Raw genomic sequence first — 64,810 nt, forward strand, 5'->3', positions numbered from 1 at the left:
TGGCCTCAGACACTTCCTAGTTATGTGACCTTGGGCAAGTCATTTAACCCCCATTACCACTCTTCTGCCTTGGAGCCAATATAAAGTATTAACTCCAAGATGGAAAATAATTTAAAAATAAAATCTATATAAATTTGTACCCTTTTTTGGCCCTCAAAATAGGCATTTGAATTTTATTTTTTAATCCTTACCTTCCGTCTTGGAGTCAATACTGTGTATTGGCTCCAAGGCAGAAGAGTGGTAAGGGTAGGCAATGGGGGGGGGGGGTCAAGTGAGTTGCCCAGGGTCACACAGGAAATTTGAATTTAAAACTCAAACATGTTGATTTTGAGGTTGAAGCTCAGTCTGTTCCTTCCCTGAAGTCTTGGGTAGGGACCTCTGTCCTTTTGTCTACATCTTTTATCTCTGGTAAAGACCTACAGGGTGGAAACCAGCTCCTTGTTTAATCTGTAAATAAGTCTTTGGATGGTGAAATAAGTAAATGAGCTAGGCAGACTCATGTGAGGAAGAGTGCACATGCCTGTGTATGTATAATTAGAATTTGAACCCCAGGACTTTCTCTCCCAGCATCCCACTTTCATTCTCACATTATATCCTTACCTTTTGGAGATAAAGTTTTTGTGTGACTCCACCTTGTGCTCTCTTCTCCCAGAAACACAGTTGTGAAGGTGGGGTGAGGTGAGAGGCAGGAGAATTTTACTCAGGTATTTTTTACTCAGGTTTTACTTTTGTTCTTTTTATTTCTTCTACTTCAAGTGATTATTAATAAACTTTATAAAATATAATACTTGGAGTTATTGGATATTAATTTAAATTTGACAATATTGGCAACCAGAAGTCTGGAGTTATAGGACCCTAGCTCTGCTTTAAGTTGTAGAGCAGTTTTTAAGGACAGATAAGCTATCATTTTCTGCTGTCTGCAAGGTATACCACTCCTCTTGCTCCAGCTGCAGCCTCCCAACTGCTGCTACTTGACCAAAGATCTGAAATTGGTTTAGAAGCACCTTCTTTTTTCTGTGAGGAGGGTGAGGTATAAATCACTTCTCCTCCCCTCTCCTCCCCTCCCCCCACAAGGTCTCAAGCCTGCAATAGCTGCTTTTCGGCAGGGGAACACAACATGGAGCATCCTTACACACTATCTACCCCAACCTCAGCCTAGCTAACTGGGGGGTTGGGGGAGAAGTTCCATGCTCCTGGCTGTGGGGGGAGGAACTGAGGTATCATGTGGCCACTGGTTTTGCACCTAGGGGTTAGGGGAAGGAAGAATACCCCTCCAAACCTCTAAACTCCTAACCAGTACATACAAGGCTAGCTCCACCTACAGACAGGAAGTAGAATTGCAAGCATGGCCTACTCTATGAAAGAGCAGTGCATTACTGCTTTAGGATGTCTTTTCTTGCTGCCGTTCCTGGGTGTACTAATTGGATACCTTGCAGTCAATAGCTTGAGTAATCTTGAGATTCAGAGGGGAGATTCATCTCCCCACACCCCTTTGCCATTTTGGCCTTCCCAGTCTCTGCAACAAATCCAATATGGGGTTCATCCACACAATGTTTGCTGTGGAATTCTTCCTCACTATGGGTGATCCCAGAGATGTGACCAAAGGAATCTAAATGGATGATGATACTTGGGAGGGGAAGGAACCTTAAAGAGAATGGAGGTGAATTTTTAGCCTTTTCAGATTCCATTGCTTTATTGATATTAACTGTTTCAGTTTGTTCCCCTCCATATAGTGAAGAAGTCTCTGTAACGCAGCTATCAGAATTAAAGAAAAGGACTCTTGAAATCATTGCTCACATCCTGTGACATATATTGTATTTGCTGATTGCTTTAAAATTTGATTTTGTTTTTAAGTTCACATATTGATCTAATGTTCTGTTACACTATATCACTTTCTGTTACTGTGCTTTAGCTATTAGCTATATATTCTGTTGCACTGTCTTTATTTGTACCGTCCTAATCCTGGACTGGAGAAAATACCATTAAAACTCCACAAAAAACTTGGATAGCCTTTTTCCATGGTAAAACCACAGGTCCTTATTTGCTGGATTTGTCACTGGTCCATCAAGGTCACATGCTGCCTAAATAGCCTTTTGTTCCTTTTTGCCTTTGTTAATTGTCACATAGATGATGATGGATGGACTCCATCAAACTGTTTACAACCTGTATACCTCCTTTGGAAAATTTAATGAGCTAAAAATCTCAATTGATTTTAAGGGGTCTTCAGAAGTGATTTTCACATATCTAGTAGCACCACTACCTTTTACTGATCATTTGCCTACCTTTCATTTGTGTGTAACAAGAAGTAAAGGGTCCATTTAGTAGTTGAAGTGAAGTGTAATAGCACTATTGTATTCCCCTTCTCTGCATTTATAAAAATGTAATCAGGGGGCAGCTGGGTAGCTCAGTGGAGTGAGAGTCAGGCCTAGAGACAGGAGGTCCTAGGTTCAAACCCGGCCTCAGCCACTTCCCAGCTGTGTGACCCTGGGCAAGTCACTTGACCCCCATTGCCCACCCTTACCACTCTTCCACCTATGAGACAATACACCAAAGTACACGGGTTTAAAAAAAAAACAAAAAAAAATGTAATCAATGAGACATCTGAAGTGATTTTCACTATTGTAGTCCTTGCCTCCACATTGCAATGGATGGGACATATAAATACATGCCTTTTTTGAATGTTACAGTCTCACACCAGAGGAGGGAGTTTTCCCAAGGGGCTTGGTTACCCCATGATGGATTATAATTTCATCTGGGAGGTGGGAAGGTTTTCCCAAGGGGCTTTGTAATCCCTAGATGGGTTTTTATATTTGTAAGTCTTCATCTTACTCTACCCTTCCACCAAAATGATCTAGATACTTGGTGACATTTTGGACCTGAAAGGTTTTCATCAGTAGTACAGAGGTTTGTTTTTTTTCCCTGGTTTCTCCTGCCACATCTTGGAATGATGACAGTAATAGACTTTGTTAAAAATATGTTTGCCAAGGTTGAAAGATTGGCTAGAGCTAGAGAACTTGTGACAAGTGTCCATGAACTTCAAAGGTTTTTTAAAATGACACACAGCAACTCATGTGAATCCTAATGATAGAAGGTTTTTTTTGCTATTGTCATTAAATGGGCTATTATGATTTGGGGGATTTTGGTACTTCTTTGAATGTGCATTGGCTACTGTATTACTGTTTTAAAAAGCTGTTAATTTGTGAAAATTATGTGCACTCGCATTGTGGATCATGGCCAAGTTAAAAAGGAAATGGATCTCATTTTGGGGTGAGAAATCTTTGTATTGTGCCTTTTCTTGGCAATCACAGTGTGTCACTAGTGGATTGTGAACTATATATTTTTGATTTTTAAAAAATTTTATTATTGTTTTTCCTTGTATGTGCAATAGAGTATTTGAGTTCTTTTTTCTCTCATTTTTTGTACTTCAAGCACGTGTTACCAGTATTAATGGTTTTTGTTTTATTTTGCACTAGGGTAAGTTTAAAATGTCCATTAACCCTACTGTCAGTGCATACCCAAAAGTTTTAGACTATTGATTGTTAAATATTATGCCATTGATTGTTAAATACTATGGGACTTTGATTAATGGTTGTGTTTGATTCCAGGAGAAGGGATCACAAAAGAGCCACTGCACAGTGCCAAGGAGTACAAAGTTAACCTGCACAGTGTCTAGGAGTACAAGGTTGAGGAGACCAACCAATTCCGGTGGTATTGATGAGATTCTGCATCGACAGGGGACTAGAACTGATTTTGGGGTTTAAGGAAGTGGCTGTTTGCAAAGTTAGATGCAGGATTCCCTCATGCCAGATCCAGACCTCTAACAAGTACCTCAGTTTGGCTGCCATTTTGGCTTTCTTATCCCTGAGAGCAAAGGTAAAATCAGACCATGAAATGACATTTCCCTTTCTGCTTCAAAAATCTAGTCCCTTTTCTCTCTCTTTCATAGTGTGGCAATTTTCTGTAGTCCTGGATGCTGATTGGGTAAGTACATAATTGCTACTATAGGCTTGTAGGACATAAATCACTGATTCAAGGACCTGTTATGGGCTTATTTTTCCTTACTTAGAATTTTTTACACATGTGACTTTGATATTTTATATTTCTTCCAGAAGTTACTTTTTCCTCTTTTATTTTATTTTTTTGACTTTTTTTTATTTTCTTTTGACAATTGATTCATATACCTCATAACTTAGCCATGTATCCCTAGGTGATCCATGTGTTAGTCAACATCCTCCTCAGCGGGGATTGTATTGTCATAAAATTCTAGATTTATAAAACATTTTTCTTGTTTGAGAGTAATTTTAGGATAAGAAACTGGCTACCTCCATGAATCAAGAAAGTCTGATTTGTTTGGAGAATTGTTTGGAGAAGGCATGATGGAGATGCCTGCAGAAACCACACACTGTACCAAAAGATGCAGAATGAACTTTGGGATGTAGTGAAATTAAACTGCGGGGGGTTGAATGCATTTATTTTGAAGGTAAACTTATGCCAAAGGGAATTGCTCCCAATTGGGTTTTTGTTAATGAGCCTAGCAAACATTGGTTTTGTTCTCTTTCTCTTTTTATTTCCCTCTTATCCCCAAATTATTGTAATTTCCCCTTATCTAGTGCAATATTGTATGTACTTCTAGTCGAAGATTTTAGAGATATAAGTTGATTATGTGTACTGATTCATTGGGGAAACTAGGCATATAAATTTGGGAGATTTCTACATACTCATTTCCCAATGGAATCACAGGAGAGATTGTATAATTAGAATTTGAACCCCAGGCTTCTCTCTCCCAGCATCCCACTTTTATTCTCACACTATATCCTTATCTTTTGGAGATAAAAGTTTTTGTGTGACCCCGCCTCATGCTCTCTTCTCCTGGAAACACAGCTGTGAAGGTGGGGTGAGGTGAGAGGCAGGAGAATTTTACTCAGGTGTTTTTTATTCAGGTTTTACTTTTGTTCTTTTTATTCCTTCTACTTCAAGTGATTATTAATAAACTTTACAAAATATAATACTTGGAGTTATTGGATATTAATTTAAATTTTACACCTGGACAGCCATTGCAAATACCCCATGGTTACTCCTGGTGCCCTGAATACCTGCCTTTTGTCCTGATTGAGTTCTGAATCCTCCAAACAGAGAAGTTCTGAAAAAGGACATCAGGAAGAGCATAAATTGATGGAAGGAACAGGAAGTCTCTTTTTTTTTCTTGGAGTCTTGGATTAAGGAAAGCTGAAGAACTAATTCAGCCTATTCTTAGAGCAAGTAGTTGGAACATCTAGCTAGTCAAGCAGCTTGAGTTTCTCTCTATGTTTCTGTCTCTGTTTCTGTCTCTCCCTCCTTTTTACTATTTAATAAATAATAATTATAAAAGTATGACAGGCTCCAGAGAATTTTAATCATTCACTTGTATTTATAATTTCTTTTTCTTGAGATGGACATTCACAGTTATTCTTCAAACAATATTGCTATTTCTATACACAATGTTCTCTTGTTTCTGTTTGTTTTTCTTCTCATTATATCATGCAATCATCCTTTGTTTTTGAAGAGGACAATGTCATCACAGGGTGGTGTCTTTTGACTGGTGCATAAATTGGATTTAAATGAGGCAGCATTGCATAAAATCATAGGCTTCATTCACTCTTCCAAAGTCCAGTGGCAAGACAAAAGTCATAATGACTGGTGATGGCTTGGGATGCAGTGGATGACCATGATGTCTTCCATGTCTGACCAAGCTCTGAGCACTCCATCTCACTTGCCTCAGCTACTTTCATGGCCTTTAGGAACAAGCCGTTCTTTTTAAACATTTTTTAAAATTTTTAAAATTTTATTTTTTAGAAAAAATTTTTCCCGTGGTTCCATGATTCATGTTCTTGCTCTCTCTCTCCCCACCTCCCAAACCCCCCATAGGCAAACACACATTTCCACTGGTTTCTTCATGTGTCATTGATCAAGACCTATTTCCATATTATTGATAATTGTTCTAGGGTGGTCATTAAGAGTCTACATCCCAAATCGTGTCCACATCAACCCATGTATTCAAGCAGTTGTTTTTCTTCTGTGTTTCCATTCCTGTAGTTCTTCATCTGAATGTGGATAGTGTTCTTTTCTTTTCTTTTCTTTTCTTTTCTTTTCTTTTCTTTTCTTTTCTTTTTAACCCTTACCTTCTGTCTTGGATTGGCTCCAAGGCAGAAGAGTGGTAAGGGTGGGCAATGGGGGGTCAAGTGACTTGCCCAGGGTCACACAGCTGGGAAGTGTCTGAGGTCAGATTTGAACCCAGGACTTCCTGTCTCTAGGCCTGGTTCTCAATCCACTGAGCTACGGTAGTGTTCTTTTCAATAAATCGATTTTACCCCAGTGTATCAGTCTCTGTGTACAATGTTCTTCTGGCTCTGCTCCTTTCACTTTGCATCAATTCCTGGAGGTCATTCCAGTTCACATAGAATTCCTCCAATTTATTATTCCTTTTAGCACAATAGTATTACATCACCAACAGATACCATAATTAGTTCAGCCATTCCCCAATTGAAAGGGATACCCTTGTTTTCCAGTTTTTTGCCACCACAAAGAGTGTAGCTATCAATATTTTTTTTCATGTCTTTTTCCCTATGATCTCTTTGGGGTACAAACCCAGCAATGATATGGCTGGATCAAAGGGCAAGCAATCTTTTAGCACTCCAATTTATTCTCATCTACCCATTCCTTTGGGTGAAGTTTTTATGTTTGGGTTAGATACCCCCTTAACTCACCAAAGGAATTGAGGCTTGACAGTTACCCTCATCCTGGTTTAGTCAACTTGTTGAAATGGTTTTGCCAGGGTATGGCTGCTGACATGCTATAGCTTATTAGAGCCGTAGGTGAGAGCTGGGTGAAAGGTGGATATGAAAGGAGGTAAACAGCCTTAAAAAAGGGATTGGCAAACCCTCACAGATCACCCCATACACCCCAGGGGTAATAAAAGATAACAAAGTCATAAAAACTAGAGAGGAGAGACTATCCCAAGGAAAAGGTGATCAACAATGTCATGTGTTGCAGGAAGTCAAATAAGTTAGAACTGTAAAAAAAAAAAGTCATTAAGTCATTAAAAAGATAGCACAAGAGATAGAGCACAAGTCCTGGAGTCAGAAAGACCTGGGTTCAAATTTGACCCTAGCCCCTAGCTGTGTGCCCCTGGGCAAGTTATTTATTAACCCCAGGTGCTTAGCCCTTGTCACTTGTCTCAGAATTGATACTAAGAAAGAAGTATGGGATTTAAAAAAAGAGGAAAGAAAAGAGGCCATTAAAATTAAATATTGTTAGTCTAATACAATTATAGAATGCTATGTCAGCTGAAATTTTTTTTTTTTTTTGGTGAGGTTTCTTCCAGGTTTAATCAACACTGATGTGTATAGCCATTTATGAGTTACAAATGTTATCATCTATTAAGATGTTCATTGATACTTCCTATGAATCTTAAACATTTCATGCAATTGAAAAAAAAAACTTCTTTCAGCCCAATAGTATTCCATCACCAACAGATACCACAGTTTATTCAGCCATTCCCCAATCGAAGGACATTCTCTCATTTTCCAATTTTTGGCCACCACAAAGAGCACGGCTATAAATATTTTTGTACAAGTCTTTTTCCTTATTATCTCTTTGGGGTATAAACCCAGCAGTGGAATGGCTGGATCAAAAGGCAGAGACAGTCTTTTAAAGCCCTTTGGGCATAGTTCAAATTGCCATCCAGAATGGTTGAATCAATTCACAACTCTACCAGCAATGCATTAATGTCCCAATTTTGCCACATCTCCTCCAACATTTATGACTTTCTTTTGCTGTCATTTTAGCCAATCTGCTAGGTGTAAGATGGTATCTCAGCATTGTTTGATTTGCATTTCTCTAACCAGGAGGGATTTAGAACACTTTTTCATGTGATTATTGATAGTTTTGATTTCCTCATCTGAAAACTGCCTATTCATATCCTTTGACCATTTGTCAACTGGGGAATGGCTTACATTTGACTTAGTTCTTTATATATTTGAGAAATTAGACACTTATCAGAGGTTTTTGTTATCTTTTTTCCCATTTTGTTGCTTCCCTTCTAATTTTGGTTGTGTTAGTTTTGTTTATACAGAACCTTTTTAACTTAATGTAATCAAAATCATTCATTTTATATTTTATAATGTTCTCTATCTATTACTTAATCTTAAATTCTTTCCTTTCCCATAGATCTGACAGGCATACTAGTCTATGTTTCCCCAATTTACTTATAAAATTTCCCTCTTTATGTTTAAGTTATTTACTCATTCTAGAATTTATCATGGCATAGGGTATGAGATGTTGATCTAAACCTAATTTCTCCCATACTGTTTTCCACTTTTCCCAGAAGTTTCTGTCAAATACTGGTTTGTCCTGTTGACTTTCAGCTTTCTTTCTTCTAAATCCTTTTCTAGACATTGATGCATTAAGAAACTTTTTGTGAGCCCCCAGATTACCCAATACTAAGAGAGATTCTCAGACTTTTACAATGGCAGAAGATTGTGGTAGGTCTGACGATTGATTAGTATATTTCATGAACTCTTCTGTTGTTTAACCTTCTATAGAATATTTATTGAGTTCAGTTCAAACTAAGTCACTATATTTGCCTTCTTTTGCAAAGAGGAAGCTATCTGGTTAAATGCATATTCGGTTTTGAATACTTCATTAAAAATAGTTGTGTATTTCTTAATACATTTAACTTTGACCATTATCTCATTATGTTTTCAATTTCTTATAGGACTTCTGGTTCTCAGTTATTTTCTGCTGATATATTAGTTTGTATGACTGATGAGAAGTCCCCAGGACTTCAGTTTTCATTTTTAGAGTCCAGGAAGCATTGTTCATGGAAAAATGTTCAAGAATCCATTTCCTAGGAAATTATATGGCTGGGTATAGAGAATGTGCATCAGAGAACAAAGACTTTAATGGGGAATCAGAAGTACAGCTACTGTAGAAAGGGGCTCTCAATATAGAGAGGACAAACTGGGTGGTTGTACCAGTGAAGAGAAGGAATCAGCCTTAATTATAATTAATAAATTAAACATCTATTAAGTGTCTACTATGTGTCCAGGCCCTGTGCTAAGCTCTGGAGAAACAAACAAAAAAAAAAGCAAAAGACAGTCCAGGTCCTCAAGAAGCTTGCAATCTAATGGGGAAGACATTAAACAAATATTAGCAAACAAGCCATATATATGATAAATAAAAAGTAATTTAAAAAGGGTAGGCACTAGAATTTAGAGAGGTTGGGATAGGTTGTAGAAGATGAGACTTTACTTGAGACTTAAAGGAAACCAAGGAACACAGTAGGCAGAGATGGGAAGGGAGAGCATTCCAGACATGGGGGACAGTCAGAGAAAAAACTTGGAACAAAGGGGGATGGATTCTCCTGTTCATGGACCAGCAAGAAGACCAATGTCACTAGATCAAATAGATATTGGTGGGGAGTAAGCGGTAAGATAACTGGAAAGGGAGGAGGGAGTTAGGTTTTGAAGGACTTTGAATGTCAAACAGAGCATTTTGTATTTGATCCTAGAGGTGATATGAGCCACAGGAATTTATTGAGTTGAATAGGGGTGACATGATTAGACTTACACTTTAGGAAGATCATTTTAGTGGTAGAAAAGAGGATGGTTTGGAGTTGGGCCAATCTACCAGCAAGTTATTGCAATAGTTCAAGTTGAGGTGATCTGGCCCCAAACAAGAATGGTGGCAGTGTCAGGGAAGATAAAGGAGCATATTTAAGAGATATTGCAAAGATGAAATTAGAAGGCCTTGGCAACAGATTGGATATTGGGGATGAGAGGTGGTGAGGAATCAATGATAATGGGTTATAAGCCTAAGGGACTGGAAGGATGCCCTTGACAGTACTGGGGGGTGGGGATGGCATGGGGAGAAAAATAAAAGTTTTGTTTTGGTCATATTAAGTTTAAGATGTCTGTTGGACATTCAGTTCAAGATATTTGAAAAACAGTTGGAAATGTGAAATTGGAGGTAATTAGCGGTTAGGTCAGGATAGATAATTTTGAGAATCATCAACATGGAGATGACAATTAAATCCATGGGTGTTGATGAGATCACTAAGTGAAGGGGGAAAAAAGAAGAGAGCTCAGGACAAAACCCTGTGGGGCACCTATAGTTAGGCATGATCTGGATGAGGATTCACCAAAGGAGACAGAGAAGGAAGGAGCAGTCGAATAAGCAGGAGTAGGACAAGGAGAGAATAGAATCCTGAAATTTAGGGAAGAGAATATCAAGGAGAAGAGAATGATCAATAGTGTTAAAGTCTACAGAGAAGAATGATGGTAAGAAAAGGCCATTGGGACACATATAAAACCCAGTGGAATTGCTTGTTGGCTACAGAAAGGGGGTGGGAGGAGGGGAGGGAAAGAACATGAATCATAATCATGGAAAAATATTCTAAATTTAAAAATTTTTTTCAAATAAAAAAAGAAAAGACCATCAGAGTTGGCAATTAAGAAAGCATTATTAACTTTGGGGAGAGCAGATTTGGTGGAATGATGAGGTTGGAAACTGGATAGTGAAGGGTTTAGAAGAGAGAGAAGAGAAAGAGGAGGCATCCATTATAGATGTCTTTTCAAAGGGGATGGAAGATAATAAATAAGATGATAGTTATCTAGGATGGAAGGAAAGGGCCAAATGAGGGGGTTTTGTGGTTGAGGGCCAGGAAAGAATCCATCAGTGGTCACAACTACAATAGCCTCAGGAATCTAATTATACCCTGATATATTTGAGCCCAGAAATTTCTTTTAAAAACCCCCATAAAATCCTTGCCTCCCATCTTAGTATCAATGTTGTATATTGGTTCCAAGGCAGAAGAGTGGTAAGAGCTAGGCAATGGGGATTAAGTGACTTGCTCAGGATCATACAGCTGGGAGTATCTAAGGTCATATTTGAACCCAGGACCTCCCCTCTCTGAACCTGGCTGTCAATCCACTGAGCCATATAGTTGTTCCCAACTCGAAATTTTCAATAGAATCCTGATAACCCTGAAATTAGAAAACTGAATGCTTTGCTGGGAAGTTTCAACAAATCCCTTGCTGCAGGTGGCAGAAAGTGAGAATGAAGGGAGACCAAGGCAGCACTCGAACCAAAGTTTTTTCCTCACCATCCATATTTCAGAGGTCATTGTGCCCCTTCCCCATATACTGGTGATTAAGTGAAATTAAAGGACTATATAGGAGCCTGGGATATGTAGGAAATGTGAGGGAATATGTAAGTTTGCTATTGAAAATATTCCCTTATAAAAGCTAATGTTAAATGGCTAAATGGAATTGGAGTGCTTGGACTCCTAAAACTGGGGAAACACAATTAATGGGGGCTTTAGGGTTTTAGAAAACCCTGAAGAGAGGGCCTGGCCTTCAGGAGATGAGGGCCAAAGCAACCACGTTACAAAGGAAAAAGACTACTGTAGCTAAGCAATGAGAGATAACCAGGCCAATGGATAATGGCGCAGCTGCTTCTATTTGTTGAGAGTTACAATGGTGAAATGTCCACTTCCCTGTGTCTTCAATTTAGCACTCTTACTGAGGTTAAATTCCATTTCTTTTCTCTCAAAACAAAAAAAGTCAGAAGTGACCTTGTGTTCTCAAAAAGAAACCAGTTTCTTTAATACAACAATTATGCTCTGTGTGTGTGTGTCCATGAGAGCAGGGTAGGAACTAAATAATAACAAAACAGTGGAGCTGGAGGTTATCATAACCCTGCAGCAAAGAGAGAGAAAGAGATTTTTTCCCCCCAATTGCTGATCTTACCAACTGACCTAAGAGATTTTTATTGGTAAAATGGAATTATAACTCACCCAAAGAAAAGGAAAAATTCAAATAATCTGGATTGAAAAGTAACCCAGGTACAAAATTGGGCCAATTGTAATCTGGTTGGATAGAGGTTTACTAAAGTAAAGAATTGGCATCCATTCCTTAGAGATATATAGATAGTAGGCATTAGTTTTCTTTGGACTGTGAACTAGGGCAACTCCCTTCTTTTTGTGGTTGTCAAACAGGTTCAAGGAAAGAGTCCCATCCCCTCTCCAGGGACAGAGTGGAGGTGCTAACGAAGGGAAAGCCACATTTGGTTATCTGGAAGGGAGAAGCTGGGAAATTGCTGTCCTGTCCAATGCAGGGTGAAGGTGAAGTTCAGAGAGTGAGAGTTGTTAGTTTTCCTTCTTCAGTTAAATAACCCCAGAATACTAGTTAGAGGCTAGAGGTGCATTTATAATTCAGTAGTTACTGATTAGACATTTTTTACCAGAATACTAGTTAGAGGTTATATAATTCAATAGTTACTGATTAGACAGTTTTCTGTGCATTTCTTATAAAATTGATTTAGGTTTTTATTTTTTTAATTTTAGTTCTTTAGTTAGTCTAGCTTTTGTTTTTTGCTTTTTGTTTTTTAGGTTGCCTCAGTCAAAGCTAGTGAGTATTTTGAATTCTTTAGCCATTCTTGCAATACAATTAGCCTTTGGATTCAATTTAATTGTCAGAACCAAAATATTGGAAGATAGAGAGTTCTAAATCTGATCTGTAGGTAACTAGTGTTACAGTTGTTTGTGTACATATTACCCAGGAGTAAATCCATACTCTTGGATGGAACTATGTGATATCATTTGAGAATAAAGGATCCCAAAGCATGTGATGAAATCTGAGTGCAAAGTTGAAGCAAACTGAAATGAATTACAGAGTGCAGCCAAGCTCAAGGTAATTCACAAGTTATTTAATTTTTAAAATGCTTAACTGGATATAAAACTAGGAAATGAAATGCATAATTAATGATGCTACAATACAGAAATTAAAGCATTGCAAGACATTTTTCAGGGGGGAAAACTGTACATATATTAAAAAATGATTGTTTTAGAAATGTAGGTAAATAAAGCTATTTAACATCTTACCCTTGACCCCAATTTACAATTAAAATGATGCTTCAGTGGGCAGCTGGGTAGCTTAATGGATTGAGAGCCAGGTCTAGAGATGGAAGGTCCTAGATTCAAATGTGGTCTCAGACACTTCCTAGCTGTGTGACGCTGGGCAAGTCATTTAACTCCCATTGCCTAGCCTTTACTACTTTTCTGTCTTAGAAACAAGAGAGGTAAGGGTTTAAAAAAATAAAATAAAATGATCCTTCAGCAAATTTGGGAACCAGTTTAGGAAGACTTTAAAAGGAAGTAAAGAAAATATTGCACTTTATTAAAGTTTGCTTGACTGCAATTTACTTATAGGGTAAAGAATAAAATTTCCTCCTAAACTCAAAACTAGTTTTGAAAACCTGGATTATTTTTGTCATCTTTTTAGGAGCCTTGTTTGTTTATTAATTCTCCCAGCACTGCACATAATATGTAGATATCTACATATATATGTATATATATATAATAATTTAATAGATTTTAAGAGAGTGTGGCATACATAGAAAGAACAAAGTACTTGAAGACTAGAGTACAAATGGATTTGAATCCTGGCTCTGACAATTTCTGGCTAAATGATTGAGGTAAGTTGATTCACTTTTCCGAGACTTAACTGCCTCATCTGAAATATAGAAATAATAATGCAAACTTTGAAACATAATAATACAACTTTGAAAACCCTACCTACTTTAGATAGTTGTTGCAAGGAATATTCTTTGTAAATCTTAAAATACAAAGTAAGATGTTGATCATGAACTAGACCAGAGATGTCAAGCACATAACCACTGACTTGAATAATTAAGCTGTATTTGGAAATATTTAACAATACATATTTTTTAAATACAATAAAACATAGATAACATTACATTTTAAAACTAAGTCATACATAGCCCCCAGGGATCCTTATGTGTGGGCAAGTGGCCCTGTTTCTATTTGACACCTCTCAATTATACTATGAGCCTCTAGTCTGTTATTGACTCAATCCCAGGCTTCCTCACAGAATTTAATTCTGGGTAAGTTTATAAAATGGACATTTTTCAAGTATTCCTACCATTTGACATGCCAGCTTGTAGATCAAAAGCTCCTGACAGTCTGTCATAAAGGAAACCCAGGTTTTGAAGAAATTTTTATTTCTTTTCTGTGCTAAATAGGTAAATACCAACAAACATAAAGACATAATAGATATATGTGAGTATATATATGCCTACACATATAAATATAAACAAGCATATACAGGGATAACAAAATATATGTATACATTATATAGGATTTTCCAAAAATCTTAGTGCCTTTTTTTAAAAGATACTAAAAGCCATTAAAGTTTAAAATGACACTAAAACTTGCATATGTGTGTGTGTGTGTGTGTGTGTGTGTATGCTTTTCAATTTGTTGCCACCACAAAAAGAACTGCTATAAATATTTCTGTATATAAAAGACCTGTTTCTTGGATCCCTTTTGGATGTAGACCTAGCAGTGGTATAACAACAGCAGGACAAAGGGCATCCACTATTTAGTTACTTTTTATATATTAGTCTAAATTGCTTTCCAGAATGATTTTACCCATTCACAGTTCTACCAATAGAGTATCAACTGTTTGCTCATGACCTTTTACTTTCATTTTTGGTCATCTTTGCTACTTTGATGAATGTGAAGTAGAATCTCAGGATTGTTTTAATTTGCATTTTTCTAATTAGTAGCTGTTTGAAGCATTTAAAAAATATGCTGAATAAGTCTTGATCACTATCTGAATATGAGGGAGTACTATTGTATTGAAAGAAATGAGAAAACTGATGCTCTCAAGAAACAGAATGAAGTGTTACAGAGCAAAGAATAACAAGAACAATTTATACCATATTATATTATAAAATATATTATAAAAATGAATTATTATGAAGACTTTTATGAGTTAATGAAGAATTAAATGAATAGAACTAGAATAATATATACAACAACACTATAAATACAATTTTGAAAACTGTAAGAACTAAATCAATAAAATGATAATTTATGTTTCCATAGGACAATTGAGCTATCCATTACAGAGAAGTGAATATTTTTTATAAAGCTATTGAGGGAATTCGTTTTGCTTGACTATGCATACTTGTTATAAGAAATTTCTTTTTCTTTTCAATTGGTGAGGAGTAGGAGAGAAAGAAATTATGTTGCTGGTTTGTGGTTTGTTTGTTTTTTAAATGGGACAGGGCAGTGCTACAGACATAAAATGTTACCTGGACATTTAGATGGATCACCATATTATAAGTTTTATGTAACCATTTTTATTACAAGAGAGTAATGTTTACAATGTAAAATAAAGACAAAGCATCAATAAAACTAAAAAAATAAAAAAACATTAATTTTGATACATGGAATAGAAATCATTATACTAGTAGTATATAACTTATTTATTTCTTTAAAAAATTTTTAAAATATCTTACTATTTCCCTGGACCTGTAATCTCATGAATATAATGCTCCTTTAAATGAAACAGATCACAATCCATCCTTATTATTCTTTAGTTCAGTCTCCCATAAATCTTCCACAGGCCTGTTCAGTGTGCTGGGGATTCACGAAGAGATCTTAACGATCTGTGAACTTGGATGAGAAAAATCACATAATTATTTCCACATAACTGATTTCCCTTTTAAACCTATGTGTTTTGTTTTATTTTATTCTTTCAAAAACATTATACTGAGATGGTATCCATATATTTCTTCAGGCTGCCAAGGGTCTACTCCTCCCACCCCCAAAAAATTTAAGAACTTTTCCTTTAGATCATATATTTAGAGTCAGAAGGGACTTTTGAAATAACCTAATTCAGTCTTTCATTTTTACAGATGTGGAATCTGAGACCTAAAGACTGATTCTTTATAGCTAGTATCTAGTTCTTATAGGTAGTAAATAACAGAGGCCTTTCACTGCACTAACCTCTCTTGATATTTCATATATAAAAGTTTGGGGCACTCCTCAACTAGCACATTGGCTTTCCCAAAGAAGGTAACTTGAATTTCAAAATACTCTGGGTATATACTTAAATATCCTTAGTAGACAAGCTCCCACCAACATGTTCTTATGATGAAATAACATCATAAAGAAAATAGCATTAAATCACCTGTTTCCCCAAACTTGGGGCATACTCTCTTAAAAATAAATCATTTCTAGTTTTACTGATTTCTGAAGTCTGATTGTTCACATCAAATATTTAATAATTCCAACAAAACTGTTGGAACTGACTACAGCATATCCCTGAAAATAAGCCTTTTCAAAAAAAAAAAAAAAAGAGGAAGAAAATAGGTCTAACAGTACCAGATTTCTAAACTACAGTACAAAGCATATAATTACCAAAACCATTTGGTCATTAAAAAGTTGATCAGGATAGATTAAGTATAAGATCTAGAAACAAATAAATATAACCAGTATTTTTTAATGTGAAATTTCCATTTAATAAAAAAAATTTCTCTCCCTCCCAATTCCAACAAAACCCTACTAACAACCCAACCTTTTAATATAAAGGCAGTTATGCTATAACATGACAAAGGTGTTCTCAAAAAGCACATTAATATGCAAAATCAGGCAAAAAAAATAGGTTATGAGGAAAATGGCATTGGGACAATATGATCAAAACTTCATCAGTAGGGGGCAGCTGGGTAGCTCAGTGGATTGAGAGCCAGGCCTAGAGATGAGAGGTCCTAGGTTCAAATCCGACCTCAGACACTTCCCAGCTGTGTGATCCTGGGCAAGTCACTTGACCCCCATTGCCTACCCTTACCACTCTTCCACCTATAAGTCAATACACAGAAGTTAAGGGTTTAAAATAAAAAAATAAAGAAAAATTAAAAAAAAACTTCATCAGTAAAACACACAAAAAAGATAGGAACCTAATATAAATGGTAGCACAGTTTTATATACATTAAATGGTTAAGAAATATATAAATACCATAATAAAAAGTGACAGCATCCATACCTTGAGCTTCTGGTTTCCTGGTTGGCAAAATCTATAGAAAGTTGGCCAAGTCTCAACACCAGGCCTCAGAGGTGGAGGCCATTGAAGTGGGGTGGGGCTGAGGTGGACTAGTCCAAAGCTATTCTTGAACCAGAAAATGTGCAATAAATATGGCATTTTACTTTGACAGGGAACTGAAGTTTGCTTGTAGAAGTAGATATTGGAAGAACTGTAGCTATTGTTTTCCTGATTCTATTCACTTTACTCTGTAGCAGTTCATTTAAGTTTTCCTGAAAAATGATCTCCTTTAATATTTTTAGAGCATAATAGTATTTCATTACATCTACATATCATTATTTGTTTAGCTGTTCCCCAACTGGTGAAACTTCCTTAGTTTCCAGTTTTTACCACTACAAAAAGAGTTATAGCAACAGGGTTCAAAAACTGTCCAAGGACCTAAAATACAGGGATAAGGGATCATTATTTTAAAAAATGCTGGGAAAATTGGAAAGCAACCTGGTAGAAATTAAGTTTATAACAACATTGAAACATCATTTATCTCAATAATTTTCCAATGGACACAACATCAAGATAGAAATAAAGAGTCATGTAAAAAATTAGAGGAGCAGAGTAGGAAATATTATTCACTACTCTGAATTGGAGAAGAGTAAAGAATAGAGAGGATCACAGGAAATAAAGTGGACAATTTTGAATAGGCACATAAATTGGAAAGTTTATGGATAAATCAAATTAATTCAGGCGAAATTAGAAGTGGACACCTTTGAAACAAGTTTCTCTGCTAAAGCATTATACTCTCTGATATGGATACAGAAATTGATTCAAATATACAAGAACAAGAGCAACACCTCCCCCAATAGATAAATGTTCAAGGGCTAGGAACAGACAATTTTCAAAAGGGGAAACTAAACCATCAACAACCACATGAAAAAATTATCCAAATGGAGAATTTGTAGTTTCATAATCCTATTCCAATTCTTTGCATATTGAAATGCTCCTGTCAAGTGATCTTTGCAAGCATAGAATAAAAAAAATAAGAAAAATAACCAATATAGAATAACAAAAAGAAAATAAAAGAACACTGATTTTGTAATCAGAAGACCCGGGTGACCTAGGAGAAATCCCTCAATCTCCTTGGACCTACGTTTCTTGATCTGTAAAATATGTGTGTGGAAGTGTAGGTTGGAATACATCGCTTCCGAGGAAGCTTTTGATTCTAGCTCCATAAACCTATGCTGCTAAAAAAAAAAAAGCACTAATAAAAATAAAATAGTAAAATAAAATAACGAGGGACTAGCGTCTCCTCTGGGCGGGGCGCCGGAGTGGGCGCGGACACGGGCTGTGGCACCGCCTCTTAAAGCGCTAGCGGAGCCGCGCGGGGAGGGGCAGAGCCTTCCCGGCTAGAGGGCCCATCGCACCGGGCAGAGCGTGCTGGGGTTTCTCGGCCGCAGTCCACTCGGAGGAGCCGGACAGTGGCCATGACCTCGAGAGCGCTGCTGCTCTTGTGGAGCGCGGCCAGGTTTGACCTAGGCTCCAGGGTTCGGGGAGCCTCTGCTAGCTGTTCTCTGGGGCCGTCGGCTGCCTTGATGGGTGAGTACCCGCTTCCCGCGCCCCTCCGGGTAGTGAAGGCTAGCGGTCGGAAGGACGAACCCACAACCTCGGGACCCGGGGGACAGGATGGGGTTGGTGGCTTCGAAGGCAGGAAGGGGCCCAGAGCTAGCTAGCTTCGTGTCTTCGCCAGCGAGGGCAGCGGCCACAGGGTCGGCCTCACCTGCATCTGGCGGCTGCTCCAGGGAAGCGTTTTGGAGGGTGGAAAAAGATAAACAAAATGCAGAGGCCTCGACCTGTAGGTCGAGCCTAGAGGGTAAAGCCTGGACACCGAAGAAACTACCTTTGTCCGGGTCTCTGCTGCTGGCTTCAGTCCTAGGGCCGTCCGACCCCCTCTTTTCACTGACTGACATTTGAGCATGTCTGCTCAGTCTTAGGCCTTGATGTTTCCCGGGTTCAGGGTAAGCAGCTCCAAGCCTATCTTTCCTTTTGCCACTCTTGACTTGGACCACCCGATGCAAATACAGCCAGACGTGAGGAGCTTTTTACCTTTACATCCTTACCTTCTGCTTTAGTAGCAATTCCTAGACCGAAGCCCGGGAAGGTCTAGGCGATTGTGGTGAAGTGATGTGCATATTTGAACCCAGAACCTCCCCAGCCCTGGCCTTACTCTACCCACCTTTTTTCCAATTTTGCCAGCAGCTCTGCTAGGCCAATCTCCTATCTTAGGAGTCTATTGTTGTTGGTTATTGTATTATAAATTTAGAGCTAGAAAGACCTGCCAGGCTACTCTCTCATTTTACAGATGAGGAAATGGAGGCCCACAGAGATTAATACGACTCAGCTCAGTTCATGTAAGTAGGAAGCAGCAGGGCTGGGATGGGAACCCAGATTCCAGACTTTCTCTAAGCCAGTGTGAGCTGGTTGGTTGTCGACAGAGGCTGCCCTGCAAGAATCTTTAAAAATTTACCAACTCGTCAGAATTTTTTAGGAGTGTGCTTTAGGAAAGTCATTTGTAATGTTTCCCCTGGCTGCATAGCCATGTTTAAGGGAGAGAAGAGTTTATTTGGAGAGAAAGAAGAAGGACAATTTTTGTGGTTTTTACAAAGGCTTTGGGGAATAAATCAAACTATGCTTTAAAGAGTGAACAAGTTCAAATTCATTTTCACCAAAATTATTAATCCCTCTTTCAGGCCTAGAATTTGGAGCTTTAACTCTGCCTTTTCAGAATTCTTCATTTCCTCCAAAACTCAGCCAGAGGCCAACTTTCTGAAATTAAAACCTTTTCTTATTGCCCACTTCCTCACCTACTACTTCTTCCCACAAATTACCTGGTATTTATTTTACATATACTTTTATATACACTTATCTTCCTCATGGAAAATAAGCTTCAGGAGGGCAGGGACCATTTCATTTTGTCTTGAATTACCAGCACTTAGGAAGAAAAGAACACAAACATTTATTAAATATCTACTGTGTGCCAGACACTGTGCAATATCTCATTTGAACCTCAAATGACTGTCTCAGGAAGTAGGTGCTATTATTATCCCCATTTTACAGTTGATACACCTGAGGCAAACATGTTAAGTAGTTTGTCCAGGCTCACACAGCCAGCAAGTGTATGGGGCTATAGTTGAACTCTGGTCTTTCTGATTCTAGGTAAAAGTGCTTGGCACATAAATAGGTGATTAATATAATTATTTTCCCCCTATCTTTTCCTTTTTTTTTTCTTTAATAATTTTTTCCCTATGGTTGCACGATCCTTGTCTCCCTCCCCCCCCCCCCCCAGTTGACAAGCGATTTCACTGGGTTATACAGATATTATCATTTACAACTCTTAATAGATATTTGTTGATGAATTAATTATTGCTTATATATTCTCTTCTGGAGGCAACACAGCATAGTGAGTGCATCAAGAACTGAGCTGGGAATCAGGAAGACCTAGGTTTGGGGTTCACCTCTGATTAACCCTGGTTCTGTGACTCTTAAGTTATAGAGCACATGCTGGTTTGCACAGACAGGAGCATTCTTTATCATTTCTTCATACCCATAAAATACTATATCTGTTCTAAAAAAGAAAATACTATTATTTTAATTGTTCTAATAGCTTTTTAGATATACAAGTAAGTGCTATATAAATATTAGCAGGTTTTTGGAAGGACCAAATGAGACAAAGATATACATTCTAGTATTAAGTTATTGCCACTGACAGTGGTTAACCAGTAAACTTTTTTGTGGTGGTTGTTTTGGGCTTGCATAAGTAGTTTTGTTGGTAGACTGGAGAGATGGAAGATGACTAAATTTAGCTGCTTTGTCAGATGGTGGACTTAATTCTAAATAATAAAACAGTCCTCAGCTTGTCATCCAGTTTGAAGCTTAGAGGGTATGTACCAATTATCTGATAGCATTTGCCAGTTATATTTCAATGTAAGTTATAAGGAAGGGAGCACAGCCTTATTTTATAATATTTGAAATGAAAGCTTTTTTTCTGTCAAAAGAACATTGCCACAGGCTGATTCTCACATGAGTGTTAATGATGTAGTCTTTGAAAGGGTAGTCCCCAGCCTGGGATTGGTCACTAGGTTTACCGATAAGGGCAAAGACAGTTCCTATCTGGATTCAAAGTCTAATGAGAGCTTAATGGAGGCTTCAGAGTTTGATTTTTTCCCTCAGAATCTCTTCATGAGTTAATGATAGCTGTTGATGTTTTTGTAGCATTTTTGAGGTTTGCAACATTACACATTTATCTCCCCAGATCTGCCCATCATATATTTTTTAGTTTGAACCTCACAACTCTTTGAGATTGTCTATGTGTAAACATCACACATATGTATATTCATTTTAAGACTTAGTCCTGTAGTTTGTTTAGAGGAAAACTGGATTCAGTGTTTGAAGCTCTGTCCTGTGGACTTATGGGTCTATAATTTTGATGAGATAGATAATTTCCTATTTAAAACTAGTGATTTCATTATGAGAGAATTATACTGAGAGAATGAATTAAGGTAAAACTTGACAAGAAAGAGGGTCTGGCATGAACTGAATCTAAACATTTCTGGCAGGTGAAAGCTTTTAGCACCTCTTTAAATTATGGGGAGTTACTTAGATTTTAAAAAGTATTTGCAAATGAGGAAACAAGCACTCTAAATTTTCACTAAGTAAATTGTGGAATTATCCATAGAGAGCTGTGAATATTATCATATCCATGAGGTCATACAAGCACAGATATTTATGTATTATTGGTACTTAAGACTTATCCCAAAGCCTCACATTTGGGATCTATTATAGCCTAATTTTTAAAAGGGTAAAGTTTATTAATAGATTTTAACTTAAATTCATCTATTCATCTCTTATTTAATAACTCCTCTAAGCAAGAGACTATTCTCAATATGATCTTCTTGTCTCTGTGAGACTTTATCTCAATTCTGTTTGAAATGTTATCCTAATATGTTGGTTAGATTTGTTTTCCCCAATAGCCTTTGTCAAACCAAAGAATAAGATCCTGATCCTCATGATCTCTCATGCACAGGGCAGTTAAAGTTGGTTTTCAGCCTGTCTGTAATCTCTTAGTACTTAGAGGCAAAGCCTCTCCTAAAATTCTTTAGACTTCAGAAATTGAAGGTACATTCACCATTTCAATACTCATTTTCTCATATTCTCAACATTCTACTAGTAATATTAAGAGCCAGAGTTAAGTTCAAGGGGAAAATGGACCCACTCTGGATGGGACTTATATCAATGGCCAATTCAATCTGTATTGCCATTTTTGCTATAGAGGCAGTGTGGTATAATGGATAGAAGGTTGGCCTTAGAATTAGGAAAAATTCTGTATAAATCCTTTCTCTCATATTCATTGGTTTTGAGACCTTGGATAAATTATCCTTGGGTAACTTTATAAGGTTGTACATTAAAGACAACTTACTGATCTGCCTCAATGGAAAGAATTTCCACCATGGGAGTGGATTACCTTATATCTAAAAAATTACTGATCTGAGCCATCCCAACTTTAGACATCTTATTTATAAATATTTCACTTTACAATATATATCACAAGGAATTCATTTCCCTTTAGTTAACTGAAAAGACATCGATTCTTTTCTCATAGTCAGATTCTCCATTTAATGATATCATTAATACAATGTCTAAAATTCTGGAATAACTTATATTTTGGGGATTTTTTTAGAGCTGAGGTCTTCAAAGGGAGGCCACCATCATTTCTGTACTACTGCTTCTCAGAGCCTCACCTATGAAGAACTGAAAAATTTGCTGCATTCCAAATCCATTTTGCTGATTGATGTAAGGGACGCATGGGAAATTCTAGAACATGGGAAAATTCCAGGGTCTCTCAATATACCACGTAAGCATTGCTTCTTTTCTTAAAATGAATTATAATGTACGTAATACCAGAGTGTCCCAAAAGTCTAAGTCCAATGTTTAACCTTTAACCTATATTAAGATTTTGCAAATGTCCTGTATTATATTTTCACAGTAAATTATCCATAAAATTCATTTTGAATTTTTAAATGTTTCCTTTTAGTAAATGAAATAGGTCAAGCTCTTCAAATGGACTCAGAGGACTTCAAAGAGAAGTACCAACAAGAAATGCCTTCTAAGTCTGACAACTTGGTGTTTTCTTGTCTAAAGGGTGTGAGAAGCAAGACAGCACTAGATACTGCCTTGTCACTGGGTTACAAAAGGTAAGCATATAATGGAGCAGAACTGCCTCAGAAATGGATAATTCAAAATTTCTGATGAAGTAATTTTCTTTGTTTTTCTTTAAAAAACAAATTCTTACCTTCTGTCTTAGAATTGATCAACATATTGTTCCAAGGCAGAAGAGTGGTAAAGGGCTAGGCATTTGGAGCTGGGTGACTTTTCCAAGATAATATAGCTAGGAAGTGTCTGGGGTCAAATCTGAACCCAGGACTTCCAGGCTCTAGGATTGGCTCTCAATCTACTGAGCCACTGAGCTATTCCATAGTTTGTTTGTTTGTTTTTTAATAACAATGTTGATAATACTAACTCTTTCATACCTATTTTCAGTGTTCTATACTATCCTGGAGGCTGGAAAGAATGGGAAAGCTACGAATATCCAGAGAAGAAACAATGATATCACAATGAATTTTGAAATCCCAATGAACTGTTTTGAAAACTTTTTAAAGTAAATTACATTATTAAGAGGTGGCAGAGTAGAGTTGAAAAAAAAGGATGAGTCAAAAGATTTGAGTCTTCTAGTTCTAGTTGTGTGACCTGGGAGAACTCCCTTTCCTCTTTCTGATCCAGCGTCTTGGTATGTAAAATGACTATAATAATATCTATTCTGTCTGATTTCTTAGGGTTGTTGTGAAGATCAGCTGACATAATGTATGAGAGACCTAATGGATTAAAGATGTGTAACAGTAAATTTGTAAATTTTAAGGACTTAAGGAAAATACTGTCCTTTTCAAAACTGAACATGTTTTGAAGAGGAAAAGGGAGAGTTAAAAAGGTAAATTTTCTACTTCAATTTTAAGGTCATTTGTAAAGATCAGCCTGCAAAGAAAGAGTTAGTATAATTAACCAGCTATTCTGAAATGGAATTTTAAAACAACTATACCATATCCATGAAATTTTGCACTGAATTTTGTGAGTAATTATTAAAAGTAATAAAGTTCTATATTAATTATGTGTGGTAAAGAGACCTAATTTGGAACATGTCCCATTCATTTCAGCCATTTGGAGACTTAATGGATCTCCCTTCCCACACACACCCCAATCAAATAGACTAGTAAATTATTAAAGCAGTAAGCCTTTATTTCCACATATTTTTTATCTCATGCAAAGGAAAGTTTAAAACAACTAGGTGGTACAGTGGATAGTCTTGGAAGTGATGTCAAGAAACCCTAAGTAAAAATCCAGCCTAAGATACCTTGTAGCTATGTGCCCTTGGGCAATTCATTTGACCAGTTTTCTCATCTATAGAATAGGGATAATAATAACACTTACCTCCCAGGGTTGTCATGAGGATAAATTTAGATGATATTTGCAAGGTGTTTTGCAAAACTTTAAAGTGCTATGTAACTGCTAACCAATATTATTATTACAGTGGGCTAGGAACATGGGGGTTGGGGCATCAAAGGAAGGACACATGGGGGTAATATGCTAATACTTGCCAACTGGGACAGCCTCCTGTACTTCCACATCAGGACCATAACCATAGCACTTGGTGATGCAGCTTGGGCCATGGTTTTTATAGGAAAGGGGTGGATTCTTGCTCAGTACTGCTTGCTTGACATCACAGGTTGGGAGATACTGGGGATTGACTACTAAGGTCCCTGCTGTCCAGGAATGAAAGTCATCAGGTTTAGGGGTAGCAGCTAAGTGGCTTGGTGGATAGAGAGCCAGGTCTAGAGATGAAAGGTGCAGTGTTTGAATCTGACCTCAGACATTCCGTAGCTATATGACCCTGGGCAAGTCACTTAACCTCAATTGCCTCATCCTTAATGTAGTGACTCTAATTACCAATTCTAAGACAGAAGGTAGGTTTTTTTTTTTTAAAGAAAAAAGAATAGAAAGTTTTCAAATATTAAAGATTACAGAAAAGGCTGAGAGGTTTTATCTAGAGTAGAAACAACCTTTACTTCCAGAATCTCACTCAGCAATGTCTTCTTTGAGATTTATTCCAAATTTATCATTCTATCCTTGGTGTTTCCTCTTCCCTAACTTCCCAGTTCCTGAGTCTACTCAACTTCCAAGACCTACTTCTTCATTCCACATCAGCTACAAACCAGGATGATTGTATCCTTTGTCTTTCCATCATTCAGGAGTATTCTACTTCTGTATTCAAGAACTTTGAATTTCTTTTATTTGAAGATAATCTTTTACTTTCTATCTCTGTGCCTCACTCCTCCGAAACTTATTTTCTGTCTTTACTGGGTCTTTGTCTTCCCATTCCTCAGCACTAACACATGCATTCATCCTCATCTGGCTATACTCTCCATCCTTCCAAATCTTGTTCTGTTGGTGAATCAATTCAACTCTGTACTATCCTTTATTCTTGAATCCTGTGCTCTCTGGTCCTATCACCAATCATCCTTTGCCAAACCTCAACCCTGGATTATTTTCCAAGTCTACTTCCTACCATTCTACTTATGTACTGTTAAGTGGAACTGAAGGAATTCTGAAGCTTTATTGATTAAATCTATTATAAAGATAGGTTAGCTAGTCTTGACTGGGTGCTTACGACAGCAAGGTAACCTTACTACGCCTCTCCAATTTATTTCCTGTCTCATCAAAACAGCTGTTCCAGACCTGTTCTTTTCTCCTCAAACCTCCTATGTCATTTCCTTCTTTAAGCCTCTGCTGAGGATCTTCACCACGAAAAAAAATTTGAGGTCACTCTATCACTATCTCCTCCTGTACTCCAGTCTCAGAATCATGTGGCTCTTCTGCTTTCCAAGGCTAACCCCTCTACAAGTACTCTTGAACATATCTCCTTCTGTCCTCTCCAGCATATTGCCCCCAACATCATCCCTTTCAATCCTTCCCTGTCTATTTTATTTTTTACTGCCTAAAACATACACCCAAATCTCCATCCTTAAAAAAAACTTTTCCTAGATCTAACTTTGTCCACAGTGATTGTTCTATATCTGTCTTCCTCTTCTTACCTAAATTGCATGAAAAATATATTGAGATGATTCAGAACCAAGATGGCAGAGTAATAACAAGGACTACAGTAAGCATTCCTTTCAAAATTTCTCCAAACAGACCTAAAAAATGTACCAGACTAAATCCTGTTTGGGAAATCAAAGAATAAGCCACAATGAATTAATCCAGCCCAGGTTGACATTGGGAGATAGGCATAGAGATCTGTGGACTCTGGGGAAGGAGTCTGTCCAGAAATATGCCTTCTGGAGCATTCTAGCACCCAGAGACTAAAAAAGATGAATCTGTGCCCTGGGCAAGATAAAGCTCCAAATCTATGCCATTGGGCAAGGTGTGGGAGCAGATGCTAACTGTCCTCTTTGTAAATCAATCAAGTTGGCAGAGTAAGAGCAGTTCTGCCTTAAGTTTCTTCACATCTTCCCCTTTAACATCCAACAAAGAGCACCAGATTGAATTCTAATTGGGAAAGCCAAAAAAAAGGTCATATAGTTATTTTTACAGCTCAAGACATCCAAGGAAGGCAGAGAGGTCTGCAAACATTGGGATTGAGGCTGGCCAAGATCAAAGCCCAACTGTAGCAGTTGTGCCACAAAAGCAAAAGTGGTGGTGGGTTATGTTAGCAGTAGCAACAGGGGCAAAGAGTAGCCCAGCACCCAACGCTGGTAACGTGACTGAAAGCCTAGGCTAAAAGAGATACCAGGGTATTCCTGTACTAGCACTGGGAGTAGGACTGGGTGTCATCTGGCAGCTCTATTGCCCATTACCCAGTTCTTGGTCAGAGTTCCAAGGTGGAGAGGAGGAGTAGTGGTAAGGAGGGAATAGGATCATTACCTATGTAAGAAGCAAGTTCTAGAACTATAGCCAGTTATAGCTCAACTCAATTCTAAGCCTTGCACATAAGCCTGCAGTAGAAAATCAAAGCAGAAAACCAAAACCAAAGGGGAGCCAGAAGTTCAGCTCCTTTGAACCTGCAGAAACTACCAGTGGGCTAATTGTGACTGTGTCCAATAGAAGTCTACAAAAACTTAACCATACATATACACAAACCAACAGATCTAAACTGGATCAGGAGTTTTCAGACCAAGAAGGTCTGAATGGATGAACCCCTCTCCAGTTCACACCACTTTGGAAGTACCAAAAATTTACTGGTCCTCAGAATGAGCTGTGAAAACAGCAGAAGGATGTGGAAGACAGAAATTCAAGTCAGACATCCCCCTCAATCCCCAGAGGTGAGCAGAGCCCAACACTGATATCAAGTCTAAAGTCGAAATAGTCTGGAAACATGAGAAAACAAGAAAAGAATTTATTATGGGGTCCTGGAAGTTCAAGATGCTAACAGAAAAAGATTGACTTGAAAATGTTTAAAAGTAAAACTTCAAAGAAAAAAAAATTTAGATTGGATAGAAGACCATCAAGAATTCCAAGAAGAGCTAAAGAGATTTATTCAAAAAAAACCCAAAAAACAAAAGGTCAAATGATAAGTGGTATGCAAGAATATTATGAAAAGGGGGCAGCTGGGTAGCTCAGTGGATTGAGAGCCAGGCCTAGAGATGGGAGGTCTTAGGTTCAAATCTGGCCTCAGGCACTTCCCAGCTGTGTGACCCTGGGCAAGTCACTTAACCCCCATTGCCTAGCCCTTACCACTCTTCTGCCTTGGAGCCAATACACAGTATTGACTACAAGATGGAAGGTAAGGGTATAAAAAAAAAGAATATTATGAAAAGAACAGTTTGATAAAAGAAATACAAAACAATACTGAAGAAGATAACTTATTAAAATTAGAATTAGTATAACTGGTAAAAGAGGTACAAAAAGCAGAATTGGCTAAGTGGAAGCTAATTACTACACAAGACCATTAAGAAACAAAGAAACAAAGTAAAAAAACTAAAAGAAGAAGTTGTGAAATATATAATAGGGAAAACAACTGACAAGAATAGCTTGAGCAAGGAAACTTTAAGCATCATTGGACTACCTGAAAGTAGTGAATGAAAAAGAGCCTAGACATCATATTTCAAGAAATCCCAAAGGAAAACTTTGACCAGATATGTTAGAACCAAAGGACAAAGTAGAAATTGAAAGAATGCACCAGTCACATTCTGAAAGAAATTACAAAACGAAAACCACCAGGAATATTATAGCCAAAATCAAGAATTACCAGGCCAAGGAGAAAATATTGCAAAGAGAAATAATTCAAATACTGTGGAGCCTCCAGTCAGGATCACACAAGGTTTAGTAGCTACTACTCTAAAGGAGAAGAGGGTTTGAAATATGATATTCCAAAAAGCAAATAAGCTAGGATTACAACCAAGAATAACTTACCCAGCAAAACTAAATATAATCCTATGGGGGTGAGGTGGGATGGTTATTTAATGAAATAAAGAACTTTTAAGTATTCCTAATGAAAATACCACAGCTGAATAAAATTTGGTGTTCAAGCATAAGCCTCAAGAGAAAATATGAGTGAGAAACCAAAAGGGACTGAACAAAGTTAAGCTATCTATATTCCCTTTATGGGAAGATGATAAATGTAACACCTCAAAATTTTATCTTGACTAGGGTTGTTAGAGGTCAAGTGTGAGTTTTTTATATTGGGATGATATTTAAATGAAAGGGAGGGAGAGAAAAAGTGTGGAAAATGATCTCATGAATTTGGCACATGAGGGGTCCTGTCTTCACTACCCACATTGGAGGGGAGGATAAGGATGGGAGTGGGCAACAATTGACCCTCTCATCTCAACTATTTCAAGGAGGAAATTCACATATAATTGAAATTCATCTTACCAAACAGGGAGATGGAAGGGAGGTGAAATTAAGAGAAAGGATAAGAGGGATGAAAAAAAGAACAGATTAGAGAAGGCAGTGGTCAAAATCAAAAACTTGGAGAGACAGGGTAAAAAAAGAGAAGGAAAACTATAAGAGAAGTGGACGGAGAGAAATACCTATTTAGCAGTCTTAACTGTGAATGGGATAAACATCCATAAAACAGAAGAAGATACAGAAGGGATTAGAAATCAGAATCCAACAATATGTTGATACACACTTGAAACAGAAAGATACACTAAAATAAGGGGTTGGAGCAGAACTATTAAGCTTCAGTAAAAAAGAGGAGGTAATAACATAATCTCAGACAAAGCAAAAGCAAAAATAGACCTAGTCAAAAGAAATAATCAGAAAAACCACATTTTGCCTAAAGATACCATAGTGGGCAGCTGGTTGGCTCAGTGGATTGAGAGCCAGACCTAGAGATGGGAGGTCCTAGGTTCAAATCTGGCCTCAGACAATTCCCAGCTGTGTGACCCTTGGCAAGTCACTTAACCCCCATTGCCTAGCCCTTATTGCTCTTCTGCCTTGGAACCAATACACAGTATTGATTCTAAGACAGAAGGTTAAGGTTTTAAAAATAAACAAATGAATAAATGAGTAAATAAATGAATAAAAGGTACCATAGATAATGAAGTAATATCGATATGCACCAAATGGCATTGCATCTAAATTCTTAAAGGAAAAGCCCGGTGAATTACAGGAGGAAATAGTAAAATTATGCTTGGGGGAACCACAATTTACTCCTCTATGACCTGAATAAATCTAATCATAGGATAAGCAAGAAGTTGAAGAGATGAATATAATTTCAGAAAAGTTAAGATAGGCTCCTGGAAAATATTGAATGGGAATAGAAAGAAGTATACCTATTTCTCAGTTGTGCATGCATGGAATCTACCTTTCTTCCTTCCTCACTTCCTTTAAAACCCTTACCTTGTCTTAGAATCAGTATTAGGTATTGAAGAGCATGAAGGGCTAGGCAAATGGGGTTAAGTAACTTTCCCAGGGTCACACAATTAGGAAGTATCTGAGGACAGATTTGAACTTGGGTCCTCTCAACTCCAGGTCTGGAGCTCTATCCATTATGCTTAGTTGTTCCCCTTACACAATATTTTTGACAAGTATTGATTTAGCTTTTGTTTATAAATCTCCAGTGAAGGAACTCATGAGCTCCCCAGGCTGGTTAATTCATCTATGGATGGCTTCACCTTTTAGGATAATATTCTTCATACTCAAGATATGCTTCCTTTATCCTCCCCTAACCCCACTTCTCAGACTGGTCCAGGTTTTGCTGTATGGAATTAGAATAAGTCCAGTCCTTTTGCCATACATATGACAAGCCTTCAAATATATGTGGCCAACAGTACTGTCATTTACCTCCCCCAGGGATTAATATACCCATTTCCTTCATTTAAGGCTTTTTCTAATACTACCTTGTCTGAAAGTTCTCTTCATGAAGAAGTGAAGATTATAATTTTTGAAAGCTTGTGTAAACAACTATCTGAAATAGCTATCACCTTGGTAGATTAAGTCCATAATTTGTGTGTATATATACACACACATATATATATATAATTCAGTTTTGTATATGTTTATAAATGTATTTGTTTGTATATTTGTATATATATGTATGTATACATACATATTTATAAAATTGAATTTTGTTTTCAAGTCCAAATTCTCTCCCTCCCACTATGCCCTCCTGTCTGCCTCCCTTCCCCAATCCCCTCCCCAAAGCCTCAATTTGTACTCAGAATCCAACATCTCTCTCTGGAGATGGTAGCATACCTTATCATGAGTTGTCTGGAGTTGTGGTTGGTCATTGTCTTGATCATTTTCCAAATCTTTCAGTCGTTTGCTCTTATAATATTGTAGTTGCTGCAGAAATTGTCTCAATTCTGTTCACTTCACTTTGCATCAGTTCATATACATTTCCCCAGATTTCTCTAAAACTATCTCCTTCTTCATTTCTTACAGCACAGCAGAATTATATCATTTTCATATGCAATATTTGTTCAGCCATTCCTCAGTTGATGGGCATTCCTTCGGTCTCCACCACAAAAATATTACTATTATAAAAATTTAGCTGTTGTTTTTTTTAAAAATCAATTCTCTTATTTGATTTTTAACTTATTTTCAAGTTCCTTCCAGGAGATGTTTTGGGGGCCTGACATCCTTTCACACTTTCCTTTGGGGATTCATATTTTTGGCATTGATGTCCTCTTCTGAGTTTGTATTTTGAACTTCCCTTCTAAGATCAGTATTTTTCTGTTTTTTGCTCTTTTTTTTTAAGATTTAAATATTTTATTTTTTGGGAAAATTTTCCATGGTTACATGACTCATGTTTTTACTTTCCCCTTCCTTTCACGTCCCCCCCCCCCCATCCAACGCACATTTCCACTGGTTTTAACATGTGTCATCAATCAAGACATATACATATTATTGATAGTTGCATTGGTGTGGTCTTTTCGGGTCTACATCCCCAATCATGTCCGCATCAACCCGTGTTCAAGCAGTTGTTTTTCTTCTGTTTCCACTTCTGTAGTTTTTCCTCTGAATGTGGATAGCGTTCTTTTCCATAAATCCCTCAGAATTGTCCTGGATCATTGCATTGCTGCTAGTACAGAAGTCCATTACATTCGATTTTACCACAGTGTATCAGTCTCTGTGTACAATGTTCTCCTGGTTTTGCTCCTTTTGCTCTGCATCAATTCCTGGAGGTCATTCCAGTTCACATGGAATTCCTCCAGTTTATTATTCCTTTGAGCACAATAGTATTCTATCACCAGCATATACCACAATTTGTTCAGCCATTCCCCAATTGAAGGGCATACCCTTGTTTTCCAGTTTTTTGCCACCACAAAAAGCACGGATATAAATATTTTTGTACAAGTCTTTTTTATCTGTGATCTCTTTGGGGTATAAACCTAGCAATGGTATGGCTGGATCAAAGGGCAGGCAGTCTTTTAGAGCTCTTTAGGCATTGTTCCAAATTGCCATCCAGAACGGTTGGATCAGTTCACAACTCCACCAGCTTTTTGCTCATTTTTCTAATCCTACTCCTTCCCCTTCCCATGGAACCCCCAGTTACCTTATCTGTTGAGGTCTTCTCCATTTCTGGAGTAGAGGGAACACTATTTCAAGATTGCAGAGTACTTTTCTCTGGTACTTGGGGTAGATCTGTCTTGCCTTTGTTTCCCCATGGTGTGTTTGTCAAGAGGTGGTCCTGCTTCCTTGCACTGGGAGCTTGTAGCTATTTTGTCCAGCTAGATTCAACTCCCTGTTACCAAAGCCCCTGCTGTTTTGTGGGCTGGTCTGGTCTTCATTTTGCTGCTTCCTTGCCCTTTGCCAAGGGCTTGGGCTGGGCAGTTCCCCTGCTCTGGGTTCTGTAGACTGGGGCACTCTGCTGCTTCACTGCCTCAGGCCATGTAGAAGTATTTTGGACTCCTGTCCTGTCTTCACTACCCATGCTGAGCAACTTAGGCTAGACTGGTTCACTGCTCTGCTGCAGCATGGAATTGTGTAGTTTCCTCTCCTCCTTAGTATCAATTTTAAGACAGAGGAACAGCAAGGGATAGGCAATTAGAGCTAAGTACCTTGCTCAGGGTCACAAAACTAGAACGTGGCTGGGGCTGGATTTCAACCCAGGTGTTCCCAACTTGAGATCTGGTACTATCCACTGTTGCTACCTAGCTGCCCAACTTGTGCACATTTAAATTTTATGTAATCAAAATTGTCCTTTTTACATATCAACCTCTTTTGCTTAGTCATAAACTCATCCCCTATCCATAGACCTGAGGGTTAATTTTTTCCATGTTCTTCTAATTAGTTTATGATGTCATTGTTTATTTGAAAACAAATTTCCACTTGAAGTTTGCTTATGTGAGATATTGGTTTATATTAAGTTTCTGCTGGATAGCTTTCCAATGTTCCCAAGGTTTTGATGAATTAGTGAATTCTTACCCCAATAGCTTGGATCTTTATTAATCTCTAGGCTACTGTGCTTGTTTGCTTTTGTATATTGTATAAGTAATCTCTTCTAAAGACAAATTTCAGAGTTTCTTACACAGTACCAAATGTTTTGGTGATTACGGCTTTGTATTATACTGCTAGATCTCCCTACCATCCTTCCTTTTTCATTGATATTGGCATTTTATTCCTACTTAATAATTATCCTAGTTCTATAAACTCTGGTAGTTTGATTGGCATAGCATTGAATAAATTTGGCTCTGCCTATCCATGAGCAATTAACCTCCCCAATTATTTCAATATATTTTCATAACGCTTTGTAATTGTTTATATAGTTACTGCATCTGTCTCAGCAGTTAGCTAGATTTCTTACTTACAGATATTCATTTGTGTGGGCTTATTTTATATCCTGTAATTTTACTTTAGTTTTTTAGTTGACTAAGTAAACCATATCATCTGCAAAAAGTTATTTCCTGTTTATATTTATTCCCTCTGTTTTTCTTGTCTTATTACTATAGCTGACATTTCTATCATCATATTGAATAGTAATGGTGATAATGTACTTTTTGCTTACCCTTTCTTAATGGAAAGGCTTATCCTCATTATAGATAATGCTGGCTCCTTATTTTAGACAATACTCATCACTTTGAGGAAAGATCTGTTTGTTCCTATACTAACTTATTTTTTTGAACAGGTATAGGTATTTATCTTGTTTTTCCTGCATCTATTGATATGATCATATGACTTAGGTTTTTTTTTTTTGGTTAATATTGTCTATTATTATTTGTAGTTTATATAATATTGAATCAACTCTGCATTCTTGGTATAAATTTAGTCTGGTCATAGTTTAATCTTTGTGATGTTACTGTAGTCTTCTTGCAAATATTTTATCTAAAATCTTTGCATCAATATTCACTAGGAATATTGGTTTATCATTTTCTTCCTTCATTTCAAAAGGTTTAGGTATTGTGCGAACACTGGTTGTTTGGGGGAAAAAGGTGGAGCTCTCCAAGTATCTTGCTGGCTTCTCACCTAGCATCAAGTAAGGTGTGAACTCTCTAAATGGTTTGTGAGCCCCTCCAACTAGTTCAAGCTTATTAATTCAATCAAAAGGTAGACAAAAGAGAGCTAATCTTGTCTTTACAATCTAGTAGATACTAAGTAGGGGTACTCAAGTTATTGTCAAATTTTTAACTCAAACTAGGCAAAGAGAACAAAGGATTCTCTTTTCACAGTATCAGATCATGTTTGTGTAGCACAAGAAATTTGGTATGACACTTCATTTCCTATTTTTTCAAATAGTTCAGTAATGGAATTGTTCTTTAAATATTTGATAAGATTTGCTTGTAAATCCTTAAGGTAGAGTTATATAAGTTCTCTATTTCCTGTCTATTAATGTAAGACCACAATTTAATAAACCTATAAATAAAGCAAATGCACAAAGAATATGAAATTTAACACTTACAAAGCAGCTGAAGAACTTGCTTTTATTGTTGCAAATTTATACTAGGAAGTCAACATTTAATTTTATAATCCATTGAACATAAACTGTTTATAAAAGGTTAAAATCTTTAAGTTGTACATTAACGTCCTATGTACCACCCTCCTTCAAGTTTGAAGAAAATTATTACTGAGTTCCATGGTCAGCAGTCTCACTGACAACACTTTCTCTTAAGTCCTACACTTAGTTTAGAATTAATAATGGCCAGTATCAAACTGGCTTGAAACCTGATTGTGTTCCTGGCTCAGGAAAACCTGTTGTAAGCAATTTAAATCCTTAGTCAAAACAAAACAAAACAAAACAAAAAACAAAACAAAACAAACCTAAAAGTAGATGCCATTTCAGATAAAATGAATTAACTACCCACATAAAGATAAAATGAACTTTTATAAATCTTGTCCAGATTATGGTGGGGTATTCAACTATTGTTTTACTTTCAAAATACCTGATTAAAATCATTACTTGCAAATAATTTACATATAGATTTAAAAAGTTTTCCCAGCATTCGAAATGGTTAAGGAAATCACATAACATTAAAAACTGTCAAAGTACACTGTACATATTGCACCTTTCTGCAAAGCAGGGCAACTATTTCCCATGGCAAGATATCAAAACTACTGAACAAAGTATGTCTTTTATGTATAGGTACTTAATTTTCCCTGTGAAAATGTGAACAAAACTAGCAAAACCAGGATTTAATGGATTTCATTCTTTAAGAATTGTTTTTAATAATTTAAGAAGAAAATTCTCAGGTGTTGAATAGTTGGTGTTCTAAATACTAAAAAGATTCTTAAATTATGCACCTTGTTTCCTGGCTACTTTAAGCTTTCCCTCCCTTAATCCAAATTTAATAACTGTAATTTTAATCTAAATGCAAACAAGGATAGCCTATTGAAATAGCTATTCAATTTAAAGTAACTATTTATAGTTACCTATTCATACTTCAATTAACTTATACAAATGTTTGTAATCAAAAAGGTCTTAATTTGTTCTAGAGCCAAAGTGAATGAAAAATTTAAAAGAAAGCTATTTAAACTACTTTCCAAAAATAAAAACACTTCCCAAAATGCTTGACAGAAACAAGCTATTCAGTCTCATTTGTGTTCCACTGAAGACATTATTGAAACCGGTTCATTTCTTTAGCACAGCAAAAACACCAAAGGTTTTATTCCAAATACTCCATTCTGAAGGTCCTCGGAATGTTTTAAGACTGGCTGTAGCTAGAATTTTGACTGCCATTTGGACCCTGTTCTCCTTCACTGTTCAAAGTAGAGAGAAACAGATTAAAAAGTAAAACAGCTCAGTAAGTCCATTTATTGTTATTATATTTTTAAAGTTATTAATGTTATAATCCTACCTGGCAATTTTATGCATAATTATTTAAAATGACAGGCAGTCAATTTTTGGTCTCAAGAGTGTAGTCAAGAAATGAAAATTAATTTTTGGTCTCATTATGTTAGGTATCCATTAATTATACATATACCTGTCCTGGAGAAAGTTTTCTTTCAAGTTCATTTCTGCCTATCAAATCTTATTCTCGCAAACCAACATTACAAAAGACATGAGTTTCTACAGAGAAATATAATGGTCTAGAAACATAGTCAAATCACTTTTAATAATGAGATAAATTTTTTTTCTAAATAACAAGAAAAAAGACATACTGAAAACTCAAATATTTTTTGTAATTTCAAAAATAAAAACATTTCAAATATGAGAAATTATGGCAAAAGGTTTATTGCCTTACATTAATCACCAACATGATGCTTAAAAAGCTCTATTATTAGTGGAATAACAATTAATTTTTGTAATAACTGAACCGAAAGGTAGCTATTTGATGACTTTAGTTTTTTGGACAGCTCCTTATATGATTTAAGTCATCCTAAAATTTTTACCATTCATACTTGAGATCATTATCTGTAAGGACTTGCAAAGCTATCATGTAATATGACAAGATATCACTTAATTGCTTTTTGGTTAATTGATGTAGCAGATGTAGTTTTTTCATTTTTTTTGTTGCCCGACCTCACTTAGCTGCATTTTTTCCTTATTTAAAGTCTTTTTTTTCCCTGTGACTACATCAGTTATCTGTAATAATTTATGATTTACTCCAAACCTTTTGTAAGGAGTGATAAAGTTAGGCTCAATTTGAATGATTTAGGGGAAAAGCCAGAAATATTTCACATACGCTTAGCTAATTCACCTTCAAGATTCCATTTAATTGATCATTTTAATTTCACCACATTTATGATGCACTGTTATCAGAAATTTTGAACTGTAAGATCACAGTTAGGACTACTAGTATCATATCACATGAATCATAATACAAGATGGTATAAATCCAATATATTGTATAAGACTACTATAATACATGTAAACATAAGACTACTAACAAACTTTAAACCTAAGGTTTAGATTAATCAAATTAACTCCTGAATTTTAAGTTTCTGTTAAGTTCAAAAGTGCTATATTCTGGGTGGCCATATCTTGAAGGATATCAACAACATTATACTATAATGTCAATGGTTAAATTTACTTAAAGATAACTAGATTGTTAATGTATTTGTAGTTGCTAAATACAAATCAAGTGATTTTTAAAAAAGCAATTGTGTCTATAGTCACATGAATAGGAGAAAATTCCTTATTTAGTGAAAAATAACACAATTCAACGTCAATATAATCTAATATAATTATGATGTCATATGTAATAGATTATATAAAATGAAACCAGCAATTAAATCCTACAACATACCTGTTTGGAGGTGGTTTCGGTTTAGGCATCTTACTAAGGATAGTTGCCATCTCTTTTCTTTCATCAAAATTCTTCCACTGCTCATACAATTTTAAAATAACCCTGATTATTTCCAAAATCTAAAAAAAAAAAAAAAAATCCTAGACAGATTAATTCAGAAGCTGCAGCATATATTTCAAAACACGAGCACACAACATGAAACCTGTGTATTTGTCAAGACAGTAAAAAAAGATTCAATATGCTGTTGCATTTTTTTTTTAAAAGACCCTTACATTCTGTCTTAAGAGTTGATACTAAGTATTGGTTCAAAAACAGAAGAGCAGTAAAGGCTAGGCACCACAAAGCTAAGAAGTATGTGTGACCATATTTGAACCCAGGACCTCCTGTCTCTAGACCTAGCTCTCTATCCACTGAGCAATCTAGGTGCTCTGCAATATGCTTCTTATTGAGTCAAAAAGTTAGAATTAAGATCTATAAACCCTTATATACATTTAAAAGGTTTCTTTTAATCTCATTGCTGCCATGTTACTCCTTTCTCCCTTGAAGAATAAACATAGTCCCTCCTTATTGGTGGTTTCAATTTCCACAGTTTCAAATACCTAAGACCAACCTCAAATTCCAGGGGAAGGGAAACAGGTAAGAATGGGGTTTCCACTGGATCAGTTGAGAGCTGGCACACAGTTCAAGAACACATGGGAGCAAGGGACTGGCACCAATACCCAAAGGCATATAGGTGAAAGATAAGACATGCAGACTTGGTGGTGGTCTGCCCATGTGTCAGTTCCTTAGATTTCACTTGGGAGGGTTCTTTTTTATTTTTTTGGTGGGGGGTGGGACATTGCGGAGTTCCAAGTCAAGAGACAGAGCAGGAAAAGAGAATACATTATTATACAGTAAAATTAATATAGGTGTTAAAAGCTCAAGAAAAATTTCTATGTAGAGTTTATTACTTCTGTGGTTTCAGCTATCTTTGGTAGGTCTTGGAACACATTCCCTGCAGATATGGGGCCCTAAATATACAGCAGTATATTTATTATTAATAAAACTGTATTTGACAAATGTAAAGATTTAAATTTTGGGGATAAGAATTCACTTTTTGGTACAAAATGTGGGGAAAACTAGAAAGCAGTCTAGCAGAAACTAGGTATAGACCAATATCTTTCACCATTTATCAAGATAAGGTTAAAATGTATAAACAACCTAGACCAGTGATGGGCAAACTACGTGACATTATTCCTAATCTGACGAATACAATGAGTAGGATGCAATACAATGAAACTTCAAAAGAGTTGCCTTAGAAACAGACTAACAGATGAACATTTCTTTTCCTCTGGCCCCCTCTTTAAAGTTTGCCCATCGCTGACCTAGACATAAAAGGAGATATCTTAAGTAAATTAGAACAAAGCACATTATCTATCAGATTTATGGATAGGAGAATTTATGAATAAACAAAGAGAGAGGGAACATTGTGAGATATAAAAGATAAGTTTGATTATATTAAAAAGTTTTTGTACAAATAACACCAAAATAGTAAAATTAGAAGGAAAGCAGAAAATTTTAATGAGATTTTCTGAGATAAAGATCTCAAATGTATAGAGAACTTTGCCAAAATTATAAGACTATGAGCCATTCTCCAAGTGATAAGTGGTTGAGGCAGTTTTTGGAAGAAGAAATCAAATCTCTACATAGTCATATAAAAATGCTCTAAATAATTACTGATTTGAGAAATGCAAATTAAAGCAACTTTGAGAAACCATCTCACCCCTATCAGATTGGCTAAAATGATAGAAGGGGAAAATGATGAATGTTGGAAAAGTAGAAAAATTAGGACACTTATTCATTGTTGGTGGAACTGTGAACTAAGCCAAACATTTTGGAGAATAATCTGGAATTATCCCAAAGAGTTATAAAACCTTTGACCTGGCAATATCATTATTAAGCCTGTTTCACAAGGTGATCAGGGAAAAAAGAAAAGAACCTATATGTTCTAAGTAGCAACTTTCTTTGTTGTGGCAAAAAAACTTGAAATTGAGGGGATGCCCATTAGTTGGAAAATGGTTGAATAAGTTGTGGCATGATTGTGATGGAATATTACTACTATGCTGTAAGAAATGATAAACATGTTGATTTTATTTATTTATTAAACTCTTACCTTTCGTCTTAGAATCAATACTATGTACGGTTCCAAGGCAGAAGAGTGGTAAGGGGTTGGCAAATGGGGGTTAAGTGATTTGCCCAGAGTCACATAGCTAGGAAGTGTCTGAGGCCAGATTTGAACCTAGGGCCTCCCATCTCTAGGCCTGGTTTGCAATCTATTGAGCCACCCAACTGTCTCCAAGCAGGTTAATTTTAGAAAAACACGAAAAGACTTTCATAAAATAATGAAGAATGAAATGAACAGAACCAAGAGAACACTGTACACATTAACAACAATATTATTTGAAGATTAACTGGGAATGACCAAGCTATTCAGAGTAATATGAATATTCAAATCATCTACAAAGAATCTATTAAGGAAGATGTTATCCTGTTCCAGAGAAAGAACTGATGATATATGGAAGTATGTATTATATGGTTTTACATATTCCATATGTACATTTTACATATTTTATATATAACTATTTTTGTCAAATGTTGGTCTTCCCTAGTGTAGAGTTGGGAGGAAAGGAAGGAGGGATCCAGTTTTGAACTCAAAATGTAACCCACTCAAAATATACTACAGCATTTATTTCTTGTCCACCTCCATCTACCAAAGTACTTAATCTACCAGAAAAGGAGCCATACTTCCCCCCTGCCCCCACTGTAGTCCTTTAAGTTTCAAACCACTTAATAGAAAATAGAGAAATAATCAAAGTAGGGTCGGACTTCCATCTCTTAATTAGTCTTAAAGTTCATCAACCTGAAGCTTCATATTAGTTGTCATTCTTGCCTAAATGACTTTAATCCTAGACATAGTATCATAAATTCCTTTGGCTCTGCTGCCTATCTAAATTCCTAATAGAGTAGGGTTAAAAGGGAAATGGTTTGAATACAAAAACTATCTTGGAAGAATAACTCATTCAATACAAATGTAAAACAAACAAATATATGTATTTGTGCACACATGCACACACAAATGCACTATAGTTTCCAATCAGTAATACTGGTATTCCACCACAGTTAGCTTTAAGTCAAAAATGGCAAGTATCATACATATTACAGAGTCAACATTAATTTTTTATGTGTCAAATTCCTGTTTCTTAAGTTTTAAATTAATAATCATCTTATCTAAGAAGCTCCAAAAAGATTATAAAGCTTATGATGCTAATAAATAAAATATTTATTTAAAAAAGTTCAAACAGCTGAGGGAAAACTAAAGAATACCTTCTCCATATCAACAGAAAGCTCAGCAAACCACTGTCGAGCATCCTTCTGTTGTACAACACAGGCTACATGTAGGCAAGCTGGAAGAGAGGGGGAAATTTTTTTTTAAACTGCACAGAAAATTCATGCTGTTACAAATACAGATGAGGTTATTTTCACTGATATTTTCTAATAATATTTCTCAAGACAAATTTACACATATTCTATTTCCCCTTCTAAATGTATATATTAAGTATTCTACTTAATTTTAATATAGGAATCATTCCAAAAAAGATTATTAACCTAAGGAAGTAGCAAAGGCCAAAGTCTTATTTCTCACTATTTTGTGTGCTATCTATGGAATCCAAAAGGAAAAATGAAATGGAAGAATCACCTAATGATAATTAGCCATTCCAGTGTTCAAGTAGTACAAATGTTGCTAGAGTCATACTAGTCAACACATTAATAGTGCAACCTTTTTGGATATATAGAAAACAATAAAAAAAATCTATATTTATAAGAACCAAACAATGAACACTAAATATACATGGATAGTTTACTGTTGCAACAAATGAAAGTTAGCCCAATGCATTTAATGATAAGCATTGCAGGGGGTTGGTAACTTGGGAGATAAGAGGGCTCAAAGACAACATTCACTGACGTCATAATTTTGTCTAGGCTTGGTTATAGTTATGGCTAATAGTTTTGCTACTCTGATCCCATCCTAACGCCTTAAGGAAAAATTCTTGGTCTACTGGAGCCCAAATAATCGCTATAATAAAAGGAAGAGAATAAATATTTAAATAATGCCTATGATATGGTAAGTACTGTGCTAAAGTTTTTTTTTTTTTAAACTAAAACGAATATCTTGCAATTGATCCTCATAACAACCTTGGGAGGTAGGTGCTATTACTAATCCTATTCAAGATGAGGAAACTAAGGTAAACAGAGATTAAGTGACTTGCCCAGGGACACACAACTAGTAAGTGACTGAGGCTGAATTTGAACTTAGGTCTAGAGAGCCTCCACAATCCTGTATTACCAACTGACTGCAGAGGCAAAAATCAAGGAAAACAGAGAATGGCTCTTCATTTTTACTTAATGTACAGATGAATGGAGGAGCAGAAGAAGGACTAGAAAGCCTGAGAACAGGAAGACATTTCTTAGGTCAAATATAGAGTGGATAACTAAATGGAATAATTACATCTTGACCCAAATTTGGCTTTAGGAACTTCTCCTTTGAAGGTCATCAACTTGGATCAAAAGTTAAAGATTAAAAAAAAAAAGGCAATTGTTAGAGGGGAAATATACACAGTAATGCATTATTATTCCTGGAACTGTGAAATGGTTCAGCTATCTTGGAAAGCAAATTGGAATTATGCTTCATAAAGTTACTAAATTGTGTATATCCTTTGACCCAGTGATACCACTACTAACCTTATACTCTCCCAAAGAGATCAAAGATAAAAGAAGGACCAATGTATACAAAAATATTTGCAGCAGCTCTTTTTATTGTAGCAAGGAACTGAAAAATAAGGAGATGCTTATGGATTATGGAATGACTTAACTAAGTGGTGCTACAAGAATGTAGTGGAATTTTATTATATTCTAAGATAAAAAGGAGAAATAAAATCAGATTAAACTTGTATAAAATGCTAGAGCGAAGAGAGAAAAATCAGGAGATTTATTTAATTACAACATTGTAAAGAAAAACAACTTTAGAAAGATTCAAGAATTCTGATGAATGCAATGATTAATTAACTATGATTCTACTGGACTGATGAGGAAGCATCACTGCTTACCTTCTGAAGTTGATAAACTCAAGATGCAAAATGAAACATGTGAATTTGGATACAGCCAATGTAAGAATTTGTTTTGTTATAAGGGGATTGCTTTTCTCCCTCCCACCCCTTTTTGGGGAAGGTAAGATGGAACAAAGAGGGGAAGTAGTGATAGGGTTATTAAATGACAAAAAGGTAACTGAAACATTAAAAAAAATTTCACAGCAGACTGAGCAAAGATGAACTAGGAGGAAGCAAGATAGCCCTGCTACCTCTACAATCATCACTTCCATCAATAATCTAAGAATATCAAACTGAGTATTTATTAAAAATAAAGGAGAAATTCCAGCCTAAGATCACAAATTCAGCCCTAGGATCTCCCATTAGACTAGCAACATGGAGTTGACCAGAGAAGGTTAATAGGATAACATAAAGATAAAGAACTATTATAATACCAGGGGTACCCAAGACCCAAATCAGAAGAGAAGAATAACTTCAAACACCTACGAGTAAAGTCTCAAAGAAAAATATAGGTTGGTCACAAGATCAATCTTAACTCTTAGAAGGAATGATGAAAGAATTTTAACGATTACATGAGATAATAAGAAAAAGTCAAAAGATTTCAGAAAATAGAAATGTCAAAAATAATTGACCTACAAAATGGATCAAGGAGAGAGAATTTAAGAATAACAGGATTCCCTGAAAGTCATAACCAAAAAAGAGCCTAGATATATTTTAAGAAATCATGTAAAAAAAACCTGCCCAGATCTCTTAGAACCAGAGGGCAAATTACAAACAGAAACTACTGATCAACTCTGAAACAATCCTCCAAATGAAAACTCCCAATAATGTCATAGCCCAAAACCAAAGATCTTAGGTCTAAAAAAATTTATGTAGACAGAAAAGAGTTGACATGATTAAGAAGTTTTCCCTATAAAACAACTGGGAAAAAATCTTTATAACAAAAAACTCTGACAGAGGTCTAATTACTCAAAATATACAAGGAACTAAATCAATTGTATAAAAAAAATCAAGCCATTCCCCAATTGATAAATGGGCAAGGGACATGAATAGGCAATTTTCAGATAAAGAAATCAAAATGATCAATAAACAAATTACAAAGTGTTCTAAATCTCTAATAATTAGAGAAATGCAAATCAAAACAACTCTGAGGTACCACCTCACACCTAGCAGATTGGCTAATACTTATTGATTCTAAGACAGAAAGTAAGGGTTTTTAAAAAATGGAAATAGAAGGAGAGTAATGAATGTTGGAGGGGATGTGGCAAAATTGGGACATTAATGCATTGCTGGTAGAGTTGTGAACTGATCCAACCATTCTGGATGGCAATTTGGAATTATGCCCAAAGAGCTCTAAAAGAATGCCTACCCTTTGATCCAGCCATACAATTGCTGGATTTGTACCCCAAAGAGATCATAGATAAAAAGACTTGTACAAAAATATTTATAGCCATAATTTTTGTGGTGGCAAAAAACTGGAAAACAAGGGTATGCCCTTCAATTGGGGAATGGCTGAACAAATTGTGGTATATGCTGGTGATGGAATACTATTGTGCTCAAAGGAATAATAAACTGGAGGAATTCCATGTGAACTGGAAAGACCTCCAGGAATTGATACAGAGCGAAAGGAGCATGGCCAGAAGAATATAGTATACAGAGACTGATACACTGTGGTAAAATCGAATGTAATGGACTTCTGTACCGGCAGCAATGCAATGACCCAGGACAATTCTGAGGGATTTATTGAAAAGAATGCTACCCACATTTAGAGGAAGAACTACAGAAGTGGAAACACAGAAGAAAAACTGCTTGAACACATGGGTTGAGGTGGACATGATTGGGGATGTAGACACTAAACAAACAACCACACCAATGCAACTATCAATAATATGGAAATAAGTCTTTATTGATGACACATGTTAAAACACCAGTGGAAATGTGTGTTGGATATGGGGGGGTTAAGAAGGGGTGAAGGGGAAAGTAAAAACATGAATCATGTAACCATGGAAATTTTTTCTAAAAAAAAAAAATAAATAAAAATAAAAAAATATCCCTATAGAGAAATGAAAAGCACAATATTACAGAAGATGAAAAAATTGAGTATAAACTCTGAAATGCAAACATGGGAATAAAGAGAAACATTAAAAGGTAAATGTGAATGAATAATAAGGAATCAAACAAGGATGAATGATTTATATTCTAATACACGAAATTTGTCATGTAATATAAATGGATTCACCACAATATAAACCAGTAAATTTATATTTGCTGTTCTATTCTTACATACCTAAAGCTATCATGAAAGGAGGATACAGCAGGCAAAGATCTGTTCTGTAGGTATCATTGACTATCCTCCTATATAAACATAAATTATGGTTATTACTGAAAAGAGAAACACAATATATAGTTTGTACATTTCCTTTCAGGGAAGACTTTATAGTCATCTTCCTAAACACAACTACACATCTTGTCTAAATTAAGCTTCAGAAATAAAAGGTGGGCATTGCAGCTATAGAGTTAAATAAATAAATCTCATTTCAATGGCACTTTTAATGACTAAATTTAAGTCCAGGTAAAAGGGTTCTTTTAAAACTTGAAAAATATATGTATGTATATATGTATTTTCCAACATTCAAAACACTGAGTAGGAAGCCAAATAGGGATATTTATAAATAATTGCAAAGTGTACTTGAATTGGTTTTGGAAATAACTAAAAATATCCTGACTACCTCAGGCAATTTTATTTTTATAGCATTAAAAAGGTGGTCTACATTTAATATGGACAATAAATATATATTAACATCAGAGATAATTAAAATTCTCTTTTTAACATGTACCATTTAAATACTAGTGATGTTCAACTCACTAGTTACATAATATGTTGTAATTAAAAAGGTGATTAGGAATTTTACCCATATAAGAGCATTTTGGGACATGCTAGCTTTGTTAAAACAAACAAACAAACAAAAAACTACAACACAAAATCTTCACAAAGGTAGTCAACTTTCCTATCTAATCATATGTTATACTATCGATAACTTCTGTTCTAATTACCATGCAAGGGGAAGCAACATGTCTTCTTGGCCCATGTCCTGCACATACTGGAGCAAAGGTCTATAAGGATGATACACTATCAAGCAACAATCCTAGAAACAGTTTGAAAAATATGTGTATGTATAGTCAGACTTATAACACAGAAACAAACTAAAACCCACTTGAATCCTAAATTTAAAAAAGTGAATTTGGGATTCTCTAAGTCATGTTTGCTTCCCTTTTAATCTCATAAATGTCAGCCCTAAGTTCTACTTTAATAGTGAAGGTAGTACTCTCTCTGGAATATACCTTGGTAAATCGGTTGGCAGCCAGTCAGCATCCATTCCCTTAGAGACTCAAAGTGTCACATCTGCAACACACTAAAACCTCTTATTAGCCTATTAATCCATAATTCCCAACTGTAGGATCAAAATTCTGCCAAAACATTATTTATCTTTAAATGACACCACATACACACTTAAAATAGTGCAAATAATTTCAGTGGTTTAATATCTTCACTGGTTTGCTTTTCATTCTTTTATTGTCAATGAAAATAGTACAGAAAAATATAGCATTTTAGTCTCCAGAGATGTTGTGGATTGTGGTGCTACCAGGCTACTGATAACTACCTTTGCTACCATACATCATTTGGGAGCTTTATAAAAAGCCACCTACATGTGCCCCTTTCTTAAAATTCAGGTTCCCTATTCCTTTGATTTTGAAACTTAACTTTAATTCTTTTGTTACTGAGGAAAAAAAGACAAACACTTACCATTAGTTCTAAAAGGTAGAATTCACATTCTAATATCTGTTTAAAAAAATAGGATTTTATCAAATTTTCACAAGATCATAAATTAGATATAATATGTCTACTTCATCTTTAGCATCAGCATATGGACATATTAATAAATTTTATTACATGATACTGAAAGAAAAGTGAGAAGAAATAAAATATTACTGTTCAAGTGACCCTTCTGATTATGTTTAGAAAAGTATTTCAGTCTTTATGAAATGTCTTCTTAAATGTTTGTACTATAAGCAATTTTTTTCTATTTTAAAAATACATTCTCTGCAGGATTTCAGATATTCCCAATAACATCTGTGCCCAAAGTATCCTGAAATGCTACAGTCCTTTTTAAGTTAACTCATTATTATGAATAAACTAACAATAAACAATGTTTCAAATGGCACATTATAAGATTATAAAAGGAAATACTAAAAATAAGTGAAAAGGAATCAGGTAAATGTAACCCCCAAAGATCCCCAATTTCATCAGTCTGGGTATTTCCTCCACTGATGAAAATCATACTCCTTTACACATCCAGAGAAGACAATCTTCATGAGTTGCTGTAATCAAAAGGAGTCATCACCTGATGGTTAGGGTACTAATTGTCAGGTGATAGGTAGGCTTTGTTTCAGTAACTGGACACCTTTCATTGGTAGGTGTGAATTCCACACAAGCTTATATTCTAATAGCATAACTTTAGAGAATTTATGGTCAGATTATCATATGCCATGAAGGGGCATATGGCAGGTGAAATTTACAGAGAATTGATGAAACTTGCTCAAGGTCTAAATGGATGACTAGAAAGACAAATTCACAGTAATCCATTGTCTAAAGCCAATAAATATGGGGAAAAAATTATAATAGTATTCACAAGGCTAACTGTAGCATGAAATTTTTTCATATGGTAGAAACTCTCCAACTTACACTCACACTTCTATAGTCTTAACTTCTATAGTTTTATATAACTTAGAACTATTCTGTGAGAACAATTAAATTATCCTAACACAAGTGGCTCTAATATGTGGCATTATTTATATGGTATACTTACATGGTTCATCCTATAAGGGAATTCCTTTGGAAAGGCATATGAAAATCTAGTTTTTACTGCAGAAAACAAACAAACATCAACTTAAGCTGGGATAATATTGAATAAAAACTGAACTAAAAGTTCTTTAAGACACTAGACTATGGAGAGAGGCATTTCATAGCAAAAACTGCTAAATGGTCCAGGCTACCTGTGCCTGGGAGAGGAATTAAGAACTCAATTTCTGTATCGTTCAAATTCATAAATAAATTAGACTTTGTGAAATCCAAACATTTAATTAAGGCTCAAAATTATCATTTCCTTCAAATTTATGATACTTCCTTTTGGGATCACAGTAACAACTTTTAGAGAGCTTTCCTATGTAACATTCTGCTTGAATTTCATGTTTAAATTAAAAATGTTTCATAGAAGTATTGTAGGGAATTTAGACAAATTGTTTAAACTCTCTGGGTCACAGTTCTTTCATCTGTGAAATAGGGAGTCAAACTTGATGACCTTTGAGGTCTAAAATTCTAAAACTTGAATTTTTAGTGACATATCAGAAAGAATGAAAATATTCTAAATTTTTATATTTTTAATGAACAACTAAAACAAGCCTACTAATCAGCAATCATTACTGAATATTTCTTATTTAGGCAAAATTACCCAATATTAGAGGTCTAGGATTATTTTGGTACAAGAAGAGAGACTAGGAAATGTACACTTCATACTTTATTTTTCCATTAGAATATAATAGTTGATATGATATTCTAAACAATTATGTAATATTAATTATTAAAATAAAAGTAATATTTCAAAAAAAACTCAATCTTTTTCAATAATAGTACTAAAAATTTTATAAACTTTTAGTTTTTGTATTAGTATTAGAAATATAAAAATTACTGATTTCATAGCCAAAGAACTCTACATTATTGTTTCTAAATAGGACTTTTTCAGTTGATCATGCTTTGGTAATATATGAAAAAGAAGTTGAAGAGCCAAGCAAATGTCTTACTCTCAAATACTGCAGCTAAACTAAGTAGCTAATCACCTTCCTAATGATAAAATAAAAATCAGCCTTATAATTTCCATCCATCCACTGGTCCTAGTTCTGCCCTTCAAAGGAACAGGCAGAACAAATCTAAGCTTTCTTGTACAAGATCAGATGATAATTATAATAGTAGCTACCTTTTCATAGTGCTTACTATGTGCCAGACACTGTGCTAAGTGTTTTATAAATATCTCACCTGATCTTCACAGCAACCCTGAAAATTAGGTGCTATATAAGCTTCTTCTAAGTTTTCCCTAGGCTAAACACTACTAGTTTCTTGAAATGGTTTTCCTATTATTTAGTTATTAGTCTCATCATCATCCTGGCTGCTTTACTGAAGACAAATTCCATGTAACTGTTCTTTTTAAAGTGTCCAGGACATAGCAACAGACATAGTTTGGTCAAGACAGAGGAAAGAGGGCTATTACTTCCATCCTGATTATTACTATTATCTTTCTTAATGTCACATTCATGTTACATTTTTTTTGGAAGTTGCAACGAATGAAACTTCTTAAATAGATTTTAAGGTAAAGAAATGATTCTAAAATATGGAGATCAGTTAAGTCTAGCTAGTGGGTCTTCAAAAAAAAATTCTTTCTGTTTCTTCTTGTAGCAAACAAAGCAGGCAAGAAACAGCCTGACCTCTGACCAAGGGGTCAGAGGCTAAATAATTAATAAATTTCTATTATCTTCAATTGATTAGTAATTCTTTTATTGCCCAATAAGGAACATTGGGTACACTGCAACATATGGAAAGAGAATCACTTGTTCTCTAATTTAAAAAATGACACTATGGTACCTAAAGAAAAATATAAGATAGCTAAGTCATTAGAAAGTAATATAATGCAATGCAGTTAAATAAGATTTATGAACACCACTTTCTCTTAAATTAAGTGCAGTTTTTTAAAATTGATTTTTATTGGACCTAAAATTACGACTCCCTATTTATCCTAATTCTAGCCAAAGTATTGTTACTGGGGTAATACTGAAGATGGGTGAAAAAAAAAACACAACCCTAAATATTTTTCATTTAGTAATGGCTAAAACCAAAAAAGCTTCTTTGTAAAAGAAGGAGTCCTACGGTAACTCATTAACATTTTCAAACTTTAATGTGTGAGAATGCCCTATAAATGAAGAATGATTAGATCTTCTAAATCTTTCCTGAGAAGTAACTTTTTGGGAGATTTATTTTGTACTTACATACAGAAGTAGCAGCAGAAATCAATCTTGTATTTGAAACTACTCCAAATTCCTTAAGAAAAAAAAAAAAAAAAGAGTTGAGTAAAGCATGTTCCTTACTGTCAAACTGATCAACACAAGGTCTGAATCAGACCGTTTTTCCATTTTCCCACCAGATTTAGATATACTACTATTATTTCTTTTTTATCTATTTTGAGCTTTTGAAGTGGACCTTCACATGGGATTCATTATCTGTACTTAAAGTGAGTTAATATAATATAAACTAAAAAACAAAATAAACCAAAAAACAGTCCACCAAAAGCCCTACTATGTTTAATGTTGGCTGAAGACACCAATTAGGATGAAAACCATGGTCTTTATATAAGTGCAATGGTGTTTTAGCTATGGCAAGGCCAACCTGCCTCAATTCCTGTGAAAACCCAATTTTAATTTTTCTTGGCTGAAATAAATAATAAATATACCTCTTATCCAGTTTCAAATGGATCAAGTCACTTAATATTATTTAATGATAATACTTGGAAGACTTTAAAAGAGGATAGTATTTTATATATTTGATCTCAAATGACTTTATAAACAATTATTATGCCCTCTGAATATATGAAACATATAGAAGTGCCTTCATGAAATAACCCAGGTTCTATTTCCAAAGCTGCTATAGGGTAGATTTTGGTTCCTATTTCTTTTTTCTGCAGTCTGTCTTCTATTTTAAAGTGCCATGTTCTTTAAATGATTTACAACTAAAACTAAATATGTAATCCCAATTCAACAAGAGCCTATTTCATCAATCTATACTATGCATGTCATCACACACTTTTCTCAAATGAACACTGTGAAGCTCTAGTCTTCATTATAGTGACCATACTGTAAACACCTTAGATAATTTACTGAATACAATGCCTTGTACAGTATGGTCTCCTTATTCCCAGTTTTAGTAACTTGTGGCCAACCACAGTTCAGAGTTCAGAACACAGTTCACAGTTCAGAGGTCCACCTGGCAGCTTTAGGTGGTAATTCCAGATTTCAGTTCTTCTCCTTTCACTTAAAAAAACATTTTTTTTAAAGGGGGTGATGGGTGGGAAGCAGAGCACTTAGCCAATGAGCAGGAGAAAGGGAGTATGTACATGTATATGTATATTCAACAGGTGTACACTTATATCCAGAGTTTCAGCTGGGATATTTTCAACACAGTAGATCTTGATATGTATCCCAAGGATACAAGGCCCTACTGTATACTCAACTACAAAAGAACAGTACGAGATAAAAAGAATTGATCATTCTAATTCATAGAAGATTGTACTTATACAACTATCACAAATTGGATATAGTAATTCTGGGTTTCAATGTATTATTTTATGGAGGAGTAGAAAAAGGACAATTTATTCTTTCAGTTATACCTGTAGTAAATAGTATGAACATGTCTATAAAGAAAGACTTTTATAAAAATTAAATCTAAAAGACTATGTATTTTTAGCTGAATCATAAAAATAAATGAATGAAAATGTCTATTTAAACAGGTCTTAACAAAAGATGTTTAATAAATATGAATCAAAATCCTCAAGTTATACTTTGAGATGATACAGAGGTTTGAAAAAAAATCCATCATGGTTTTTCACACTATGTTAGAAGTGAAGTTCCATGTAAGTGAGTTCTGAAGACTTAGAAAATAATGTCTTTTCTTTCTCACTGAATAACTATGTCAAGGCTATAGAAAAAGTAAAAAAAGACGAGATATATTTCACATAGCTTCACTCTAAATTGGAATACCTAACCCAGAAGGTATAAAATTCAAAATATTTTGTTATATTTCAAATAACTTAATAACATAAATTTAAAATTCTTCGTACCTCTACTTTGGATGCCAAAAATACGCATGTAGGAGCCATTAATACAGGATCTATACTTTTCAGGGAATACCTAAAATGCCAATTAGAGATACATCATTCACAGAGAAGTACAAATATTATAAAACTAACCAAGGACTCTATTCTAGGAAAAAAAAATCAAGGGACTTATTTCAGAAATGTAAAATAATTTTATACTACAGTTCAACAGCATTAGGTATTAGAATCTAAAGGTGATTTTAAAAAATCCTTATTAATCTGTATAAAAATGTTCAATCATGGTAATAAAAATAAATAATCCTACCTGGCATAGAACCTTTTGAAATAGACTGTAGCAGTTGCAATAACTTGCTGTCTTAATTTAAGATGCTCACCTAATGCTTGAATAACTATAAGAATAAATAAAAAAAATTATAACAGAGTAATGACAGTACATTAAAGAATGACTCAGAAAAGTTAAGTCATAGCTACAATCATCTTCAATACAAAAGGATTGTTTATGCTTCCTGGAGAGCTGTTTTTACCAGAATAATAGAGATCACACCAGTACATAAGAGATCTATATTAAGCTAACAAGTTATATAAACTAGGCAAAAAAGATTATTCTCAAAGTTCTTTGATTTGCTTATCTTTACAATGAAAACAACTGCAGAGGCTTGAGAGGAATTTAATGTTTTTAAACCGCATTTATAGTTCTGAATGTAATTAATAACAATAACAATTATATTCAACATCAGTGTTTATCAGGTATTTCCTACAACTGTGAGGGAAAAGTATAAATATTGTTATCTTCATTTTACAGAAAGCAAAGTGAATTTTCAAGTGGGTTTAGTGATTTGTCCAAGTCATATACCTATATGTTGGAATCTGAATTTGAACCCAGGTCTCCTGACTTCACTGCACTTCTACATTACATGAAAAACATTAGAAACCACTGGGAAGAAAATGTTTTAAGTAAATGAAAATAATAATGTGATGATCTGTTTTAAAAACATTCACAGAGATATGATGTTCCAGAAATTTTATGTATTTTCTCTATGAAGAGGAGACCAAAGGAAACATTCAGTTGTTCCATCACAAAATTATTTTTCAGCTGGTCAACAAAATACTGTGGGAGTAATCCTTAAAGTAATACATATATTTGTGTATACATACACATACACAAACATGTATATATACACATACATGTGTAATATGTGTATGTGTGTGTTTACACATGCATTAGTTAAGGAAGAGAATAAAGAAAAAGTAAGCAAATAAAAAAAGGCCAATGACATATTTTTGGAAGATGTCTAACACATCTGAGATATGCTGCTGTTCTAAGAAAAGGAAGCATGCTAGCAGGGCAAGAAAAACCACTGATTGACCTGCCTTATCTGGGTCCCCAAATTAACTCATAATGCCTAGGTCCAGCCAAAACAGTGTTTTACATTCATTCAGTAGTATTACCTATGGACATGAGAGGTACTGATGGATATAAAGCCCCACAACTGTTCTGCAGGACATCTCAGAGATAAAAAGTAGGTAGGCAAAGAAGAAGCAGTCAGGCAGTTCTTTTAAGTAGGCCAGAATCTTTTCTGATATTTTTAGGTGAGGTTAACTCACTTTTGCCCACATATGTAGTAGCTTTCCTCATCCCTTGCCTTTTTTTTTTTTTTTTAAAGAAAAAAAAAAAAAAAAAAAAGATTAGAGGTAATTTGCATTTAGAATTGGTACCCTTGGAATAGCAAATCCAGAGTTCAAATCTGGCGCTAGACTTACAAATCCTTCCTTATGCCAGTCAGTAGAAAAGTGGAGAACAAACACTGAGATTATCTAGATTATCTATTCCAAAGGTTACTAGTTGTTTCTTTTCTTGTAATCAGTGAAGGATGAGAAGGCAGATGCTTAGATTGGATCACTACAACCAAAGGTGTTTACTGTAGTACATCAAAGACCTATATTTCAGGTTGTAGAGATAAAATTAAAGTTCCTCTTCTAATACAGTATGTGAAATACCATAGCTAAGGAAAAATCTTTTGATATTATATGGCAGTGCTTTTCAAAAGTTTTCAAGTGAACCTAAGAGGCCTTTAGCATAATCTACACAGGCATAACATAACATAGTCTTTTTGGGAAAATTTTCATATAGGAATAACTCTATTTTGCTGTCTACATTTAGGAGTCTAGGTATACAATAAGCTTGACAGACAACATTCCTCTGACAAACACCTACAGGGACAAACCATTAAAAATTTTAAGATAATCATTTAAGTATTGGTTACAAAACAAAACATCTCAATTTGGAAAACACCAAACTATGAAAATACTGTAAACATGTTATAAATATATAAATAAAAACTTTAAATATAGCCTGATGTGGTTATGTAAAAACATATTAATTCCAATATGATTAACTTTATTTAGACAAAACAGAAAATCATTTTTTACCATTTGTAAAAAATATCTGCAGTTTCCAATACTCTTCTTCTGAGAGAAACTTTAAGTCTTTTTGGCGTTCCTTCAACAGATCTTGTTTATCCAAAATCCATTGTAAACTAAAAAACAAGACATTAAAATGTACTATTGAACATCTACCATGATAGTCAACGAATAACAATCTGAAGTTAAACAGGCTGCCAATACTTTCTGAAGCACACTTTGTGTGCAAGAAGCATATTTTTAAGGAAATATTTTTCTTAAATATTTTAAAACTTGGACATTTAAAAACATTCTTATCTATATAGGATATGTCATCTATTCTTCCTTATTTTTTATCATTTTTCTCAACTACTTATGTTTATGGTATGATTAAGTCCTGTTCTCCACTCTCCATACACATCCTCCTTTAAAGGTCCTCATCATACCTGATAAAAAAAGTTTTTTAGCGTTTATCATAGTGGCATAGATTTAGAGTTGAAAGGGACCTTAGAAGTTACCATATTCAATCTTCTCAATTATTATAAATGAGGAAAATGAGATCATCCTTGGTATTAAGTGAATTACAGAAGGTCACACAGATAACTAAAAGTAGAACTCTAGGCCTCTGACTCCAAATTTACCATACTGTCTTTCAATCAAAAAGCTCATTCTCCAGGAGGGATATGGTAGATGGTGCAGTGGATAGAGTATCTACCCTAGAGTCAAGAGGACCTGATTTCAAATCCAGCCTTAGACACTTACTAACTTTGTGATCCTGGGTAAGTCACTTGACCCTGTTTGTCTCAATTTATTCCTCTAGAAAAGTCTGAAAGAACCACAAAAAGTCAGATACCACTGAACAAGGACAACTAAAGTAGTATGTATAAATGAAACTGACGTCTTAACAATTGTAGCTTAATATTTAATAGACCTTTAAAACATTTAAGAATAATTTATAATATTGCACTGTTTAATTTATTTTTATTATAAAGGTCTGAAATATGACTCATAGGAATATAAACATCTAAACTATTTTTTAAATTAACTTGTCAAATACAGTACGGATATTTTTTTGAATAGCTATTTTGCAAGCTCTACATCTGAGATAAGTAGTCACTTTTCATTTAAAAAATCTACAATTTATCCCTTCATGTCTTTTGTTCAGTCATTTTTGACTTTTTGTGTGACCTCATTAGGGATTTTCTTGGTAAACATACTATAGTGGATTGTTATTTCCCTTTCCAGTTCATTTTACAGAGGAAGAAGCCAAGGCAAACAGGATTAAGCGACTTGTTGAGGGTCACACCAAACTTTATCCACTATTTTAACTAGCTGCTCCAACACCAACTTTGCAAGCTCTTCATCTGAGACAGACACCATTAAAAAATCTGCAACCTATTCCTTCACATCTTTCATATACTATTTATTAACATTTGCAAGAGGATGACTTTTATCTGTTACTTCTTTGACAACTGATATTGCTTTATTGTGTATAGTAAAAACTAGCTCTTCAAAGTTTAAGAAAAACAAACAAAAAAAACAGTTTATCTAGAAGATCTTATTTCTCCACTACTACACCTTGAATATGTCTATTCAATTCTTAGAAAAGTATTTCAGTGGATAAAAAATGAAGCAATTTAAAAGTTATTTAACCAGATGTGGAGTCTGTAGCACATTCGGTATACAGAATGATTTAAATATGGAAAGTTAAAACTTTTTTTTGCAAACAAAGTTTCCCAAAACATAATGGGGGTGGGTGGGGGGTGAGGGGTGCAGCTGGGTAGCTCAGTGTATTGAGAGCCAGGCCTAGAGTCGGGAGGTCCTAGGTTCAAATTTGGCCTCAGACACTTCCCAGCTGTGTGACCCTGGGCAAGTCACTTAACCCCCATTGCCTAGCCCTTACCACCCTTCTGCCTCGGAGCCAATACACAGTATTGACTCCAAAGACAGAAGGTAAGGGTTTAAAACAAACAAAAAAACCACCCATAATGCAGGGGTCAAACTAGAGGAAAGAGCTTTGAGTGATGTTCTCTATGATCAAAGTTAGTGATCATTAGTACATCAATTCTAACATTAAAAACTAGTGAGATATAGTCATATTTCTGGAAATTTGGATTATTTTTGCTGGTATCAAAGTTTAGTTTTTAAACTTACATAAAAGGAAAAATGGCTTCTCCCATTCCCTTTCTTTAGTTCATCATTACCTACTTGATTATTTAAACACATATGTCTGTCCAAGGAAAAATTGGAGCTTCAAAATTTATTATATTTTCTTAATCACTGGCAAAAACTTGCTGAAAAAAGTCAGAAGCAACAAAACACAGTAAGGAATGTATCTACATATAGATTTGTCTGTATGTATGTGAAAAGTTTTCTCTGTGTGTTTATGCGTATAGGCTGGTCTACCTACTATGATTACAGAGATTCTTGAGAAAAGGAGTTTTACAGAAAAGCTGTTTTTAATTCTTCCTTGGTCACATATTAGATGTGTAATCATAGGCAAGTTAAAGTCTTACACCATGGTAATAATAATAAGACTTGCCATGGGGAGGGCCAAGGTGTGATAAGTCAACAGGAAATAATTATGTAGGGAACTCCTGGTGTGGAAACTCCCTCCAAAGATACAGTTTAAGAAATTACCAGTAATTTCTAAGTTTTGAGAATTGCATGGGGTCACTGAGAAGCTATTTCCTACACCACTCGACTGGGCAACTGCAGGACATGAACTCAGTCTCCTATCCTCTGACCAATTAGCCTCTCAATACCTGACCATTAAAAGAAGCAGTCTCTTCCTCATGGGATGGCTGTGGGATACAGGAGATAATATATGTAAATCCCTTTGTAAACTCAAAGGACTATTCAAACGCGAACTCCCCAGCATCTAGGGAGACAAAAGACCTCAGCACAAAAGTGCAGTTTGAAGTAGGTGTCGAAGGAAGCAGTAGTCTCAGGATTAGGAGTTTTCAGGGAGGAACTACAGAGCGAGCACGGACAAGTCTCCATGAGACCACTTAATCTTCCTCGGAATGGCAGATGTTAGATAAAAGGCCACGACTCCAATCCTAAGGAGGAATCCCTCGGCAAGCTGGGGAAGAGACACCCCCCACCCCATCGTCTGGCCCTTTCTGCATTAGAGTATCCCTATTCTCCTCCTCCCACTAACAAGATTTCTCCGTCCCGTTCCCCACCCAGGGCCCTGCTACTCTTCAGACACCCCTCTCCACCACCACTCCCCTCACCTCTCCGGAGCCCTCCCCCCCCAACCATTCTCCAGGGTTTGGGTGCAGCCACCTCCGCCCATCTTCTACCGGGGCGAGGGCTAAGTGAGAAGGTACAGGAGGAAGGAAAGCCCCCGCGCCGTCCCCTGGGTCTCTTTCCCCAGCCGACACCCCCGCCTTCCCCTCCCCCCCCGCCTCCAATCTCTGCCCCGAGGGACGCGGACGAGGCTAGGGGTCCGTGGGACTGGGGGAGTAGCAGGCCCGTCCCTGCCGCAGAGCAGAGCTCCTTCGAGAAAGTGGGACCACTTACTAGTGGGAGCTCTGCCAGAAGTTCCCGGCCATAGAGAGCGGCTTCTCGGAGGTGAAGAGCACCAGGCGACCGAGAGACCATAGACCCCGCCAGCGCCCGGCCAGCCGGCCCCGCTCCGCTCGGCTCCGCGGCGGCGGCGGCGGGAGCGAAAGGAAGGGGAGAGCACCCGTCCTCCTCGGGGCCGCCCGGCAACACACCGCTGCACAAAGCCGTTCCCACAGACACAAGTTCCGGGCCGGATAGGCTACACTGCAGCGAGAGTCCAAGAGGGAGAAGGCGAGGGGGGCGGGGCCGGCGGAGGAGGTGCCAGAGCTCTCGTGGGCTGAACCGTGAGGGCAGGTCTCGCGGGAAGCTTGCAGGCGACCGCTGAGCAGAAGCCACCTAAGAAGCAGGCACTGCGCAGGCGTCCTCAACACTGGGTCTTTTCCTTGCCCCACCCCGCCCACGCGCTCCCTCAGGCGCGTGCGCTTGCTCGCTGCTCGCCTCCTTTACTGTGCTGGAGGAGCGGTTACCGAAGGCTTGGAGGAACGAAGCGAAGGAGGTTTGGGGTCCCCTGGACATGTTACTTCAAATTTTCCGGGGCTGAGACTTTTCTCCATCTCCACGCAATCAATTCACAAGTTAGTGGATTTAAACCTGGAAGGGACTTCAGAGGTCATGTGGTCCAACTTTCCCATCCTTCCCTCCCCATCTATAAGATGTGGAAACTGACACCCAGCAAGGATAAGGAACATGACCAAGGTCATTTAACTATTCAGTAGAAGAGAGAGGATTTGAACTTAGATCCTCTAATTCCAAATCCAGCAATAAGTTTTAATACACCTTCACTAATTCCCTCAGTTCGTTGATTTAATTCAAAAAGGATTCATTGGGTCAGGCAGTTTACAAAGTGCTGAGTCCCTCCATAAGAGTGCTTATTTCTCCTGGGGAGGTAAGGGAGTCCAGTCAGTCATCAAGCATTTATTGAGTTCTTACTCAGTGAGAAAGGCAAACAACTAGGTCTCTGCTCTCAAGGAGCTCAAATTCTCATGGAGGAACCAACCCAAAAACAAGTATCTCTTCTCACATTGCCACTTTCATCATCTCTGTTTTGATATATTGAAGGTCCACATCAAAAATTCAATGGGAAGTTTTGCAGAAAACGTAGATGACAGAAAAAGCTTAAAAACTTGAATGCATAAAATATGTGTATAGTATTATACAACATCAACATACTTTATCCTTTAATACCACAAAGATACACAATTTTTTAAAAAGTTAGAATAAGTAAAAAGTTAGTTTGCGAAAACAATGAGAAAGCCAGTGAATGATACACAAAAGCTGGAAATGTAGAGATTTCTTAACATTGACCTACATATAGCCTATGAACAGATACTTTAACTACCCCCTAAAAGAAAAAGAAAAAAATCAGATTTTTCTAGTTTGAAGGGAGGGCCAAAATTTTTTACACAGATTTTCCCTGGGGGGGTGGGGAAAGGGAGAGGTGCTGAGCCCTTAATCAAGATACATTTGGTATAAATTGGAAGCAATGTTAAATTGAAGGAATGTCAAAAGGAAGATTCTGGGGTGGGAGGGTGGGGAAGGAAAGCCTTCCACAGAAGGTGGGATTAGAGTTCAGTGTTGAAGAAAGCTGGGAAAACAAGGAGGCAGAGGTGCAGATAGCATTTTCTGGGGCATGGGGGATAGCCAATATAAAGGATTCTAATGAGAAAATAGAGGGTGAAGAACAGCAAATAGGCTAGTGTAGCTGACTGTAGAGGGCCTGAAGAGGGAATAGAATGTAGGAGGACAAAGTTAGGATGGGGTCAAGTTGTGAAGCCAAATTGAGGAAGTAATAGGAAATCACTGGAGTTTCTTTAGGAAGGGAGTCACATAGTCTTCAAATCACTTGATTTGATTAGAGTAGGGAGAAACCTGAGCCAGGGAAACTATAGTCTAGGTGGGAGGTAAGGGGTGATGATAAGCCTGTACCAGGGTAGTAACTGCGTGAGTGAAGGGAACAGAACTTAGGAGAGATGTTATAAAATTAGAAACTAAATGAGATTTGAACAGATGGATTATGGAGTCCAGAATGACATCAGAGGTTGCAGCCAGGATACAGATAACAATAATTGTGGAACAGAGAACACTAAAAACTAAAAGTATTAGGAAAGGCACATTTAAGAAATAACCCTTGAGCCAAGTCTTGGAGAGAGCCAGAGATTCCAAAGGGCAGAGAAGAGAGAAAATTTCAGGTCTAGTGAACAGCCTAGCAAAGATTTGGAAAAAGAAATGATGATTTATGTGGGAACACATAGCCCAATTTGGTTGGCATATAGTATGTGTGTGTTAAATTAAATTAAGATTTAATTAAAGTTAAAGTGGAGCCAGATTTCAAGGCCAGAGGGATTGTATTTTTACCTAGAGCAATAGAGAACTCTTGCAGCCTCGTGAATAGTTGAGTAACCAATCTGATTGTGATTAAAGAATTCTCAGTTGGAAAGTAGTGTGGAAAAAGGATGAGAAAAGAGAGTCTGGAAATGGGAAGACTAGTTAGGAAGCTATAGTCCAGGACAAAGTCGATAAGGTGACAGTAGTATGAGAACAGAAAAGAGAATTATGTAGGATTGTTGTGGAAATAGAATCAATAATAATTGGCATTTGACTGGGAATGGGGGAGAGGTGAAGGAAAGTAAAGAGGTAAAGTTGACTCTGAGGTTGTAAACCTCAGAGAATGAAAGCCACTGACAAAACTAGGAAAGAAAGAAGTAAAAGTCTGTTTAGGGGAAAGGATAATGAAATCAGTTTTGGATAAGTTGAGTTTGAAGTGCCTAAGGGATATCCACATGGAGATATCTACTACACTTGATCTTAGCCAAAAGGCCAAGAAGCGATAATATGGAGATATCTCTTAGAGAGTTGGTCATGCCCAGAAGAATGGAGTTCAGAAGAGAGATGAGGGCTATCTATATATGTTGTTCTGAGTATCTCTTTCCTAGAGATAGTAATTGAACCGTGTTATAAATTCCTTGAAGTCTTTTGCTGCTTTTTGTATCCCTAGCACTTCTCACAGTGCCCAGCACATAGTAGGAACTTAATAGAAGTTTGATGATTTAAGATAAGTTCATTTAGGGTTTAGATCACAGTGTCTGGCACATAATAGGAACTTAATAAATGTTTATTGATTGATTGATGAGAACTTTGAGCATTTAGATTATAGTGCCTGATACATAATAGGAGCTCAATAAATGTTTTGTTGATTAGATCATTGAGAGTTTAGAAAGAAAGGAAGGTCCAGGATTCACCTTTGGGTATCTCCAGCATGAGGTAGTGATTCTACAAAAAAGAATGAGAAAGTTGTCACAGGTAGGAGAACTGGGAAAAAGCAGTGTTGCAAACCCAAGAAGAGAGTGTCCTTGAGTAGTTGTTGTCAACAGTGTCAAAAGATGTGAAGAACTCAGAAAAGAATAGAGAAGAAAAAGGGAAAAAAAGGAAACACTGGATTTAGTAAAGATGAGATCACTGACAAGCTTGAAGAAAGTCATGAATGAAATGGCCCTTATGTACATTTTAGTTATACTTGCCCTGAAGAGGGATAGTCTGAGTTTGATTAAACTTGAACTCTGGGGCAGATAGGTGGCTTCAGTGGATAGAGACAGATCTGGAGATAGGAGGGCCTAGGTTCAAATCTTACTGCAGACACTTCCCAGATGTATGACTCTGTGGTCAAATCACTTAACCCCAATTATCTTTCCCTTCTTAGCTTCTTAGCTTCTTCTGCCTCGGAACTGATACTTATTATTGATTCTAAGACAAGGGTTAAAAAATAAAACATAAATTCTTAGCCAACTATGATTTTTGGTACAATTTTCATGGCCCATGAGACAACAAAATGGAATCTTGATACAATACAATGACTTTCTGATTTTACTTCTTCAGTTTCTAAGGTGTTTGGACCAAGGAAGAAGCCATATATGGTATATTTGAATTCTTTCTGCTCTTTTTGAATATGTGAATCTACTAGTACAAAGCTGCTTGTTAGTGTTCTTAATTCAATTAAATTCAGCAGATTAAAGTAGTTCTTATGTTTAGGCTCTTCTTTAGTAGGAAGCCATTATATGTATTTAGTATCTAGACAATAACAAGCGATGCAGGGCAAAGAGCCCGATGGGCAGAGCATTTCGAAGAAATCCTGAACCGACCGCCTCCAACAACTGTTCCGGACATACCACCAGCCACCGAACTACTTCAGGTGAACACGGGCCCATCTGCCAAAGTTGAGATCATCAAAGCCATCAAGACCATGAAAAATGTTTAAGGCTGCAGGTCCAGACGGCATCCCCCCGAGGCACTCAAGGCAGACCCAGAAATGTCAGCAGAGATGCTACAACCCCTCCTGCAGAAGATCTGGGAACAGGAAAAAGTCCCGACAGACTGGAAACTAGGCTACTTAGTGAAGCTACCCAAGAAAGGTGACCTATCCCAATGCAGCAACTGGCGAGGAATCATGCTTCTATCCGCTCCCAGCAAAATCTTGACCAGAGTAATCTTAGAAAGACTGAAGGAGGCCTTGGACAAGAAGCTGAGAATAGAACAAGCAGGGTTTCGTCAGCACAGATCGAAATCCACGAAAGTCATATAGAGGGGAGACTGCCATTCGATGGACTGTTCAATGATGATTCTTAGGGTGACGATGTGGTCGGTGCACGATCTGTACTGACGAAACCCTGCTTGTTCTACTCTCAGGTGATCACAGTCAACAGCAGACAGGACCTGCCAATCCAACTACAGGAAGAAAACATCAAGGAGACGGACCACTTCACCTATTTGGGTAGCATAGTCAGTAAGGACGGCGGAGCAGATGAGGACATCAGAAACCGAATCAACAAAGCCAGACAGGCATTTAACACCCTGCGGTCTGTCTGGATCTCCAAAGCACTGTCCCTCGTCACTAAGCTCCGAATCTTCAATACCAACGTAAAGGCTGTCCTCCTATATGGATCAGAAAGCTGGAGAGTGACGAGCGCTAACACCAACAAACTCCAAGTCTTTGTTAACAGATGTCTACGTCACATCTTGAATATCAGATGGCCTGAAAAGATCTCCAATGCTAGTCTCTGGGAAAGAACAATCCAGTACCCCATTAGTTAGGGCATAAAGAAACGTAAGTGGAGATGGATAGGACATACGCTACAAAAACCGGAAGACAACGTAGCCAGACAAGCATTGTGCTGGAACCCTTCAGGGAGGAGGAAAGTCGGAAGACCAAAACAGACCTGGCGAAGATCTGCTGAAAATGAAACAAAAACAGTTGGAATGACATGGGCCCAGCTGGGGGAAGTTGCCGAGAACAGAGTCCGCTGGCGTGAGATGGTTGCGGCCCTATGCTCCTAAGAAGTCAACAGGAATAATAATAATAATAATAATAATAATAATAATAATAATAATCTGATATACTACATCCATGCTCTCAGTGACATAATTTAATTCCATACTATGCCTCAGCTTTTTTGACACAAGGGCCAGCAGTTTGTCAATAACTCCATAGAGTTCAGAGAATACCTTCTGGAAGTATGGAGGGAGGGCAGAGGTCTACATAGCAGCATTTTTCCTAAACTCAGTTCCACAAAACTTGGAGGTAACCAGAAACAAATGGAGATTATTGAAGAGGGAGTGGAGAGTAACATGGCCTTAGGAAAATTATTCGGCAGCTGAGCAGAGAATAGATTAGAGGGGTGAAAGACTTGAGGCAAGGAAGACCAAGAGTTGACCTAATGGAAAAAATAATTTTTTTTCTTCTAAATTTAACAGACATCAAATAAAATGAGCATTTCCATAATCATGGTATAAGAGAAGAATATTATATATGACACTGTGGATTTATTACTCAAAGCTTGCTTTTCTATATAATAATACATATAAAATATAAATAACATATATTTCACCTATAATAAGTTTAACATTTAAGCTCTCCCACTTGTCTGTGACTTGGAGTTATAATGACAGCAAACAAAGTTATCTGCTTTTCTGTCAGTTGCACAGAAAGCTTTTATGTAGAATCATTGAGGATTAGTAGAAATCCATTGAGCAGCTAGGTTATGGGAGAGATAAAGTAGGTGATCCAGTGGATAGAGAGTGCTGGGCCTGGGGTGAAGAAGGTTTGAATTCAAATGTGTCTTCAGACCTTAGCTGTGTGACCCTGGGGAAGTTACTTGAACCTCATTTTTGCCTTAGTTTCCTCATCTGTAAAATGATCTGGAGAAGAAAATGGAAAACCACTCTAGTATCTTTGCCAAGAAAACTCCAGATGGCATCACAAAGAGTTGAACACATCTGAACAACAACAAAAGAAATCCATTACTTGAAAAAAAAAAAAAGGTTAACTTACTATTGTTTTTGAACCCTTCCCATCTCTTATAATCGATTCTGAGTAACAGTTCTAAGGCAGAAGAATGGTAAGGGTCAGGCAATGGGGGTTAAATGACTTGCCCAGGGTCCTAGAGTGAGGAAGTATTTTAGTCCATATTTGAACTCTGAACCTTCTATCTTCTGTAAAATGAGATAATAATAGCAACTATCTTATAGGGTTGTTGTGAGGGTAATAAAATTGTGAAATAGCATGTAAAGCACTCTGTAAATTAAAAAGTCCCTATATGAATGCTATTATTATAATGACTAGTCTTGGTCCCCAAGAAGACATATGAAAAGATATTTTCTCAAACAAATTGTAAGCAATGTAGAGTTTCTGGTTTCGCACATAATTTTTTTAGACATTTGGTTGGTTAAATTTTTTTTGGTGCTGGTGACTATTAAGTACATAATAAATTTTTTTTAAAGAAAAGGCATCTTTTACTTCTTTGCAGAATTTGGAGAGCTTGGGTGTGACAGATTGTATATGTTATCAGATTTTTTGATGTATTGGTTAGTTCTGCTGAATTGTTTTCCCTTCTTTTTTATCCTTGTTATAAGAGATGACTTATTAGCAAAGGGAAAATGTCTTGTAATTTCTTTCTCTTTAATATCTCTTGCATTTGCCCTTTTCTTTCCATTCTCATAACTACTATCCAAATAGAAACCCTCATCACGTCTTAGCTAACTGGATTTGCTGCGAATATTTGCCCCATTCCAATCTATCTTCCACATAGCTGCCAAAGTGATTTTTTATATAGTATAGGTCTACCCATATCACTCTTCCCTTCTCTGTAAATTTAAATGGCTTTCTGTTATCTTGATGATTAAACAAAGATCCTTCTATTTGTCATGTAAAGCTCTTAATAACCTGGTACTTTTTTCTCTTTCCAGGATTTCAATATATTATTCTCTTCCTCTCACTCTGTGAGCTAGTAATAGCCTAATTGCTATCCTTCACAAATGATGCTCCATCTCCTGTCTCCAGATCTTTGAAGTGACCATCTCTCATGACTGGAATGCTTTCCATCCCATCACTTCCCAGAGTTCCCAGCTTCCTTAAAGATTCAGTTCAAGAACCACTTATAGCAGGTCCATTCAGATCCCCAAAACTGCTAGTGCCTTCCCTGCAAAGTTAACTTCTTCTACTGTGTATGTATTTTGTATGTACTGTTTACATGTTATCTCCCCCATTAGGATGCAATCTCCTTGATAGCAAAGCCTCTTTTCCCTTTTTCTTTGTATCTTTAGGGCTTAACACAGTGCCAGGCATGTATTAAATGCTTATTTAATATTTATTG

At 36.2% G+C, this 64,810-nt stretch overlaps 2 protein-coding genes across 2 annotated transcripts; one reads left to right on the plus strand and one right to left on the minus strand.

Moving 5' to 3' along the window:
* Positions 1–9,770: 9,770 nt before the first annotated feature.
* On the plus strand, positions 9,771–24,096 carry TSTD3 (thiosulfate sulfurtransferase like domain containing 3). The gene is made up of 5 exons (XM_044675395.1): positions 9,771–9,820; positions 18,247–18,476; positions 22,615–22,788; positions 22,969–23,128; positions 23,475–24,096. The coding sequence occupies exons 1-5, from the start codon at positions 9,771–9,773 to the stop codon at positions 23,539–23,541; spliced, it is 681 nt and encodes a 226-aa protein (XP_044531330.1). The 3' UTR covers positions 23,542–24,096.
* Positions 24,097–34,340: 10,244 nt separating this feature from the next.
* Positions 34,341–57,185, minus strand: CCNC (cyclin C). The gene is made up of 12 exons (XM_044674234.1): positions 57,123–57,185; positions 53,625–53,731; positions 51,499–51,583; positions 51,198–51,267; positions 49,354–49,405; positions 47,127–47,182; positions 46,064–46,099; positions 45,313–45,404; positions 44,546–44,613; positions 40,478–40,557; positions 37,115–37,233; positions 34,341–35,624 (listed from the first exon to the last, which is right to left on the minus strand). Exons 1-12 carry the CDS (start codon positions 57,152–57,154, stop codon positions 35,570–35,572), a joined length of 852 nt encoding a protein of 283 aa, XP_044530169.1. The 5' UTR covers positions 57,155–57,185; the 3' UTR covers positions 34,341–35,569.
* Positions 57,186–64,810: the final 7,625 nt, after the last annotated feature.

The sequence above is a fragment of the Gracilinanus agilis genome, chromosome 4 (assembly GCF_016433145.1).
Source record: "Gracilinanus agilis isolate LMUSP501 chromosome 4, AgileGrace, whole genome shotgun sequence".
Taxonomy (NCBI): Eukaryota; Metazoa; Chordata; class Mammalia; order Didelphimorphia; family Didelphidae; genus Gracilinanus; species Gracilinanus agilis.

Bases quoted from the DNA above. Each gene is read 5' to 3' on its own strand.
- TSTD3 (XM_044675395.1), top strand. From the start codon at position 9,771: ATGAAATTAGAAGGCCTTGGCAACAGATTGGATATTGGGGATGAGAGG. The intron at 18,477-22,614 runs GTGAGTACCCGC...GGATTTTTTTAG, and splicing joins GCCGTCGGCTGCCTTGATGG to AGCTGAGGTCTTCAAAGGGA. The intron at 22,789-22,968 runs GTAAGCATTGCT...GTTTCCTTTTAG, and splicing joins AGGGTCTCTCAATATACCAC to TAAATGAAATAGGTCAAGCT.
- CCNC (XM_044674234.1), bottom strand. From the start codon at position 57,154: ATGGCCGGGAACTTCTGGCAGAGCTCCCACTA. The intron at 51,268-51,498 runs GTAGGATTATTT...TTGGCATTTTAG, and splicing joins TTCAAAAGGTTCTATGCCAG to GTATTCCCTGAAAAGTATAG. The intron at 47,183-49,353 runs GTAAGTACAAAA...TGTTTTCTGCAG, and splicing joins TTCTGCTGCTACTTCTGTAT to TAAAAACTAGATTTTCATAT.